Source organism: Miscanthus floridulus, chromosome 4 (genome assembly GCF_019320115.1).
Source record: "Miscanthus floridulus cultivar M001 chromosome 4, ASM1932011v1, whole genome shotgun sequence".
NCBI classification, from domain to species: Eukaryota; Viridiplantae; Streptophyta; class Magnoliopsida; order Poales; family Poaceae; genus Miscanthus; species Miscanthus floridulus.
Window position 1 is genome coordinate 682,465 of NC_089583.1, and position 72,089 is coordinate 754,553.

The following is a 72,089-nucleotide window of genomic DNA, read 5'->3' on the forward strand; positions in this document are numbered from 1 at the left end:
GAGTAGGAGAATTAATTCTCATAGCACGTACTAAATTCGTTCCAAATGATAAGATGTTTTGATTTTTTTAGATATATTATTTTTACTATGTATATAGACATAGTGTATATCTATATGCATAGCAAATGCAACGTATCTAGCTAGAAAAGCTAAAATCACTATATGAAAAATAGTTTGTAGCAACGGGATAAATTTTTTTATAGAGACGGCTGGTGATGGAGGCGCCCCTACGGTGGCGTGCTCGGGAGCCCAGAGACCAGCCGTCCCTATAAATGAAACAACAGGGACGGTTGGTGATACGAGCCGCCCCTACAAATGGGTCTGATTTGTAGGGGCGGCTCACTCACTAGCTGCCCCCGGTGTTTCTATTTGTAGGGGCGGCTGGTGATTGAACCTCCCCTACAAATGGCCCGCGTATAATTACCTGCTATTTGTAGGGGCGGCTCAATCACCAGCCACCCCTACAAATGACCCACATATAAAAAACTGCAGCACCTTCTTCCTCCTCAGGTCACTCACTCCAACCCGTAAAAGAAAGGTGGGAAGGCCTTGGGCACCTCCCAAAAATTGCTCTACTAAGGGGGGAAGGTTTTGGTCTCAAATCCTTTGGTGGAGAGGTTGTAGAAGGTAAGAAAATGCTATTCCACACTTTTTTTTAAAGTTTTAATAGTTGGTTAGTGAGTAATTAGAGTTTTGTTTTCTCTCTCTTCTATGATGCTTGAGCTACTCATGAAGCAAATTAGACCCAAGTTTTGAATGTACTAGGATAAATTAGGTAGGGGAATAAGATCACACCCTTATTTGGTCCATGTTTCTTGATTTTAGTGAACAATTAGTTAGTTTTATGGATGTTTCATGTGCATGTAGATCTAGATCTAGGGTTTGGTTTTTTTTTATTAATTTTGTTTTTGTAAATCTGTGTTTGATGAAATTGGACTAGGGTTTGCATGAAAGATATTGGGTAAAATATAATTGTTGCTAATTATTGTATTTGAAATTGTTTATTGTAATTAATAAATATGTATTTTAATTATTTATGTATAAATGGGCCATTAATTAATTTTTTTTCTACCATTGTGTGTTTGTATGCTTCATGTAATTATATTTGATTTATATTCATATATATCTGAAGTATATACAATTATTCTCAAGTAATTATTAATTTGATTCATTTTTATGTATATCTGAATAAGTAGTCATTTAATGTTTGTTTTGTTGTTGTTGTAAAAGACGGAGTACATGAACTCTTGGATGTATGGTTCGTTAAGGTTCAAGGCAGGTTTCCGTGAAGAGGTGGATAAATTTATTGAAGCCACAAAGAAGCATGCAAGCGACATTGACAGAGAATAAGGATACAATTATTTGTCCCTATAAAGATTGCAAGAACCGTATGGCATGAACAGATGTGACTATCATCAGATCACATTTGATTATGCAAGGATTTGTTGAGGACTACACAGTATGGATTCATCATGGTGAAACGGTTATTGTTAACGACGAAGGATGAGGAGGAATATGATGACGAAGCCCTAGAATCCCTATCCCAATATTCAACAGAGCTTGATGCACGAATGGATTCTGAGTTTGTCAATGAACAAGGTGGTGATGCTAGTGGTTGGGATGGTAACGACAAAGGTGGTGTCAATAATGATGGTGGAGCACGTGTCGGGGATGAAGATGATTTGGTGGACATGATTCGAGCCCTTGGACCAGAGATTTTACTAAATAGCCCAAAAGGTCTAGAAATTGGGAAATTTGGAAAGGGTGACAAAAACCTCGAAGGAGACTGTGTATAGTGTTGAAAAGGGTTGTCCGACATATTGGACATTGCTATGTTTTGTGCTTGAGGTACTCATCCTGAAGGCTAAGTACGGCTGGTTAGACTGTAGTTTCAATGATCTATTGCATCTCTTGTCATGGGTGCTGCCATAACCAAACTCAGTTCCTACCAACACATACCAAGCGAAGAAGGTCATAAGTCCATTGACAATGGGGGTTGAAAAAAATACATGCATGCCCCAACCACTGTATACTTTTTCATGGCAAAACGTTCAAGTCACTGGATAAATGTCCCCGGTGTAGGGCCAGCCGATACAAGAATAATGATGTTTACGGTGGGGACGAAGCCTCCACAGGGAAAAAGAGGAATAATAAGGGTACAAAAAGGTGGTACAAGAATCTCAGCCCCAAGATGACACTCCATTAGGCAATGATGCAAAGCAGAGAATAATTCCTACCTTGGTAATGTGGTACCTACCAGTGACCGACCGCTTGAGACGTATCTTCCTAAACCCTAAAGATGCCGCACTCATGACATATGGGATGATGAGCGCAAGGTGGATAATGATAAGATTGCACACCCGACTGATTGTAGTCAGTGGCAAAGGTTCGATGAGAAGCAAAAAGAATTCAGTGATGACCCAAGGAATGTATGATTTGGCTTGAACACCGATGGAATGAATCCCTTCAATGAGAGGATGAGCGACTACAACACTTGGCCAGTGATCTTGACCATGTACAACATCCCAACGTGGTTGTGTTAGAAGAGAAAGTACATTCTCCTCACTATTATTATTTCTAGGCCCTAAACAACCAGTCATTGATATAGACGTGTTCCTCGAGCCTTTGATGCAAGAAATGGAGAGGCTATGGAGGCATGGAGAGCTGATGTACGATGCGTTCTGAAAGGAGGACTTCATATATAGAGCAATAATATTTGTTACTACCAATGATTACCCCACGCTGTTTGCTTTGTCTGGACAAATCAAAGGGAAGATGGGATGCTTGGTTTGCTTGGATGGTACTATATGGGTGTATCTAGATGCATCCAAGAAGATAGTTTACCTAAGAAACCGACGCTTCTTAAAGACAAGTCACAAGTACCGCAGCAAATTGTTCTTTAGATTTTATGACAACACCCCGGAGATTGAACCCCCTCTAGAAAGATGTCATAACGGAGAACACGTGTACAGAATGGTGAAAAACATACGCATCGTCTATGAAAGAAGAATTCGGATGGAACGAACAGAGATAGAAACAAACCTCCTATCGAAGGCGTACCTTTCACTAAAAAATTGATCTTCTTTCAGTATCTGCCTTATTGTCCAGACTTGGAGGTCCCCCATGCCATTGATGCTATGCACGTGCAGAAGAATGTCTTTGAGAGTCTCATTGCTACCTTGATGGACACAGGCAAGTTAAAGGATGGTCTAAAAGCACTAGAAAGACATGGTGCTAGCTAAACATGATGCCACAGCTTCACCCGGTACCTGAGGCTAATGGAAAATACACTCTATCCGCGGCGTGCTTCAACCTAACACTAGACGAGAAGAGAGCTATATGCACTTTCCTAAGGGGGGTCAAAGTCCCGACTGGGTTTTTAGCAAATGTGAAGAAGCTAGTATCGATGAAGGACTTGTCAATAACACACTACAAGGCTCACGATTATCATGTGATGCTGACAGTGTTTCTACCTATTGCAATCAGGGCTATAAAGCCAGAGTTCTTGAAAATGGCCATCACCCACATGTGTTACTTCTTTTTGAAGATCTCATAAAAGACGATTGGCAAGCAAGAGCTGAGTGGCCTACATGAATTTGTGGTGGAGATACAAAACCAACTAGAGATGTGTTTACCTCTTACTTTTTTTGATATAATGCCACATCTCATGATTCATATGGTTCATCAGATACAAGCATTGGGCCCTTGCTACTTGCATGAAATGTGGTCCTACGAGCGGTTCATGTCGGTTCTAAGTCGATATGTGCATAATCGAGCATACCCAAAGGGATCCATGATAGAGGGTTACAGTACTAAAGAAATCATCGAGTGCTCTCAAGAGTACCTAAAAGTATAGAAAGGGATTGGTAAACCCGATTCTCATCACAAGGGTAGGCTGGCTGGGAAGGGCACCAGTGGTAGAAAAGTATTCATTGACCATGATTATAAAGAGGTGAGCCGGGCGCATTACATTGTCTTGCAGAGTACACAACTGATGCAACCGTACATTGATGAACATTTGGCTATCATTATAACGGAGAGAAATGGTCGTTCAGATGATTAGGTCATGAAACAACATAACCAACGACTAACTATATGGTTGAAGGACCAAAACATACCGCCTAAAGAAACCATAGACTCTATTACCATTAGTAGGTTGACGGAGGGGCCATCAAGACAAGTGACATCTTGGAATGCTTATGACATCAATGGGTATACATACTATACCCACGCAAAGGATAGTAAATATGTGAACCAAAACAGCGGCATTCGAATAGAGGCTCTCGATGGATTGGGGCAAAAGATCCAATACTTTGTCATCATTGAAGAGATATGTGTGTAAGACTATATATTTATGTATGTGTGTGAGACTACATTTATGCATGTGTGTGAGACTACCCTTTGCAACATCTAGATGAATCTATTTGAACATCCACTCTATTACTACTTCAAACTTTATGAAATCACTTAATACTTTATGAAATAAAGAAATGGCCAAAATAAAAGTAGGAGATCCTGACGAGTTATACAACTTTTATATTCATCACCTTTACAGCTGAAATCATTTAGTGGTTGAAAATCAGGTTTGAAGCTGTCATTTTCTAAAATTCAAAATTTAAACTATTCAAATTTTGTCAAATAAAAATATGACCAAAATAAAAGTTGTAGATAGTGATGTGTTCAACAACTTTTATATTCATCACCTTTATAGCTGAAATCATTTATTGGTTGAAAATCAGGTTTGAAGTTGTTATTGTCTGAAATTCAAAATTTAAATTGTTTAAAATGAGTGACAAAGATAGATGACTAGACTAAAATGATAGAGCATAATTTTAGAAAATTTTAGGGAAAAACCATCACATTTGGAGTTAGTATGAGGGAGAAAAACTAGTTACAAGTTTCAGCCACATATTAAAAAGAGAAATTACACTTGTTCATCATTGATCATCATGAACAGTTGTGATTTTTCTTTTAATCTCTGAGTAAAATTTATAACTGGTTTTTCTCCCTCATACTAACTCCAAATGTGATGATTGTTTTTTCTAAACTTTTCTAAAATCAATGCCCTATCAAGTTACTAGTGTTGATTTGGTCGTCCTTTTCATTTGACAAAGTTTGAGCAATTCAAATTTTCAAATTTAAAAAAAAATAACAAAGTTCTAACGAGATTTTCAACCATTAAATGATTTCAGCTAAAAAGTGATGAATACCAAAGTTGTATAACTCATCAAGATCTACAACTTTTATTTTGGTCATTTCTTCATCTGACAAAGTGATAGTAAACATTGTTCATAAATTAACATGTCTCTCGTATAGTTCATGAAACTATGAGTCATTTATGAATTTATGAATGATATTTACTAATACTTTGTCATATGAATAAGTGACCAAAATAAAATTTGTATATATTGATGAGTTCAACACATTTTATGTTCACGACTTTTATAGTTGAAAGTATTTAATGTTTCAAAATCTTGTTTGAAGTTGCCATTTATTGAAATTCAAAATTTTAACTATTTCAATTTGGTCAAACGAAAAGATGACCAAAATAAAAATTGTAGATAGTGATGTGTTCAACAACTTCTATGTTCATGACTTTCTTATTTGAAACCATTTAAGGCTTCAAAATCTTATTTGAAGTTGATATTTATTAAAATTCAAAATTTGAACTGTTCAAATTTGGTCAAATGAAAAGATGACCAAATATAAGTTGTACATCTTGATGAGTTCCACAACTTTGATGTTTACAAAATTTTTATTTAAGGTCATTTAGTGTCCTAAAATTCTCTTTGTTGTTTTGAAATTCAAATTTTAAATTTTTAAAATATTATTTTTGTAAAGAAGAAAATATAAAACTATATATGTATATATATATCATGAAATTATTTATATTTATATTTATTTATACATATATAGAATAATAAAAAAAGTATTATATGAATTTACATTGTGTTCTTTATATATAAATTACAAAATTATTAATTAAAATAAATTGAAAAATGTTTGTAGGGGTGGCTTACTCAGGAACCGCCTCTACAAATCGATTTGTAGGGGCGGCTGGTGTTTTAAGTCGTCCCTAGAAATGACCTTCGGTATATAATAGGAGCTCGCGGGAGACCAAAATTATTCTAAGTCCTGGGCGCTTTCTTCCTCTCGGATGTTGGCAGGGTGCCGATTTTTTTCTCCACCGCCCCCGTCTTCGTGGCCTACAACCGCCTTCTCTGACCTCCTCCATCCTCACCTAACTACACCTCTGTCCACTATTCCCCAACCGCCGCCTTTCCGTAGGCCGCCGGGGCGGCTATGGTTTGCCAGATCGAGCTCGCAGCGTCGGCCGTCCCGCCACCGCCCTATCTAGGACCTATACCTCCGACCTCGCCAGGCCCACGTGCGTGCTCTGATGACTTCAACGGGGGATAGGGTTTGAGCTCCGTCGGCTCGACCGCGTGCTATAGCTGGTGTCCCCGCCACCGGTGCTCCCTCTCCGACCTCGACCACCGAACTCGTCGGCCTACGCGCGCTCTCTGGCATCTACTTCTGCCACCGTCGCCTCTCGTGCTCTCTGGCATCCGCGCTCCTCCAACGACGGGCGGCCTGGCTGCCCGTGCTCTCCGGCAGTCTAGATCCTCGGCCACCACGCACAGCCGCTGGCGTCCCTCTCTGTCAGGTCTTCTACAGGTACTCCCAACCCCTTCTCCGTTCCCTGGCCCTACAGGTCTATCAAACCGCGAACTTGTTCAGCTCGTGTTGCTGCTAAGGAAATTAGAGGTTTAGTCAACCACGTGTGTTGTTTAGCCATTTACTGACACCAACTCTATTCTTCCTCTGTTGTTATCATAAGTGAAAATGGAGCAGCGGATGTGCATCATCTTTGTTTTATGCTCCCTGTTTAGAGTGTTGGATTTCTGAGAGTCGGACAAAAATACCAATACATAGAATTTGTAGTAGCTCTGTGGGATTGGCTATTCCCTCAGTGTTCTAGCGATTCCATTGTAAGGAGAGCCAATGTTATCTCATTTTGTTCATGGCAAGCAGTCAAGGGAAGCTAAGATCTACTGGCTAGCGATTGAATGAAGGCAGTATTGCTGTTCTCTTACAATGCTAGTACATCTGTTTCTTTTAATGGATCACACAGGATTTGCTTGTTGGTGGTACTAACCTAAGGAATTGATAAATAGACTACTCACAGTTTCACCTCGATTGCATCATGAAATAAGCTTCTGGCATCCGTTGCTACTGTGGCTTTTAAGTTTGAACTAGTCATATCTAGTTTATTTGTTGCCCTTTTTTTGTTTGGTTGAAGTACTTCAAGCAAGTTAAACGGCCTTCATGCATAAACTTTGTAGCACAAATACAGGATACATGGATATGCCATGTTCCACAAAAAAGTCGATATGAGGATAGGTTTTCATGTATATAAACTTTTAAATAAATTATAGGACACATCAAAAATTTAAAAGCTAATAACAAACTCCATGATCCAATTCTCCTAATGACTTGCAAAAGGTAGATAAGAATGTATAAGTCTTATATTGTAAGATAAAAAGTCCCAAGTGCTTCATGTGAAAACTTTAGGGAGGATGTGGCTGTGTGTGTTGACTGTGCTTTCATTTGTACCCGTCATAAATGATGTGTGAGCTTTATAATATCAAGTGCTTCATGTATAAGTCTTATATTGTAACATAAAAAGTCCCAGTTGCTCTACTATCTAGTACTTTAGTAAGATAATGGTTTATTTTGCTTCTCTATTGTAGGTTGATTAGTCTTTGTGTTATCTCTTTATTGTAGTCTTGGTGTTTGATCATGCCACTGTTTGCTTTGGCAAGCAAATAAACACACAGCTAGATGTGGATGTGGTTTAGTTTTAGTAGTCTTTTTTTTCAGTTTCATTCATTTCCATTTTTGATGTGGCCTATTTGATTAGATCTGGTTGTTGATTGTTGCAATTTCATTATTTTTTTATTGTTTTATTTTTTCTATAAAATTTGGGTGTAATTATTTTCCATTATTTACCAGATTTTGATCTAGTTTCAGAAACCTACATGTCATGTAATGATTGGATGAAAATCTAGTTGATAGACTAAAATAAAATCATGCGAAAGGTTTGTAGTCACTCTTTTTCGCCAGAAAATTTTATATATGTATAGTGTATATACATGTATGTGTAGGAAAAACCCACTCAATGGCCCAACAAGGCCAGTGGGCATTTGGCCCAGTTTCTCCCACGCCACTGTTTATTTATTCATAAAATGCAGGTTGTTGCATACCAATTTGTCACACATTGGATTGCTGATTTTCAAGTACATGGTAGTGGTTCCTTTGGTGAAATGGGTCTTGTTTTGATTTAGCACTAGCAGGTTGACTGCAATTTGCTATGGCCCTAAGTAACTAGTTTAATTGATTCAGATTCCGAAATTGGCTGCAATCTGCTGGCAATCTGCTGAGTTAATGTAGTATTTGAAACTGCAGCTAGTAAGTGTTACTGCCAGTGCTTACAAAAATGAGATCATGTTGTTATGCTTGCCTACTTGTATTAATGTTTGTCAGCCGTAGATGTACCGTTGACTGTTGAGTGTTGACTATTTTGGGGGTGGGAGTAGGACTGAGAATGTGAAATGATTCTGATATGTAGTTGTTTTTTTAATGACAGTTCTAATATTAGTTGTTGAATGTGAATGTTAGTCTGACCTTAGATTGTAGCACTATATAAGTTAACACAAGTTCTACTGCATCCTCATCGGTATGTGAAAATGATGTTTTGACTGATTTCAATAACCGAAACAAACTTATGGGAAATCATGAATAAACTTACCTCCTGTTAATTAGTGTTTTTATCGTATTATTAGGTGTTTTCCCAACACTTTGCCAAACCTGTGCACCGTGCCTCTGTGCTTGCTTAATGCTGCTGGGAATCATGAAGATGTCCTTGCCACGATACCATCTGATGGTAAAACGTGGAGGGAAAACAGTTTCAGTCTGAGTCATAGAGCGTTCCATTCTGAATCAATTAAACTCGGCTAGTAGTATTTTCACCTGCACCACTCAAAGATTGTGGAAATGGCATTGTCATAGCATCATAGGCTCATAACTTTTGGTTACTCTTATTCCCTGGTATAACTTTCCTTGCTCTTACTTGCTCAATTTACATTCAATGGTTAGAAACATATTCTCTGGTAGATTTTTTTTGTCTAGTAATGGTGTTCCACTTATGATATTTGTTGCTTAAATCCTAAACTATGTGAACTATGGTTGCACAGTTTAGCCTAACGCCCACAAGTGCTATCTCTTCTTATAGTATAATTCAGTCATATTATTTTTTAGTGTTTAGTATTATTTTGTAAGGGGGTCGTATTCCATCGCCATATTGGAGCAAATTCTGATTGTCCGATCTGCCTATCAGGTTCGAAAGATATTAAGCATATGATGTTCATGTGTGATCGAGCAGCTATTATTTTTTGCCACCTTTCCTATCCTCTATGTTTGGGAAGCAACAACTGCTTTTTTTACACATTTTCCTCTCTATGTTTGTTAAGTAGCTGTTGCTTTTTTTGCCAAATCTCCCCTCTCCTATCCTCTCCTTTGTGTTTGTCGATGATGAAATTGTCTAAGTCCATACATTATATGGAATATGAGCTGATGATCAAGAACTTGTGAGGAACTTGGCATCATTAGCAGCCGCCCCTACATTACCTTCTCCTCTCTTCTCTGTTATATTGCCTTGATGCTCCAAGTTCATGATCAAATGATGATTGACATGTTTCTGAGGCCTCTACTACTGCTACTACTCATTTTTTGATATATTGTTGTTTTATAGGACTACTTTGGTTTATAGACCTTTTTTATTTCTTATACCTTCTCGCGTACCTAAAGCACACTTTCTTACATCTATTAGAACAAAGCACAAAATAATGTCATGGACACCAGATAGTGTAGCCCGATGCCCCGAGCATGATGAGCAGCCAACCTATGAGGAACAAGAACAAGAGGACTAGCTTACTCAGGAGCAGTTCAATAACGAGTTAGAAAAGGATCTAGAAGTGATGCTTACTCAGGAGCAGTGTGACGAGGAGGAAGGGGGAGCAGAAGGAAGAGCAGGAGAGGCTGCTAAAGGCGAAGAAGAAGAGGATGATGTTGATGATGACTCAGAAGAGGGATATATAAGTTCTGAGGATCCTTTCCCATGTGAAGCCAGAAGGAGACCAACGGAGAAAGATTTGGAACAAGGATTTTGACCCGAACAAGGAGGTAGGGATAAATCCTTAGCTTATAAATTTTGCTAAAGCTTTGGCTATGTTACCTCTGCTAACACTTTGACCTGTCGTATATATAGGTCCCTCCTGAAACTTGGAAAAGACAACGTCGACGTCCGCGACATCTTGCTGGACAAGATGGAGTAGAGAAAAGGAGAGCAGAGGCAACAACCATAGAGACAGACATTGAGGCCTCTGCTCCACAACCTCAAGACATAGCCATGACTACCAAGCCTAAGAGGAAACGAGGGGATAGAAAAGCAAATCAATATTCAGATAAGGCATGTTATGTGATAACAGAGGTCGGGCCAACAAGGATGATCCTTGAGCCAAAGGAATTAAGAGGACGATTCCGTAATGCGATCGGGGCCCTAGTTAGAGATAAATTAAACTCAGCAATCCCTAACTGGAAAGAGGTACCAGAGAAGAAAAAGGATGAACTATGGGACAGCTAGCTGAAGCTCAATTTTAGTTTTTCGAAGGGTAAGCACGAATTGGTAAAAAATGCTTTTAGGATGATGGGAGAGTCATTCCAACGTTGGAGGTCAGAGCTCAATAAGAAGTATATCCAAAAGGGGTTAACTCCCTTCAATGAGTTCGGCAACATAACTACTAGTCAATGGGAGGAGCTCGTGGCTCAAAAGACTTCACCGGAGGCATTACAGCTCAGTGCCCGTAACACCGAGCTGGCGAAGAGGAACAAACACCACCATCATCTAGGCCTTGGTGGCTACTATGCCAAGGAAGAGCAGTTTAGGAAGATGGATGAAGAGGCCACAGCTGCTGGGAATATCGATGTGACAAATTTGAAGGTACGCTCAAGGAATTGGATATATGCGAGGAGTACAAAATCATACGGCGGTAATCTTAAGTTTGATAAGCCAGAGACCCAAGAGACAATATTAAGGATACTGAAATATGTTGAAGACAAGGAGAAGGGCTCATTCAATCCTTCTAGAGAGAGGGACGAGCTTAGCTTTGGCTTGGGAAACAAGGAGCACACAGACCGCACCAGGGGGCTAGGGAAAAGGATGACTTGGAAGCAAGGATTCAAAGAGGACAGACACATGTACAAGAAACATGGAAGAGACCGAGAGACTAATCTTGAGCTCTAAGTGAAGGCTCTAGTTGCGAAGGTGCTAGAGGAGCAAGGACTGTCTATGAAGCCATAGATATTAATGACGCCGCTGGGAGAACTGGCATTAGTTGGTAGCCCTCCGAAAGTTCCTAGCAGCCAAGGTTCCACTGCAGCCACAACCCCCATCGATCGCATATGGGAACCAACTAGTTGTACCTTGGTGTTTCTCAGCGGCCGACAGAACATTGTGATGGAGGTGGCAACGGGTGTGGCACATCCTCCCGATGGCTTACACCACAATAATAAGATACCACTAGACTACACTAGGGGCGAGGTGCATATCATGAAGCTTGAGTTCATGTAGTGGAGGATAGACTACGCAACTCCCGAGGGCTGGTGTTACTTAGAGACATAATGGGGCAGTCCGTCCTCTGGCACAAACGGGACATTATATTGACTGCTCTTCGCCGTATCCCCCTCTCCCAAATTTGGAGCGAGTGGTTGAGGTCGAGGAGATATTTTCACCATCTTGTGACCACCACATTCCTGAGATGCCACATTCTTCCCCGCCTCCTAGCGAGCATGTGTCTGATAAGCCACAACCTTCTCCAGCTCGTACCAAGCAAGTGCATGATGAGATGCCACAGTCTTCTCAATAAGCACAGCTGATACATGAACAACGAGTGCCTCCTGAAGAAGATGATGCACAAGAAGATAGGGATGTGCCTGAATGGGAACTTTGAAAGAAGCATCCAATCACCATAAGACCAATTTATGTTCCGATGAAAGACATCTTGTCGGTGTCCAAGTGGTATTCCCATGACCAGTTCAAGCCTGAGAACCAAGTTAAAAAAGTCCCATCACGGGCTTCTGAGGAGGCCATCACTAGCAAACTCCACCAAACAGCAAAGCAGTATCCAAATGTTGATGCCATCAAATGGTCAAAGGATTGCCCAAAAATATATGAAAGAGGCAAGCCCTTCCTCCCAAACCAGGACATCCAGTGCTTACCACTTGGAATGAAAAGGTTCCATGATTGGTACTTGCGTGTTCTCCCAATGAGCATAGACCTCGTACAAGCATGCTTCCCCACCAGCACATTTGGAAGCCTATCTGGGAAAATTATTTTTGACTTTAATGACATGCAGACATGCTTTCACCTCGGAGCAATGGAGATGAATCTAATTCACACGTGGTGCCTGTAAGTCCTTGTCCTCCTGATATGATATGAATATAATCTTTGAATTTTGTTGTAACTAACCCACGCCGTAATTTGTAGAATGTAAGTGCACATTGTAAAACAAATGCCAAGTGTGAAAGCCGGGTATATAGACCCTCAAGCTATAGCACAAACAAATTTTAATTACCCTAAACAGTAAAAACTAGATGACAAAGAGCTAGCTGCTGGAAAGACCCTTCGAGAGAAAGAGCACATCCGTACGACGAAACTAAGGGAAGAGTCTCTTAAGGTTTCGACATACATTGCCCTGGCTTTAAAAATTCTCCAACAACATTCTACTATATGGCTACCATACAACTTTGAGTAAGTTCAACTTTATACTTAAAGCTTTGTTCGATATATTTTATTCGATGCAAAAGAGCTTATCTAGTTCTATGATTAAATCCATGCAACAACCACTAGATTTATATAGGCGTCGATGTTAAGAGGAGCATGGCATGGGTCTTTGATTCAATAGATAGGGACCCGATGGCATACAAAGACTTCATATCGATTCTCAAGACGTATACATATCGACAATCCTCATTAGCTTGTATGTTTGTATACATACTTGTAACGTTCACTTTTGGATACTAACAAGTTGTATTTGCTGAAATAATTCGAACAAGGCATTTAGGTTCTATGTCACTAAACATCATGGAAGGCATGATCCAGTAAGAAAGGAAAAGCTGGCTATAAAAACACTATGTGCGGTAAGTGTAACTTACTTCTTCAGTACTCCATTACATGGCTGTCAAAAGCATTATTTAACATTTCTATATGCAAAGCACATAGTGCCCCAAGCAGAAGCCTCGGAGTGTACATTGTGGATACTATGTAAGTTCTATGATGAGTAACACCGGTGCCTACAGGAGACATCCCTTAAGGGTAAGTTTGAACCTCTTCACCCGTAGTATAAAAACTTCATACATGGTATGAAATACTAAACTGAAACTTGTTTACTTGTAGTGGAAAGAAGAGAAAGAAATGAAAAGAGACCCATACAAGGATGACCAACTCTTAGAGCTCGTCGATGACCTTTGTAACTTCATATTGGACCAGATTGTACACGTCAAAGGCATCTACCATGACCGAGAGTCTGACTTTGGTAGAAATCCTCAGTACCAACACCTTCGTGAGACCGAAAGACTAGCTCTAGGACATTGATAACAATGTGTATGGAATTTAGCATTGGTTTTACGTTGTGAATTATATCTATTTAATGATGGATTGTATATATTCTTGTGAATTGGACTTATAATTGTAGTTTATATAATACTCTTGTGCTTGTAGTTTATATAATACTCTTGAGCGAACGCGGTTCAGAACGTTGGACGCGGGGCGTTCGGTGAGACGATGAGCGAACGCGGTTCGGAACGTTGATCGCTCACTCGCAACGCGAACATGGGAATACGCAGAAACAAACAGGGCGGTTCTGGTCTAATTTGAATTGTAAATTTGATTTTTTGCGAGAAAACGTACTGTAGGGGCGGTTCTAGATTGAACCGCCCCTACAAACAGGTATTATAGGGGCGACTGGTACTACAACCGCCCCTACAAATCGGTTTGTAGCCGTCCCTACAAATCGATTTGTAGGAGCGGCTGATAACACCAGCTGCCCCTACAAATGCATGATTTATAGAGACGGTTTGGTAGGGGCGGCTGGCCAAACCGCCCTACAAATGGTCTTGAGCCGCCCCTACAAATGATATTTGTAGTAGTGAACGTCTTATAATTTGAAACAGAGGGAGTACTAGCTAAAAGTTGTGAGCTAGCTATAGCTAGCCACCAAATTCTCTTCTCTCGGGGACGACAGGAGCGAAGGCAACGCATGACATGATATGTTCCCTTGCAAGAAAAATAAAACAACACACAATCGATTATGTTGATGTTTATGCTGAAATGCTGTGAGAGAAAAATACTGCTAGTTCGCTGAAAAGTACTGCTAAAGTAGTGCAGCAGAACAGGGCCTAGGAGGTCGACGATCTCTGGGCCAGCACAGGGAGGTTCGATCGAGAATCAACTGTACAAATGCTTATCAACCATCACTGTTGCTACCATTCTGTGCTTGTGTACGTACAGTACATATGGAGTACATGCAATTGTTGCTACGAAATACTATACTGAATTGTGATGAGTGGGAATATATATAATGAACTCTTGATTGCTACACATTGTGGTGCAATTATGATGGATCGATAAGCACAGCATGGTCGTGTAGTAGTTGAGACTTTGATGCAAAAGTACATATACCCTGTGTATAATTGTACCTGCTTGTGCATGGATGACACATCGTCATTACTGCTGAAGCCACTATTGGCTATGTTTATTTATCTTATAATCCGTACTTTTCAGTTTATTTTTTCAGCCGAAACAGTATTTTTCTCTCACAACAAATCAGCCGAAACAGTATTTCGTCTTGTTTTTTTAACGAAGCGAACGGGGCCTATGGACTGGCCTGCTTGATGCATTCGGTGAACTTCTTTTCATTCCGATCCGATATTACTTCAGGGAGAGAACCGCACCCCCTCCCCCTCCCCCTTCGCATTGCATATTGTGCTTGCTACAAAAAATAGGTGCAAACTCCATGCACATGCTTACCCAACACACACGCACGCTCGTAGGAAGAGATACACGTGATAACCTTATACTTTTGTGTCTCGATCACTGCTATAAGAAATGATTTTAGAAGACTCTTTTATTTACAGTGGTGGTCTAAAATTGTCTCTATCTCTAAAATTACCAATTGATTTTTAACGGCTGTTGGTCGATTTTTTTTGAAACAATACAATATATAGGCAACCATTTTTGTAAATAGTTTTTTAGAGGCCGGTCTCTTAAGAGGGCACCTCATAGGCTCATTTGCAAAGGTGCCCCTCTTAAGAGGAACGTCTCGAGTTCTTCTATGGGCCACCTCAGCAAATCGACCATGTCTCAGTATCCCTGTGCATACACAAAAGCTAGTGAAACCATAACTACTGACGTCAATTCCTCTCATTATCTCTCCCATCCTCCTAGCTGCCGCCTCTCTCTGTAGTATCCTATCTCTCTCTCTCATACACGATGACTTTGCTCCTCCCATGCGCATCCTTCTCCCTCCTCATACGCGTCTCGCTAAGAATCCTCCCCTCAACCTTTGTCTCCCTATGGGTTCAATGTCGACTATGGTGATGGCGTGAGGGCCGCCCCACCCCCTCTGGCTCGGCGCATCCCCAACACCTCTGGCTTGGTTCTATCCCCACTGGTATCATGCAGTGTACCCCTTTCGGCGTCATGCAACCTTGCCTCCCTCTAGCCCAACACCGCTGCTAAAAGCCCTATGTTTGGTTTTGAGACAATTAGTGGACTACAAGTATGTGGTTAAGCTAGTAGGTTAGGTCCACACACCAAGATGGAGAGCAAGGCTTGGATATGGATGAAGGGTGATCAATCCAGTTGGAGCAACCTCTCACTTGGAAAACATGAAAGACAAACACAAAATTCAAAAGTGTGAAGGCAAAGGTATAAATAGGGATTTTGTTTTGCCGATCAAGACACAATAGAGTACATGATCGGAATTAGGATAGATAGTTGTACCAAACAAACACAATTATCTAGTGCCGCTAGCTAGGTGTTAATCTACATGCATTTGCATTTGGGCCTAATGACGTGGTGAGTAGCAAGTGAAAATGGTTTTGGAGAACACTTTGAAAAATGCTAACTCAGGCTTAGATGTTTGGCAAAACTTTTGAGAGTTGGTACACTTGCGAAGAGACTACAGAGTGCTGCCAGTGCTGATGTTTAGCATGCACCGGATGTGTCCAGTGTGCCACCGGAGCTAGGCACCAGATGCGTTGGGCAGAGCGCTAACCATGCAAGTTTTTTAGCCGAGCATCTTGGTCTCCGGTGTGCACTGGATGTGTACTGATCGGAGACATCTAGTGAGGGCCAGCCGAGCACGCGAAGTTCAGATTGGCTCACCGGAGGTGTCTGGTGTGGCACTGGACCGCCACACCGCACCATTCTACCAGAGAGCATGTTTTCGGGGATGTTGAGCTCTAACACTCACAAGACTTGTCCGGTATGCACCGAATAGAGGCATCAGATCTCTGATAGTGCAAACAACTAGTTTTGTAGTTGTTGGAAACTAGCTGTTAGGGGCATCCAATGTGGACATCTGGTGATCATCGAACATGTTCGGTGCGCCCGCAGCTATTGTGCAGAGTGGGTAACTATTGGATTCATGGTCGGCTCCATAAATAGAGCTTGTGGCTAGCCTTGGCCACTCTCTTGACCTCATAACACTTCTTCACACCTTTGAGACATGAGAAACACACTCCACTCACTTGCATCCATTAGACTCACATTTGGGTAAGATTGGAGAGCCTCTAGTGTATTTGCATCGTTGATTTGCATCTCATGGCACTAGTTGAGCATGGCGGCTGGGGTAGTGCTCTTGTTACTCTTAGTGATTGCCATCACCTATTCAGCTTGGAGTTGGAGGGATCATTGAGGGGCTATCGGTGATTGTTTCCACCGCACCTCCGATGAGCAATTGTAAGGGCCTCTTGTGCTCATCCCTGTGGGAGATCATGAAGAGCAATTCTAGTGGAATGCTCATGGCTAGTTGTGGAGTTGACCACTTGATTGATTCTTGTGGCACCCAAGTCATGAGTATAGCTTGTAACGCTAGTAAGGGCACAAATCATCATTTGCGGATCTGACACAACGAGGACGTAGGTTGCCGGAAACAAGCCGAACCTCAGGGATAAATCTTGTGTTCATCTCTTGCCCTCAGTGATTTGCAAACTACAATGTACCCTTGCTCTTAACTTTCATATCTTGTGCTTGGTTGTGTAGTTGTTGCTTGTTCAACTAGCTAGAGTAGTGTAGTTGTAGTTGTAGAAGTAACTAGTTGTTATTTGCTTTGTTAGTAGCTCTCTAGTGTAGCTACTGCTAGTTGTAGCTTGTGTGGTGTTGTGCTCCATATTAGAGATCAAGCTTCTAGAATTGTGTAGGGCTTTCTTTGGGTGAAGTTAGAGCTAGTGCAAAGTAGTTGCTATTAGGGTCTAATAAAAGAGAAAATTGGATATTTGGGACTCAAAAGATTGACTCCCTTATTATGTTGCCACTCGGGTGGATGATAAATGAGTCCATCTGTCTATGAATGTGGGTCCAATGGCAAATCTGTGAATGGCCAATGTTTCAAGTCCTAAGTATGCAAATCTCTAATAAAACATTTGCTATAGTCTTGTTGTTTGTAAAAAAAAATTATAGGCTATTCACCCCCTCTAGTTATCTAGATTCTATCAGCTACCCCTCTAGAATTGTGTGTTCCCACTCCTCTTCCCCTTGATTGGATCCTCACCATGGGATGCCCCATTCGGTGGTTCTGATGAGAAGGAGAACTAAAGGGCGGTGGAGAGACCTCTAGCACTTTCGTGGGTGGTCGATCTATCACTTTTGTGGGAAGTGGATCAGGTAAAGAGGAGGTCCTAGTATGGTGTCGAGCCTAGATCTACCATTGTTAGAGGAGGAGTATGGATCAGAGCGGTAGGAGACAACACCAGGCTCGATAGCAGATCTGATGACATTACAAGTACATGGGCCCTAGGTATCCTCGCCAGGTGATAACTGGCTCTCTAGGTGGGTGTAGGTAGGGCTAACTAGCCAAGGGATAATCCAACTCGGGGATGCTTCATCTACTTTGTGAACAAGGCACAAACAAAATCATTTCCACCGCTAGTCGGGAGAATAACCTATAGTGAAATCATGGTTTTCACCTTTGGTTTGATATAATACCTAATGGTGAAAACCAACAGCCTCACCCCGCATGCACCTGTCTCCAACTTGAGCTACCTACCATCAACTTGTGCTTTCTTGGAGTGACGAACCAGTGGGGCCCATGTGCTTAAGTGGCATCCTAGGACTAGCTACCGCATGAGGGCATGAATCAACTGTCCCATGCTCTATTAACCTCCCTCCTACCCACAACTACTCACTCCTTCTCCCTCCCTCCCTCCCCTTTGTCTATCGATATGCGCCCCCTTAGCGTGCAGTGACTATCACATGGCCCTTGGTAGGCGAACCCTAGCTTGTGGCCGCCCAACGATGCCCCTAGCACACTACCCCTATGCGTGGGCCCCAACAACATGAATGGAGGTCAGCTCCTCATCCTATCTCCCACTTCGATCTCAATCTCCCTCGCCCTCATCTCTCTCTATTAGATCTGGTAGTAGTGCCGATGTGTGGTGGCACGAGGAGGAGGCAAACTTAGTGAGAGATGGCGATGAGCTAGGGTGACGAGACAATGATGCAGAGATTCAATCACGATGACATGGGCAGTAGTGGTTGCGGAGTGGATGTCATGACAATGTTATGGCAATGACAAAAGGCTCATGAAAGGAACTAGATGGCTAGAGGTGGGGGTGAATAGCCTATTTAAAATTTCTCCACAAAACATAACACTTAGGCAAAGTGGTTAGAACAAAAGTTGAACCTAATGGCCACTACTTTGTTTAGCCTAATACACATCAAAGCAGTCTCCTTAGACAATTCTATTAGAAAGGTTACTCAGCTACTAGACCACTCAAACAAGCAAAGGCTAGCAACTAAACTAGCTACTTCTAGTTGAACTAAGAAAGTAAAGCAACTAAACTAGCTACTCTACTAACCCAAAGCTACCACTACAACTAGAGAGATACACAAGCAACAAGAAACTACACAAACTTAATTATTTCTAGAATGTAAAGCACAAGTGTCAGTTGCAACCACCGGGTGCAAGAGGGAGGCAAGATTTATACCTGAGGTTTGGTTGCTTGCTGGCAACCTGAGTCCTCATTGAGGCGAGTCTTTTGGTGATTGCTTCGCGCGTGCCAATAAGCCTATCATGCTTGACCTTCAACTTGGGTGTCACAAAAGGCCAATTAACCAAGAACACTCCAACTAGCCTTGATCAATCCACTCTAGCTGTCCTTCGTGATATCCCACAAGGTGAGTACTATACCCCTCACAATCAATTGATTGGAGCCACCAAACAATCACCACAAGGTGCTAAAAAATCTACCATTGCTCCAAGTCGTCTACTAGGTGGCAACAATCACCAAGAATAACAAGAAATCCGCAGCCCAATGATTAACTAGTGCCATGAGATGAAAACTCTCTAAGCAAATGCACTACATCTCCCCCAATCTCACTTTTGATCAATCTCTAAGGAATGCAGGTGGGTTCCAGTCAACTCCTAAAACTTAATGCACATCAACATAATAAATAAGTGCTTGTAAAATAGGAGTTATGCACCGGGGCTTGCCTTAGGTAGGAACCAAGTTAGTGAGAAGGTTAGTCGGGGCTTCAGGAACACGCCGACGAGGACCTCCTCCTCGTACTCCTCAACAACCTCCTCATATTTCGGGTTATAGTCTCTGCTATGTTCTCGGTCCCAACGGGACCAACACAATAGTTTGCGAAGCTATGCATACTAAGCATCCAAACAAGATCTCTAAGACATCATATTTTGTTGTCAACAAGAGGGATAAGAGTTCAGAAGCATAATAGATGAGATGTTCTAGAGTAGCGATGAGTTTGAATGAAGACACTTTGGGACTGATTAAGAAAGCATTATTCATTTGTTTTGACTCATTTAGTGGTTTGAAACTAAGTAAGGAATAACAGACAGATTCTTCATTCCCTTCTTTTCTTCTCTTTGATTTGAAGCCAATTTGTTACTATTTCATAGATGTGCATCCTTTGACGCCCTTGCTTGCATGTTGGTAGCTAGGGATCGAGAAAGTTAGTTATTATATAATTAGTCATCCAATAATTAATAAATAATCGTCCCTGCGGCGTGAAATGGGAGAGAGAGAGAGCCGGTGGCTAATTAACACACCCAATGCTGACACGGTAGCTAGAGACTGGAGAAGAAGAATCTTTGATCGATCCAGCCCACCCGGCGGGCCCCATCATGAGCATGACGGATGGATTGATTGATAGTTTCCAGTTGATCTGCTAATCGTAATAATGAGCTCAACGTAGAAGCAAATGTACGGAAACATGCTTGCACTGCCATTCCGGCCGAGTTCAACTTATCACGCACAACCACTTTTCCAGAAATGATTTCGAGACTTATTAGGGTCTGTGTTTGGATCTGCTAAGGATCTGTTTTGGATTAAAAAACTAATTGCTAGCTAGCCAAAATTAGACCTAGTGCATTCAAACAGGATGGCTAATAGATGAGCTAATTTTTTATACTAACTTCAACTAGTTGTTATAGCCAACTAGCTAACCAATCTTAACTAATTTGAGCTAATTTCTAGCGCAACTAGTAACTAGCTTGATCCCATTAAAACAGGCCCTAAGACCAGTTACTAGTTGGAGATAAAAAATAGTTCGAATTATTAGTTAGAGCTGGCTAATTAGTTGGCTAATAAACTAGTTTTAGGCGGCTAACTCATTCGGATGGCTAGGGTTAAAAATTAATTGGCTAACAATTAGCCCTGTTCATCAAACAGACCCTTAATTTGTACAGCTAGATACATTTGGTTGAAAATCTCACACATGTCCGCCTTTCCTTTGAAATCTCAACAACTTTAAATTCATCATCATAGGGCTAGCTCTTTTTACAGCACGTACTGATCCCCTCTTCCAAACAGCGTGGTAGCAATAATGATTACTAAAAAAATATTAATCAGTCCAATAGAATGCACGGTAGCATGCAGCAGCTGATTACTCAATTAATTAGTGCAGTACTACGTCCATAAAATAATGAGACGAATGAAGCAGGAATAGAGTTAAATGCATTAGAGGTCCATTAACTTGTGAGGAGATTTCGGTTAGGTCCACCAACTTCCAAAGTGGCTTTTTGGGTCCATAAATTTTGTACGCCGTATCACCTAGGTCCATACCTCTCCACGTTGGCTTCTCGTGCTGATGTGGCATGATGCCGTGGCCATGCAGGCCAGCTGCAGCCCTGCGGGTGCGCGAGCAGAAGCCGGTGGACGGCGCCGCGCCACCCCACTTTGGAAGCTTGTATCTCTCCAACCAGGCCGAATTAGACTTTGGCACTTTAAGCAAAGTTGGAGATCTCGCGTAGCTCTACAACATTTGTTACTACCTCTTGTGCCAAAACTAAACGGATTCGGAGTTAAGAGGGGACAAAGATTGATGTTTCTGTGTATTTTTGCGGTAGTATTGCATTAATACAGAGCACGGCCTCAGGGACTCGCTCCGGTCGTGGCATGGCCGCGACGTCTCCAGCACCGGCAACCCTGAATGGAACCAGGTGTTCGCCATCAGCCACGCCAGGCCGGAGCCCACGCTGGAGATCTCCGTGTGGGACGAAGGCGTGCCCTCCCCTGCCGAAGCCTTCCTCGGCGGCGTGTGCTTCGACCTCTCCGACATGCCTGTCCGCGACCAGCTCGATGGCCCGCTGGTGCCGCAGTGGTACACGCGCTCCAAGGTGTACCAATCGCCCAAGCTCGGGTACCTGAGGGCGTCCGTCATCGAGGCGCAGGACCTGCGCATCCTGGCACCGCCGCCGGGGCTGCCGTTCGACATGCACGTCAAGATACAGCTTGGCTTCCAGTCGTCGCGGACACGACGGTCAGTGGCCAGCAGCAGCGGCTCCGCGTTCGCGTGGTCCGAAGACCTCATGTTCGTCGCGTCCGAGCCGCTCGACGACAACATCATCGTGCTAGTGGAGGATCGGTCCATGATCAAGGAACCCATGCTCCTCGGCCACGCAACCATCCCGGTGACCACCATAGAGCAGCGCCTCGACGAGCGGCTTTCTACTCCGGGCGGCTGCACCTTCGGCTCTGCCTGGAAGGCGGGTACCACGTGCTTAACGAGGCGGCGCACGTGTGCAGCGACTACCGGCCGACGCCGAAGCAACTATGGAAGCCGCCGGTGGGCGTGCTGGAGCTCGGCATCATCGGAGCGTGCGGCTTGCTGCCGATGAAGACGAAGGGAGGCGCCAAGGGGTCGACGGACGCGTACTGCGTGGCCAAGTACGGCAAGAAGTGGGTGCACGTGTCCACGCTGGAGAGCAACCGGGCGTACACGGCGTCGTACCCGCTGCTGGTGCTGCTGCGGTCGGGGCTGAAGAAGATGGGCGAGGTGTAGCTCGCCGTGCGGTTCTCATCACCGGCGCAGCCCCCGGACACGTGGTCCACGTACATGGTACAAGACGTTCTTTCTAGAGGACGAGCAGCTCGTCCACTCGTACCACCATGTCGCGAGCGGCTTCGCCGCTCGGCTGAGGGAGCAGGAGCTCGACGCGCTGTATGCCATGCCCGGGTTCGTCACGGCGGTGCCGAACCAAGTTTACAAGCTGCTGACGACGCACACGCCGCAGTTCCTTGGACTGGAGCTGCCACAGAGCGGGAGGAACTATACCTCCGAGTTCGGCGAGGGCGTCATCATCGACGTGCTCGATAGCGGCGTCTATCCCTTCCACCCCTCCTTCAGCGGCGACGGCATGCTGCCGCCACCGGCCAAGTGGAACGGACGCTGTGACTTCAACGCCGCGTGCAACAACAAGCTCATCGACGCACGTTCTTTCGAGTCGGACTCGTCGCCACTCGACCAGGACGGACGGGCACGGCACGCACACATCGAGCACCGCAGGAGCAGGACCAGCAGCTGGTGCATGTCGTCGTCGTGGCGCAGGAGCAGGACCAGCAGCAGCAGGTCGCAGCCGCAGCCGCCGTCGTCCCTGAGGCCCGCGCTCTGTATTCATGCAATACTACCGCAAAAATACATGGAAACATCAATCTTTGTCCCCTCTTAACTCTGAATCCATTTAGTTTTGGCACAACAGGTAGTAACAAATGTTGTAGAGCTATGCGAGATCTCCAACTTTGCTTAAAGTGCCAAAGTCTAATTTAGCCTGGTTGGAGAGATACAAGCTTCCAAAGTGGGGTGGCGCGGCGCCGTCCACCGGCTTCTGCTCGCGCACCCGCGGGGCTGCGGCTGGCCTGCATGGCCACGGCATCATGCCACATCAGCACGAGAAGCCAACGTGGAGAGGTATGGACCTAGCTGATACGGCGTACAAAGTTTATGGACTCAAAAAGCCACTTTAGAAGTTGACGGACTTAACCGAAACCTCCTCACAAGTTAATGGACCTCTGGTGCATTTAACTCGCATGAATATTATTGCACTAGCTGATGAGATAATCGCAGTCTGCTACTGCAGCAACTAGACATTAGTTTAATTAGTAGCACATAAATATATACACGTACATACATCCATCCCTGCTAATTCAGGGACACACAATGAGTATGATCGTACCAGTGCTAGTATTGAAAAGGCAGGAGGGAGCCATATATATATATATATATATATGCAGACTGCAGGGGCATATACGTTCGTACTATTTATATCGATATTTCTGTGTGTGTGATAATGGGAAAGGGAGACAAAGGTCACAAGACAAAGGCATCCACACAAGCATCAGCTTTATTATGACTTGAGAGACTATACTATCTCACACATTGACCCATGGGATGATCGATGCAGACACAGAGGGATAGTTAGTTGAATCAGTGACGTGTGCATATATATGCTAGCTGGTCCACCATCCATGGGTCGATCAAACAAGTGAAAAGACAAATTAAAGGCCAAAAAGTGGTGGTTGAGGAGTGCAAGCTATCACACATGTATAGTGAGTGAGTGGTACTATATATATTTATGTGTCCATCGATCTCCATCATTCCTTTTTTTTCTTCTTATTTCTCGTTCCTCCTTTCTTTCCCCTGATGGGCTTGTTTGTTAGATGTCGATCAGCATGAAATAAAATCATTAGCACAAATAATGCACATTTCACGCTAGGTAATAAAATTTAAAAGTAACCCAATAGTCATCTTTGACTCATAGTCGTTATGCTGCACATATGTGTCCATCTAGCTAGTTCTTACTGATATTCACTCGTCAAATTCCAAGATTTGGGGCATGTTTGGTTGCCGCCCTGGCCTGGGCTTGCCTACCAGGCAAGCGATCGCAGCCCCAGGCGATCGAAATCCAACGCCTGCTGGGGTCGCTGCCTGGCGTCGGAGCTGCCTAGGAGGCAGCAACCAAACATGCCCTTGATCCATAGACACAGTCAAATTGCTCAAGTTTGACAGTCCACTTTAATGTTACTGACTTGGTCATGATCTATGGGTGTATGATAAAGAATCACTGCTCATTCGGGAAAAAAAGACAAGCATATACATGGTAATAACCGAAAAAAATTCAAATTGTCCTAGAAGTCCCTCATGCATGTAGTTGTGAGTGTGATTTCTACCTAGAATACATAATATATGATTGTAAATGTCTAATAATGTTCTTGGACTCTTAATTTAGAGATAATAGAGGCCCGGGTAGTCTTGCCGATTATTTCCAAGGATGCATGTAAAAGCATCATGTACATTATTTTTGTGAGTAAAATATTTTACCATGATGTCTAATAACTTTAAACTTTACTGTACATATATATACTCAGTGTATATATACATAATATATAATTCTTATTGTGAAGTTCATTGGGGGGTGGGGGAGGGGTAATATAGAATGAGTGATTGGATCACATGCCCACTAAAATAAACTAACCCTACTACTCTTGCAACTAGGCAAATTGAGCAAAACTCCAATTTAAAGGACTGTCATGTACGTCACACAAAATTCATATAAGTTCATACGGAGTACTCATTAGCTATCTTGGTAGCAGCTTCAAGCTAAGTGCTGTGCGCTTGACTAAATCCAATTTAAATATATCTAAATCAATTGGTTTATTCAAGAAAATAAGTGCATAGCTAGATCTCGAAACTTGAATCGGTGAATCTAATATTTACACGCTATACTCCTGCTGGCTCCTGCATGTCGGCACCAACTAAGAGCAACAGTCTCCTAAAATACATAGTATGATATATGTGTTTGTATGTATTTGTTTTCTTTCTTATTTTTTACTACTATGGTAAAAATAAAAAATAGTGATAGGAGCCAAATTTTCACCATATTTGTGCCCTCATGTCATAAAGCTTGCACCCACAAGACAAGCACACCCTCCTTCAGATTTGCTCTAGCTCTGCCCTGTATGTAGTAGCCATTTGTATTAGTAGTAGTGAACAAAATGCATAGCTCGCCAGCTAATATAGCTTGTGTGTGGTCACTACTGTGCACCAAAGCAAGAGACAGTGCCTCTCCTAACTCCTGAATTGAAATCAGCAACAAAACAAACTTGGCACACCCACCAACACCTAATAATTAGCAAGCAAACGTACAAATAAGCCTCAATTGAGAAGACTTGGTTCTCACTTCTAAACTAGCTAGCAGCTACATACGGTGCCATTAGCTTCATTCCTCCTCTGTTATATGTATGTTTGTATTAGCAGCGACTACATGCATGTAAACTAAGCTAGATATCCACTCATGGTACATATATAATCGTTGCAAATATATGCAACGCAAGTTAAGTATTTGTATATGCGTCACATCATCCATAACATATGGTATCAATTGGACCATTGACACTAGCTAGCAAGATAGCTAGGGAAACAACAAAAACCCAGCAGTCTAGCTAGCTCCGTTCACCATCCAATCCACTCCAACTACAAGTTGGCATGCGCCACTGATGACTACTACAAGTCGATCGCAGCAGCCGCAGCAGTAGTCGTCGTACTAGAAGCATCAGGCATAGGCATATAGCATCCCCAGCCCATGAACTCCACCAACGCCGCGGTAGACCAAATGGCCAAGTACTACTGGGGTATGCTGGGCGCCGCAAGGACGACGACGACCGGCGCTGGTGCGGCGACTAGTAGCCTCATCAGGTCCAGCTGGCCGCCGCCAGCAGCGCATGGCCGCAGCGGCGGTGAGCCGTCGTGGGAGGAGCTGGCCTTCGCCCGGGACGCGGCGGGGCAACTCGGCGGCTGCGTGTGGCCGCCGCGCTCCTACACGTGCACCTTCTGCCGCCGAGAGTTCCGGTCCGCGCAGGCGCTCGGCGGCCATATGAACGTGCACCGCCGCGACCGGGCTCGCCTTCGGCAGTGCGCCTCCCCGTCGTCCCCACCGGATCATGACCAGGAGCCGACCATCACCGCGCCTCCTCCAGCGCCGGAATTGGCGGATCACCACCGGCTTCTGCAACTGCAGGGATCTCCCTTGTTCAGGACAACCAAGGCGGCAGTATTAATCTCTGGCCGCCCTGCTTGTGATCATCATCAAAATTATTACAATAACAACAGGGAGGAGGAGGCTGTGATTAGTACCACCACCACCACCACCACTTCTCCTCGGTACATATCAACGACCATCATCAAGGAGAGCAAGACCAAGGTAGTCATCTCCATACCTGCATCAACAGCGGGGAGCAAAGAAGCCGCTATAGCAATCATCGGTGAGGAGGAGGAAGAAGAGGATGAGGAGATCATGGTGGCGGGGAGGAGAAAGCGAAGGCGAGTAGTCCCACAGCCAACAGAGCCGGCGTTTACATCGCCGTTCTACGACCTGCGGCTTCCGGCATCATCACCCAAAGGAGGAGTTGAGCATGATGCAAAGGTACCCAAAGTAACCAGTACAAGCCCTAGCCTCAGTCCACTGCATCATCTTGCAGGCTGGCAAGAAGAAGTGGATCTGGAGCTCAGGCTTGGCACTAGCTAGCTAGTCCTCCTAAATTAAGTTGCGTGAATGATCCATCTATCTCTTCTCGCCATAAGATCGAGTGTGTGCGTGCACAACTGAATCATCTGCTTGCTGCTTCATATATACTTCTCGTGATCCTTGTTCTTGATTAATTTCATTTGTCTGTGCTCTGTGGGCCTCTTTAATTTGGTCATCTTCTGCATGATGATATTGTTATTCCTGATTTTGTATATCCAGACCGATCGATCGATACTCCTTCAGCCAAAGGCCTTATTATTAGCTCTCTAAATATGTATATGCTGATTGTATACTAGAGTTCTACATATATACATCGGGATTTCAAGTGGTGCACAATTTGTTGTTAATTAGAAAAGATTTTGCATATTAATTTTCAAACTAATATGTGTACTATAATAACCAACAATCACTAAACTAAAACATTGACACTATATGTAGTTCCTTTCATGTTATTTCCTGACTACATGCATGTATAGCTCAATTGATATGATCATGAATATGGTGAACCATTTTATGTGTGTTATATGTTATGTTCGCCATTGATGCCGATTGTACAGGATGTGCTGATATTAGTTCATTGACGATCACTGGCCTTTTATGCCTTTTCTTCGTTCGTAACCTATATACTCAAGCTTTTGTCAAGATTTGTAGTCATGCGTCATTCAAGTACTATACTTTGTTCTGTTATAGAAGGAATAAATACAATGCTCTAAGATAGATCGAGGTTCCCTCAAAAAAACAAAGATAGATCGAGAAGCTTCCTTGGGAACCCATACAAAAGATTAATTAGAAGTGGAACTGTATAACAAGTATCAGTAAAATGATGGATTTTGTTACATGAATGCTCAATATATATAGATTATCCTATATATTTCTTCACAGCATCATTTTCCAAAATATTTGTTTCAATCTGACAGTAAATGTAAAACTAGCTTGTAGGTTTTTCCCAGAAGCTGGCTTATAGCTATTTCTTGTATAATAAAGATATATGGTTGATTGAATATATAACGAGATTCATGCATATATATATACACTGCCAAACAATGATTAAACCTTGTCCATATATCACTACCTTAGCTAGAACCAAAGTGCTGGGTACATGCTTACCTCTGAATTGACTGTATTTTTTGGCATCGGTCTTCTGGTCCTTGATTCCCCCCTTCAACTATAAGGTGTTGTTTCTTCCTCTAGCTCAGATCGATCACAAGAAAACAGTAGACAGGGCCAAGTGGTCATCTGGTCTTGTCTTTTGCACGACATCTCTATGGAGCAAGCTAAGGGCACTGCAAGAAATATAATCTTTAATCTCTCCTTTATTATATCATGACATACTACCAGTATTAGAAATGAAGGTGGCTGCATATAAAATTTACAGTTGCTGTAAATGATGCTATTAGCTAGCACACTCATGCTTATTAATTAATTAATTATTAATATACACGCATAATACTTTGTGGTATTTTTCTCTTTTATTTCATTCAGATTACCAGTTATCGTCCATATATGATGAGTATACTTTTCCCTGCTGGATTTTAATTTGGATGCATGCATTGCCTCCCCCTTGCTTGATCATACATATGTATATATATATGCATATGGATGATGCATTGTACAGCGAAAAGTTTGCACCGATCAGATGAGGAGCGGTAGACAGAGGGAACAATCGATCATGTCTTGGCTTGGTCTGTGTTGTGATCAGCTGGAGAGAGAGAGAGAGAGAGAGAGAGAGAGAGAGAGAGAGGAATCATATCGATCCGTGCAACTGCAAATTAAGATGGACGCATGCAGTAGAGCTGCAGTGGGCGCACCTCGTTTGTAGTTATTATTCCATGCATGGCAGTACACGTATAGTACATACGTATTCTTTGCTGTGTGTGCTGGAATGTGTCAGTGGCATATATTGTGAGTGGGTGAGAGATTAAGGTCCCTTGTGACAAAGCATCTCTGTCTCTGCACCAAGTGCATATATATAAATATATATGTGTGTGCTCCAGGTCCACCAGGACATCTGTCTGCTCTGAACCTTACCGTACATACACATGCATATATACTCTTAGCTTGGATCCATCTCCCATCTCTGTGCACATCACTTAGGTCTAGGCGTCTAGCTCCTCGCTAGCTCCACTACTGCATATAATAATTTACTTATTACTACTCTTGCATTATTGTAGGGTTGTACAGCCAGCTAGCTACTGTAATATATATGTGTGCTTCAGAAATATTAGAATATCATTTACGTGAAAGTATATTTTCATTTTACCTTACCTTACTGGAACACACACACATATATATAATAATGTGGTTCCTCAGCAGGTCACAAATTCAGATATGTGTGCGTGCATGGCCTGGGTGGATTTTGTTGGACAAATCACAAATATATGTATACCTTATTGAAGGGGGATTGATTCAGATATTCAGTAGGTTGCCAACGTTATGATCTTTTAATTTGGTGTCGTCGATCTGTTAACAAGGCTGGGTTCCATGAACAAGCACATGCACATATTTGTACAGCCGGCCGGCTGTGGCCCCGCACCAAGAATATTAAAATCGTTGAGCCCTTAGTCACTATGCTTTGTACATATAGAGTATATATATGTGTCATTCCATTATCCTTTCATTATTGGTTAGGTAAACCCCTAGTGGCTACACTTAATCAATGAATATACTAATTGCAATCATCTCATATCTCATATATGTATATTATTGAAGCTTGCATATATGTATCAAGTATACAACATTGAGTTACAAATGCATGTTGTTTATTAGGATATCGACGCACCCTCTTTTCTAACCGTTTCAATTTTTTTGTAGAAATGTGCTATTTTAAGTTGAGAAAGTTATATGTTATAACTGTGTATTAAATCTAGTAACATCAACCGTGCCATCAATCTATGTACTTTTTGCGTAATTGATGGACAATGTTAAAGAAATCTACCTGTCTATAGTCTAAGGGCTAGTTTGGTAGAGCCCCCATTGACTTCTGATTCTCTAGAGCTAAATCTCTAAGAAAAGGGATCTTGTGGATCAAAGTGGTTCCATTTTGTTCTTTATGATAAATCCACAAAGTGATTCATCATGGTTCTCTATGATAAACTCTATAGAGGAAGTGATTCTGTGTGCGAAATGAATTAGGAGAATCAATTTTTTAGCCCCTATCTCCTTAGATCAATTTAGAGAGTCGCTTCACATAAATAGTATGGAATTAAATTTTTTGTAAAAAAACTGATCAGCAAAGCTCCTTTTGGATTTAGCTTGGAAACTACTCTAAGACAATCTATCTTCATAATTGGAGGGAGTCACTCTATGATATATAGGTCATATCTCTCATTAACCTAACCCGTTTAGAGGCCTAGCCACCTCATCTATACATCACATATACTATGGGAAGAAAATTTGTCACACCCCCTCTCAGCAGTGTGCAGCGTGGCATCAACCAAAGGATCGGAGGGGCTAATTCATGTTGCTTCTTACATCTAGCTACTACAGACTGCTTGTTTTCTTAGTTAAATATTGTTATTATATTTACTCTAACACATGAAACAAAGAACGCATTGACAGGAGGTAACAGTGGAACATCATCGAGCAAGAAGGGGGTGCCGAAGCCTAGCTTGGCCTCCACGACGCTCCGCCACTACCCCCTCTTCTGATGCTAGATATGCCCACCCTTGCTCACCTCCTCTTCCTTCACTTCTCTCTTGTTCAATGGAGAGGTTTAGGTTCAGGCTTCCAATCGTAGAGGGGTACCGATGAGCTATCAAACATGTGGTAGATCGAGGCGGTCCAGACGGCGACGAGGTGGAGTGACCGGTGCACCGCATGTCTAGGGTGGTGGTAGAGTCCAATTTCGCAATGGAGGTGGCAGGGGTGTCGATCGGAGAAGAAGAAGAAGATATTGGGATTAGTGGCAACGGTGGTTGCCAGCAACAGAGGTTAAAGTGGGGGTGCTCTGAGCCAGATTTGAAGGATAATGATTACAGCGGCAGCGCTCACAGGCAGTGGTGGTGAGGTAGTATGTCCTTCGATGACGGTGTCAAAAAAAATGTCAGCATAAGCATCCCCAATCCTCCCCGTCCAGGCGTCCACACCCCACAAAATTTGAACTCTGCTATCTCTCAAGAAACTTTTTGACAATGATAAACACATGCAATACCTCATCTTAAAAAGGAAAAACATGAAATTAAGGAAACAGAAAAGGGCAATATAAAAGGATCCTCCATGCATAAACAGATCGGGTCGGGAGCGTATTGAACCACTTTTTGTTGGATCTCGGGAAGGATTCTGGTCCCCATATTAATTCATTCCAAAAGTGCCTAAATTAATCAAGCAACATAAGAACTCCAGAAAGGATCACCTGGCCTAATCCTAACTTAGGAACTTCGCACACTGGCCAATGTTGTAATTGTAATAAGATAGACTAGGAGACATACAAAGTTTGAACTGTATTGCTTCCATCTGTTGAGTTTATCTAATAGCCACACACAATCCGCACCTCTCTGGCTGATCCACCGAGACTTCGTGCACCCAGCAAGTAGTAACGTACCTGTCATGATATGATCACCTTAACCTACAAATTCAGTTTTCTCCTTGCTCCTTGCATTGTGAAGCACAATATGCAAAGAAGGGGATATAATCTCCTACGGATCTCTGAAGCACGGTCATAATCATGCCTGTCGAAACAAAGGAGAGATTAAGAGGCCGACACAGATGATCAAGCGAAATATTAGATGTACTGTCACGACTAACAAGGCACTCAGTAACTGACACAATGGTATCTTAGATATGCTGATCCACGAGATTCCTCACTGTTCTTTGGATTATCTCTAGGTCCTATTGTCGGTAAAGAACAAGAAAAAAAATAATCACATCACATGATGAATGACAAACAGCCATCACCAGTTAAATATGCATGCAGCCACAGAAGCTGTCAGCCTGTCACTATTCTGTTGCATGGTTTAGACTGTCTCCAATAACAAAACGCAAACGCAAAATGCGTCTTCAACAGTGGTTTGCGTGGTAAAAAATGCTGTCCAACAGAAGACCCAAACAGCCGACCGATTTTGCGTACCAGCCGAAGGGAAAGACAAATAAGCGTCTTCAGCAGTCGGACGACACAAATCTCTGCCGCAAGACGAGGCAAGAGCTCGAGCGCGAGCTCCGCCTACGCTGGGCGCGAGCTCTGCCGGGTGCGGCCGCGAGCTCCGCCGGGCGTGGCCGCGAGCTCCGCCGGCGCGGGCGCGAGCTCTGCCGGCGCGGGCACCACCGGCCGGATCCGGCCGGGAGAGGGAGGGAAGAAGGCAGGCGGCGTCCGCGGCGGGCGCCGCGCCGTCGCCGTCGCCATGCCTTTTACCTTGCACGGCGACGCGTGGGAGAGAGAGGAAGAGAGAAAGGCAGCCGCGTGGGAGAGAGAGGAAGAGAGGACCGAAGATATTTTGCCTTCGCTGTTGGAAACGGAAGAATTTGGGTAGCTCACTCATTTCCTGTGCGTGACCCAAACGGTGAAATTTGGGTCGGCTCTGTTGGAGATAGTCTTAGCAGAGAACAGAAGTAGCTTGATGCATCATTCTGAAAGTAGGCATCTTGATTTGTTTGTGCGCGCGGGAATATTTTGGTTAGCAGGGGTTAGTAGAAAAGGAAAATTCTGGCTGTACATACATCAACATTGAAGAAATGTGATCACCAGAATCCAACATAACGATTTTGAGTGCAGTGGAACGAACTATCTGCAGCAGCAAGGATATATATTGCAATTCAACAAGGGATGGAATGGACATGTGTATTTTATAAGCTTTTAACAGATTAGTAGTTTAGAACACACAATTTATCAGGAAAGGGTCAGCTTCTGGTTGATTAATATAAGGAAATACTAGGTAAGTTTGTCATAACTTGTGTCGGCTATAAAGAAGTTGATTTCTAATGAAAGCTGAACATTTTTATGCCTTCAACCATACGATTTTCCAAATGCATGCAAACAATGACATGATAAAAGCGCATGTTATACTTCTTAATTACATATGTAGGGCAGCCAGCATATATAGGACATATGGACACCGAAAATAAGGTTGTACGCAATGGAAGAAAGAAAACAAAAGTAGCAGCGCTTAGAAGTATGTGATACCTCTCGACTGTATGAATGAAAGCATTTGGATAGCCTGCTGCAGCCTTGCAGAAATACATATAGCAAAATCCTATCTTTTAACACAGTAAGAGGAAATCTTGGAACCAGTTGCTTAACAACTTAGAAGGCTGATGATGAAGACAATCTGGTATATATAGATCAACACTGATGAACATGTTGCTCCATTATCCTCTGTTATTGTAGACCTAACTGGTTTAGGTTGCACTTCTGAAGCCTGTTAATTAAGTAGTAAATATGATGATAAATAAGAGAACAACACAAGAAATACTTACATATATTCAGTTTCTTCAGGTATATATATATTATAATCTACAATACATGACTATTATATATCCACCTGCAGGGAAATTAAAACTCAAAATTAAGGAGTGTAGACTAGAAAGGGAAGGAAGGAAGACAAAAGTTGCTCTTCTTAAAAGTACTGTATTTCTTTAGGTTCTATTCTCTCTCTCTCTCTCTCTCTCTCTCTCTCACTCACTCACTAACTATATATGTTGACTTTGCATTGACTCATCCTTAGCTTCAAGGTAAATTGGAATTTTGGAATAATAACTTATTAGTCGACAGCATGCATAGCCTTATATGCAATGCAACGGCCAGTAGCGTCCCACGTCGTCATGAGCGTTATGATAATGTCGTAATAAGATTAGCCTAAGCCATACAAGAAAACTAAGGTAACCAGAATCACTGGTGGGAATCTCAGAGGCAGTACGTCTAGAGGACAATTAATTTCTGTAGTAGTACGTAGTACAACTTACCTGGCCAATGCAGTGGCCAGGCCAGCTTTGTTATTATATTATGATATGATGAACGACGTACCACAATATCAGGTGGCCAGGTGGCAGGTGCGCTCAAATTCAAGCAGGTTCTCAGCTGAGCCAACAAGCCATTAACCATCAGATATTCAGATCTCGACATACATCTCCATCGGAGCAAGCTCCAAAGCTTGAAAAGGATGGCTTCAACTCATCCACTGATCCACATGTATATACACTCCGCTGTGGAATTGAATAGAACAGCTTATCATCATCAGTCATCAGAAAACAAAACATCGACCAAATTTAAGTGCGGCATACCGTCATCTAGTATGGGTGGTTGCCTAGTCATTGATATCTTGAAGCATGGAAAATTGCCCTACATATGCTGCCTGCAAAACCCTGTAAGAATCGTTGGTGTGTATCTCTGTGTGTAACTGTAGATCCGGGTAGACCTCTCCTTTAGGGTTTTTCTACTCGTCCTTGGACAGTAGCACCGCAGCAGCGTAGGACGCCGGTACCGCGGCGTTGTAGACGTCGTGGTGGCGATGCCGCGAAGTCCAGTGGCGACCGTGGTGACCCTGTAGAGGCGACGGCGGTGGTGGGGCATCTCGTCGCTGGCAGCACGCTTTAGATCGGTTTAGGTTTACTGTGGGTGGGATGGCGGCTGCTCCGTTGAACCTCATAATGCGAGCCGTGATCCCCACCTCTCTTTTATATGTGCTGTGCGACAGGGGCCCACCAACCATATTAGGGTTGGGCTCCCCCGATCAGGGAGCAGAGACAAGGGCCCAAGGCCTATTGGTGGAGATCAACTAACATTCTCCCCCTTGATCTCACTACTATCTTTCAATTTCATTTACTTTTGTTCATTCCATTACAGATGAGTGCATAGAGCATGTCTCATCGTCACGGTCCATTGCCGATAGACTTAACAGCTACAACACACTACTCTGTTCTAAAATAGATACTTATCTTTGGGCCTTCTTTTGTCCAGGAATTTTAGGCTTTTCCTTAAACCCATGCTAGCTACATGTTCTCTGAACACCATGTTCTCTGAACATGTTGGGTGGTAAGCCTTTTGTAAGCGGATCCACAAGCATCTTTTCTGTACTTATATGCTCAAGACTTATGACTTGATCCCAGACTTTATCTTTCACAACATAATACTCTATGTCAATGTGTTTGGCAGCACCACTTGACTTATGTTGTGAGTATACTGTACTGCCTGATTATTATCGTAGTATCACTTAAGTGGTCTATAGATGTCGTCAACCACCTTCAAACCGGGTATGACTTCTTTAGTCAGTTCACTTGCCCGTTGCCTTATAACACGCTACAAACTGTCATACATTGTGGACGATGTAGTGACGGTTTGCTTTGAGGTTTTCCATGAAATAGCTCCCCCTTCTACGAGAGTGAATAGATATCCTTTCTTAATTTTCTATCATCTCTCGCATAATCAGAATCTGAATATCCCACTATGTGGAGTGAATCAGATCTTCTATATGTCATCATGAGGCCTTTCATTCCTTGCAAATAACGTAAGACTTTCTTTACTAATTTCAGTGTTCTATTCCAGAATTACTCTGAAATCTACCAAGTAAAACCCGGTAACAAATGCCAAGTCAGGGCGCATACATACTTGAGCATGTTGCAAGCTTCCGATAGCTGAAGCATATGGAACCACTTTCATTTGTTTGAGCTCATATTGGTTCCTGGGGCATCAAAATCCCCATATATGTCGCCCTTGACTATAGGAGCAGGTGAGGGACTACATTTGTGCATACTGAATTTCTTTGAGATTCTTTCTTATGTATGCCTTTTGTGACAGTCCTAATACCCTTTTTTCTATCTCGGTGAATCTCGATCCCTAGAACGAACGAGACTTTACCAAGATATTTCATATCAAGTTTTGAGGACAAAACTTCTTTGTTTCCTGTAGTAGACTGACATCACTACTAGCAAGTAAGATATCATCCACATACAGGACAAGAAAGATAAACTTCCCATTCTTAAACTTTGCATAGACATAATTGTCCTCTACATTCTCTTTAAACCCAAAATTCTTTATTGTCTGATCAAACTTCAATTACCACTGTCTTGAAGCTTGTTTTAATCCATAAATGGATTTCTTTAGGCGGCATCCCATGCGTTCTTTTCCTTCCATGACAAAACCTTTCAGTTATGCCATGTAAATATTTTCCTCTAAGTCTCCATTGAGAAATGCCGTCTTTATATCCATCTGATGTAATTCTAAATCGTAATGTGCCACTAATGCCATTATGATTCTGAAGGAATCTTTACATGAGACTGGAGAAAAGGTCTCATTGTAATCAATCCATTATCTTTGCATAAAGCCTTTTTGCCACAAGTCGCGCTTTATATGTCTTTATATTCCCTTGAGAGTCAAGTTTTGTTCTGTAGACCCATTTACAACCTACTGTTTTGGCTCCTTTAGGAATTATTTTCCAAATCCCAAACTTTATTTGCATTCATTGATTTCATTTCATCTTCTATGGCCTCAAGCCACTTTGATGAATGATCACTTCTCATGGCTTCTTCAAATGAGGTGGGATCATCCTCCATTTGAAATTCCTTAGTGTTGTATACTTCATAATCAACAGGAATAGCTGATTTTCTAACTCTTTGAGACCTTCTAGGAGCCTTCACATTTGGCACAACTTCTGTTTGAGGCTGTTGTTGCTCCCCCTCATGTGTGACAATATGTTCTATAGGATCCTGAAGAACAGGTTCCTCATCGTCATTCATTGTTGCCACGGGTGGGATAACAACAGGTGCTGGCACCATAGTATCTAGCACTGTCGGTGCAGCTACAACAAGTAGTGAGAAAAATGGCTCATGAATCACTTCAATGTCAATTTCTCGAGCTACCATGCTCCCCCTCATCAATTCATCCTCTAGGAAAACAGTGTGTCTTGTTTCCACAAACTTTATATGTCTCTCTGGATAGTAGAAACGAAAATCTTTTGACTTTTCTGGGTAGCCAATGAAATGGCAACTTACTATTTTGGGATCTAGCTTCCCAATATTTGGGTTAAATACTTTAGCCTCAGCAGGGCTCTCCCACACACATGCAAGTGGTTTAGTGAGGGTACTCTTTCTGTCCACAACTCATACGGTGTTTTGGGCACCGACTTTCTTGATCCTCTATTGAGAATATGAATGGTGGTTTTAATGCCTCCATTCACAGGCTTAACTGTAAGGTGGAGTAACTTATCATACTACGCATCATATCCATTCATTTTACGATTACGTCTTTCAGCTACTCCATTCTACTGAGGTTCACCCGGTATAGAATACTGGGCTACTTTGTCATTCTCTTGTAAGAACCTTGCATAAGGTCCAGGAACTTGGCCATATTGGGTATGCCGACCATAGTACTCCCCCATGGTCAGACATGACTATCTTTATCTTTAAATTGCTTTGGATTTCAACTTTTGCCTTAAATATCTATATTTATCCAATGCTTCTGTTCTTTCTTTGATTGGATAAATATAGACATAACGAGAGTAATCATCTGTGAATGTTATGAACGAATCACTACCATTCACACTCTTTACAGGAAACTGACCACAGATGTCTGTGTGAATAATCTGTAAAATTCCTGCGCTTCACTTTTCTTTTATGCATTTTCTGCATTGTTCTAAATCTGAGAGCTCTAATGGAGGAAGAATATTATTCTTAACTTGTCTTTCTATTCTCCCCCTCGAAATATGGCCTAAACGACAGTGCCATAATTTCGACGATGCATCGTGAGCTCTCTTATGCCACTATTTCTAGAGTGACTCTCTGTCACCAGCTGCTTTATCAACCGGTAGCATATGTCTTTGAAGAGACAGTGAACTGACTCTTTATTGTATCGAGGTATTCGGTGACCGTGTCACACTCTAGGATTAAGCCCACAATTGCAGGCTCCCACTTCCTATGCTCAAAGTCATAGGACATCTTTTGGGATTCAAAATCCCTTTCTTTAGTTGCCTAATCGGCATCATTCTCTTTTGTCTCCCTCACCGGTGCCACATGATCAGTGGAGCATGGTGAGGTGACTACCCAGTCCACCTTAGACAAGGTGAAAACCAGGTCAAAACTTTTCTTAACATAAAAATAACACCATTTGCATGCCTTGATTTCAACGTTGATCAAAATCAAAACATACAACTATTCGTATACACTAATTCTGCATCACCGTTGGGCAGAAATAGAATTAACGTATAAAATCATTAAAATTCACAACTGTTCTTACACACTAATTCTACATCACCGTTGGACAGAAATAGAATTAATGCATAAATCATTAAAATTTACAACTGTTTTTATACACTAATTCTACATCACCGTTGGGTAGAAATAGAATTAATGCATAAATCATTAAATTTTACAACTGTTCTTAAACACTAATTCTACATCACCGTTGGGCAGAAATAGAATTAATGCATAAATCATTAAAATTATGACATTGTTATTAACAACGTTGATCAGAAAATAACAACATCATAATCATGTCAAATCTCTTTTTCTCCAATTAAATACCACATTGGTTCAAAATAACTGGAGAATCAACATGTTCTGGCGCCGCGCCACCCCACTTTGGAAGCTTGTATCTCTCCAACCAGGCCGAATTAGACTTTGGCACTTTAAGCAAAGTTGGAGATCTCGCGTAGCTCTACAACATTTGTTACTACCTCTTGTGCCAAAACTAAACGGATTCGGAGTTAAGAGGGGACAAAGATTGATGTTTCTGTGTATTTTTGCGGTAGTATTGCATTAATACAGAGCACGGCCTCAGGGACTCGCTCCCGGTCGTGGCATGGCCGCGACGTCTCCAGCACCGGCAACCCTGAATGGAACCAGGTGTTCGCCATCAGCCACGCCAGGCCGGAGCCCACGCTGGAGATCTCCGTGTGGGACGAAGGCGTGCCCTCCCCTGCCGAAGCCTTCCTCGGCGGCGTGTGCTTCGACCTCTCCGACATGCCTGTCCGCGACCAGCTCGATGGCCCGCTGGTGCCGCAGTGGTACACGCGCTCCAAGGTGTACCAATCGCCCAAGCTCGGGTACCTGAGGGCGTCCGTCATCGAGGCGCAGGACCTGCGCATCCGGCACCGCCGCCGGGGCTGCGTTCGACAGTGCACGTCAAGATACAGCTTGGCTTCCAGTCGTCGCGGACACGACGGTCAGTGGCCAGCAGCAGCGGCTCCGCGTTCGCGTGGTCCGAAGACCTCATGTTCGTCGCGTCCGAGCCGCTCGACGACAACATCATCGTGCTAGTGGAGGATCGGTCCATGATCAAGGAACCCATGCTCCTCGGCCACGCAACCATCCCGGTGACCACCATAGAGCAGCGCCTCGACGAGCGGCTTTCTACTCCGGGCGGCTGCACCTTCGGCTCTGCCTGGAAGGCGGGTACCCACGTGCTTAACGAGGCGGGCGCACGTGTGCAGCGACTACCGGCCGACGCCGAAGCAACTATGGAAGCCGCCGGTGGGCGTGCTGGAGCTCGGCATCATCGGAGCGTGCGGCTTGCTGCCGATGAAGACGAAGGGAGGCGCCAAGGGGTCGACGGACGCGTACTGCGTGGCCAAGTACGGCAAGAAGTGGGTGCACGTGTCCACGCTGGAGAGCAACCGGGCGTACACGGCGTCGTACCCGCTGCTGGTGCTGCTGCGGTCGGGGCTGAAGTAAGATGGGCGAGGTGTAGCTCGCCGTGCGGTTCTCATCACCGGCGCAGCCCCCGGACACGTGGTCCACGTACATGGTACAAGACGTTCTTTCTAGAGGACGAGCAGCTCGTCCACTCGTACCACCATGTCGCGAGCGGCTTCGCCGCTCGGCTGAGGGAGCAGGAGCTCGACGCGCTGTCTGCCATGCCCGGGTTCGTCACGGCGGTGCCGAACCAAGTTTACAAGCTGCTGACGACTGCACACGCCGCAGTTCCTTGGACTGGAGCTGCCCAGAGCGGGAGGAACTATACCTCCGAGTTCGGCGAGGGCGTCATCATCGACGTGCTCGACAGCGGCGTCTATCCCTTCCACCCCTCCTTCAGCGGCGACGGCATGGCCTGCCGCCACCGGCCAAGTGGAACGGACGCTGTGACTTCAACGCCGCGTGCAACAACAAGCTCATCGACGCACGTTCTTTCGAGTCGGACTCGTCGCCACTCGACCAGGACGGACGGGCACGGCACGCACACATCGAGCACCGCAGGAGCAGGACCAGCAGCTGGTGCATGTCGTCGTCGTGGCGCAGGAGCAGGACCAGCAGCAGCAGGTCGCAGCCGCAGCCGCCGTCGTCCTGAGGCCCGCGCTCTGTATTCATGCAATACTACCGCAAAAATACATGGAAACATCAATCTTTGTCCCCTCTTAACTCCGAATCCATTTAGTTTTGGCACAACAGGTAGTAACAAATGTTGTAGAGCTATGCGAGATCTCCAACTTTGCTTAAAGTGCCAAAGTCTAATTTAGCCTGGTTGGAGAGATACAAGCTTCCAAAGTGGGGTGGCGCGGCGCCGTCCACCGGCTTCTGCTCGCGCACCCGCGGGGCTGCGGCTGGCCTGCATGGCCACGGCATCATGCCACATCAGGCACGAGAAGCCAACGTGGAGAGGTATGGACCTAGCTGATACGGCGTACAAAGTTTATGGACTCAAAAAGCCACTTTAGAAAGTTGACGGACTTAACCGAAACCTCCTCACAAGTTAATGGACCTCTGGTGCATTTAACTCGCATGAATATTATTGCACTAGCTGATGAGATAATCGCAGTCTGCTACTGCAGCAACTAGACATTAGTTTAATTAGTAGCACATAAATATATACACGTACATACATCCATCCCTGCTAATTCAGGGACACACAATGAGTATGATCGTACCAGTGCTAGTATTGAAAAGGCAGGAGGGAGCCATATATATATATATATATATGCAGACTGCAGGGGCATATACGTTCGTACTATTTATATCGATATTTCTGTGTGTGATAATGGGAAAGGGAGACAAAGGTCACAAGACAAAGGCATCCACACAAGCATCAGCTTTATTATGACTTGAGAGACTATACTATCTCACACATTGACCCATGGGATGATCGATGCAGACACAGAGAGGATAGTTAGTTGAATCAGTGACGTGTGCATATATATGCTAGCTGGTCCACCATCCATGGGTCGATCAAACAAGTGAAAAGACAAATTAAAGGCCAAAAAGTGGTGGTTGAGGAGTGCAAGCTATCACACATGTATAGTGAGTGAGTGGTACTATATATATTTATGTGTCCATCGATCTCCATCATTCCTTTTTTTTCTTCTTATTTCTCGTTCCTCCTTTCTTTCCCCTGATGGGCTTGTTTGTTAGATGTCGATCAGCATGAAATAAAATCATTAGCACAAATAATGCACATTTCACGCTAGGTAATAAAATTTAAAAGTAACCCAATAGTCATCTTTGACTCATAGTCGTTATGCTGCACATATGTGTCCATCTAGCTAGTTCTTACTGATATTCACTCGTCAAATTCCAAGATTTGGGGCATGTTTGGTTGCCGCCCTGGCCTGGGCTTGCCTACCAGGCAAGCGATCGCAGCCCCAGGCGATCGAAATCCAACGCCTGCTGGGGTCGCTGCCTGGCGTCGGAGCTGCCTAGGAGGCAGCAACCAAACATGCCCTTGATCCATAGACACAGTCAAATTGCTCAAGTTTGACAGTCCACTTTAATGTTACTGACTTGGTCATGATCTATGGGTGTATGATAAAGAATCACTGCTCATTCGGGAAAAAAAGACAAGCATATACATGGTAATAACCGAAAAAAATTCAAATTGTCCTAGAAGTCCCTCATGCATGTAGTTGTGAGTGTGATTTCTACCTAGAATACATAATATATGATTGTAAATGTCTAATAATGTTCTTGGACTCTTAATTTAGAGATAATAGAGGCCCGGGTAGTCTTGCCGATTATTTCCAAGGATGCATGTAAAAGCATCATGTACATTATTTTTGTGAGTAAAATATTTTACCATGATGTCTAATAACTTTAAACTTTACTGTACATATATATACTCAGTGTATATATACATAATATATAATTCTTATTGTGAAGTTCATTGGGGGGTGGGGGAGGGGTAATATAGAATGAGTGATTGGATCACATGCCCACTAAAATAAACTAACCCTACTACTCTTGCAACTAGGCAAATTGAGCAAAACTCCAATTTAAAGGACTGTCATGTACGTCACACAAAATTCATATAAGTTCATACGGAGTACTCATTAGCTATCTTGGTAGCAGCTTCAAGCTAAGTGCTGTGCGCTTGACTAAATCCAATTTAAATATATCTAAATCAATTGGTTTATTCAAGAAAATAAGTGCATAGCTAGATCTCGAAACTTGAATCGGTGAATCTAATATTTACACGCTATACTCCTGCTGGCTCCTGCATGTCGGCACCAACTAATAAGAGCAACAGTCTCCTAAAATACATAGTATGATATATGTTTGTATGTATTTGTTTTCTTTCTTATTTTTTACTACTATGGTAAAAATAAAAAATAGTGATAGGAGCCAAATTTTCACCATATTTGTGCCCTCATGTCATAAAGCTTGCACCCACAAGACAAGCACACCCTCCTTCAGATTTGCTCTAGCTCTGCCCTGTATGTAGTAGCCATTTGTATTAGTAGTAGTGAACAAAATGCATAGCTCGCCAGCTAATATAGCTTGTGTGTGGTCACTACTGTGCACCAAAGCAAGAGACAGTGCCTCTCCTAACTCCTGAATTGAAATCAGCAACAAAACAAACTTGGCACACCCACCAACACCTAATAATTAGCAAGCAAACGTACAAATAAGCCTCAATTGAGAAGACTTGGTTCTCACTTCTAAACTAGCTAGCAGCTACATACGGTGCCATTAGCTTCATTCCTCCTCTGTTATATGTATGTTTGTATTAGCAGCGACTACATGCATGTAAACTAAGCTAGATATCCACTCATGGTACATATATAATCGTTGCAAATATATGCAACGCAAGTTAAGTATTTGTATATGCTGTCACATCATCCATAACATATGGTATCAATTGGACCGTACCATTGACACTAGCTAGCAAGATAGCTAGGGAAACAACAAAAACCCAGCAGTCTAGCTAGCTCCGTTCACCATCCAATCCACTCCAACTACAAGTTGGCATGCGCCACTGATGACTACTACAAGTCGATCGCAGCAGCCGCAGCAGTAGTCGTCGTACTAGAAGCATCAGGCATAGGCATATAGCATCCCCAGCCCATGAACTCCACCAACGCCGCGGTAGACCAAATGGCCAAGTACTACTGGGGTATGCTGGGCGCCGCAAGGACGACGACGACCGGCGCTGGTGCGGCGACTAGTAGCCTCATCAGGTCCAGCTGGCCGCCGCCAGCAGCGCATGGCCGCAGCGGCGGTGAGCCGTCGTGGGAGGAGCTGGCCTTCGCCCGGGACGCGGCGGGGCAACTCGGCGGCTGCGTGTGGCCGCCGCGCTCCTACACGTGCACCTTCTGCCGCCGAGAGTTCCGGTCCGCGCAGGCGCTCGGCGGCCATATGAACGTGCACCGCCGCGACCGGGCTCGCCTTCGGCAGTGCGCCTCCCCGTCGTCCCCACCGGATCATGACCAGGAGCCGACCATCACCGCGCCTCCTCCAGCGCCGGAATTGGCGGATCACCACCAGGCTTCTGCAACTGCAGGGATCTCCCTTGTTCAGGACAACCAAGGGGGCAGTATTAATCTCTGGCCGCCCTGCTTGTGATCATCATCAAAATTATTACAATAACAACAGGGAGGAGGAGGCTGTGATTAGTACCACCACCACCACCACCACTTCTCCTCGGTACATATCAACGACCATCATCAAGGAGAGCAAGACCAAGGTAGTCATCTCCATACCTGCATCAACAGCGGGGAGCAAAGAAGCCGCTATAGCAATCATCGGTGAGGAGGAGGAAGAAGAGGATGAGGAGATCATGGTGGCGGGGAGGAGAAAGCGAAGGCGAGTAGTCCCACAGCCAACAGAGCCGGCGTTTACATCGCCGTTCTACGACCTGCGGCTTCCGGCATCATCACCCAAAGGAGGAGTTGAGCATGATGCAAAGGTACCCAAAGTAACCAGTACAAGCCCTAGCCTCAGTCCACTGCATCATCTTGCAGGCTGGCAAGAAGAAGTGGATCTGGAGCTCAGGCTTGGCACTAGCTAGCTAGTCCTCCTAAATTAAGTTGCGTGAATGATCCATCTATCTCTTCTCGCCATAAGATCGAGTGTGTGCGTGCACAACTGAATCATCTGCTTGCTGCTTCATATACTTCTCGTGATCCTTGTTCTTGATTAATTTCATTTGTCTGTGTTCTGTGGGCCTCTTTAATTTGGTCATCTTCTGCATGATGATATTGTTATTCCTGATTTTGTATATCCAGACCGATCGATCGATACTCCTTCAGCCAAAGGCCTTATTATTAGCTCTCTAAATATGTATATGCTGATTGTATACTAGAGTTCTACATATATACATCGGGATTTCAAGTGGTGCACAATTTGTTGTTAATTAGAAAAGATTTTGCATATTAATTTTCAAACTAATATGTGTACTATAATAACCAACAATCACTAAACTAAAACATTGACACTATATGTAGTTCCTTTCATGTTATTTCCTGACTACATGCATGTATAGCTCAATTGATATGATCATGAATATGGTGAACCATTTTATGTGTGTTATATGTTATGTTCGCCATTGATGCCGATTGTACAGGATGTGCTGATATTAGTTCATTGACGATCACTGGCCTTTTATGCCTTTTCTTCGTTCGTAACCTATATACTCAAGCTTTTGTCAAGATTTGTAGTCATGCGTCATTCAAGTACTATACTTTGTTCTGTTATAGAAGGAATAAATACAATGCTCTAAGATAGATCGAGGTTCCCTCAAAAAAACAAAGATAGATCGAGAAGCTTCCTTGGGAACCCATACAAAAGATTAATTAGAAGTGGAACTGTATAACAAGTATCAGTAAAATGATGGATTTTGTTACATGAATGCTCAATATATATAGATTATCCTATATATTTCTTCACAGCATCATTTTCCAAAATATTTGTTTCAATCTGACAGTAAATGTAAAACTAGCTTGTAGGTTTTTCCCAGAAGCTGGCTTATAGCTATTTCTTGTATAATAAAGATATATGGTTGATTGAATATATAACGAGATTCATGCATATATATACACTGCCAAACAATGATTAAACCTTGTCCATATATCACTACCTTAGCTAGAACCAAAGTGCTGGGTACATGCTTACCTCTGAATTGACTGTATTTTTTGGCATCGGTCTTCTGGTCCTTGATTCCCCCCCTTCAACTATAAGGTGTTGTTTCTTCCTCTAGCTCAGATCGATCACAAGAAAACAGTAGACAGGGCCAAGTGGTCATCTGGTCTTGTCTTTTGCACGACATCTCTATGGAGCAAGCTAAGGGCACTGCAAGAAATATAATCTTTAATCTCTCCTTTATTATATCATGACATACTACCAGTATTAGAAATGAAGGTGGCTGCATATAAAATTTACAGTTGCTGTAAATGATGCTATTAGCTAGCACACTCATGCTTATTAATTAATTAATTATTAATATACACGCATAATACTTTGTGGTATTTTTCTCTTTTATTTCATTCAGATTACCAGTTATCGTCCATATATGATGAGTATACTTTTCCCTGCTGGATTTTAATTTGGATGCATGCATTGCCTCCCCCTTGCTTGATCATACATATGTATATATATATGCATATGGATGATGCATTGTACAGCGAAAAGTTTGCACCGATCAGATGAGGAGCGGTAGACAGAGGGAACAATCGATCATGTCTTGGCTTGGTCTGTGTTGTGATCAGCTGGAGAGAGAGAGAGAGAGAGAGAGAGAGAGAGAGAGAGAGAGGAATCATATCGATCCGTGCAACTGCAAATTAAGATGGACGCATGCAGTAGAGCTGCAGTGGGCGCACCTCGTTTGTAGTTATTATTCCATGCATGGCAGTACACGTATAGTACATACGTATTCTTTGCTGTGTGTGCTGGAATGTGTCAGTGGCATATATTGTGAGTGGGTGAGAGATTAAGGTCCCTTGTGACAAAGCATCTCTGTCTCTGCACCAAGTGCATATATATAAATATATATGTGTGTGCTCCAGGTCCACCAGGACATCTGTCTGCTCTGAACCTTACCGTACATACACATGCATATATACTCTTAGCTTGGATCCATCTCCCATCTCTGTGCACATCACTTAGGTCTAGGCGTCTAGCTCCTCGCTAGCTCCACTACTGCATATAATAATTTACTTATTACTACTCTTGCATTATTGTAGGGTTGTACAGCCAGCTAGCTACTGTAATATATATGTGTGCTTCAGAAATATTAGAATATCATTTACGTGAAAGTATATTTTCATTTTACCTTACCTTACTGGAACACACACACATATATATAATAATGTGGTTCCTCAGCAGGTCACAAATTCAGATATGTGTGCGTGCATGGCCTGGGTGGATTTTGTTGGACAAATCACAAATATATGTATACCTTATTGAAGGGGGATTGATTCAGATATTCAGTAGGTTGCCAACGTTATGATCTTTTAATTTGGTGTCGTCGATCTGTTAACAAGGCTGGGTTCCATGAACAAGCACATGCACATATTTGTACAGCCGGCCGGCTGTGGCCCCGCACCAAGAATATTAAAATCGTTGAGCCCTTAGTCACTATGCTTTGTACATATAGAGTATATATATGTGTCATTCCATTATCCTTTCATTATTGGTTAGGTAAACCCCTAGTGGCTACACTTAATCAATGAATATACTAATTGCAATCATCTCATATCTCATATATGTATATTATTGAAGCTTGCATATATGTATCAAGTATACAACATTGAGTTACAAATGCATGTTGTTTATTAGGATATCGACGCACCCTCTTTTCTAACCGTTTCAATTTTTTTGTAGAAATGTGCTATTTTAAGTTGAGAAAGTTATATGTTATAACTGTGTATTAAATCTAGTAACATCAACCGTGCCATCAATCTATGTACTTTTTGCGTAATTGATGGACAATGTTAAAGAAATCTACCTGTCTATAGTCTAAGGGCTAGTTTGGTAGAGCCCCCATTGACTTCTGATTCTCTAGAGCTAAATCTCTAAGAAAAGGGATCTTGTGGATCAAAGTGGTTCCATTTTGTTCTTTATGATAAATCCACAAAGTGATTCATCATGGTTCTCTATGATAAACTCTATAGAGGAAGTGATTCTGTGTGCGAAATGAATTAGGAGAATCAATTTTTTAGCCCCTATCTCCTTAGATCAATTTAGAGAGTCGCTTCACATAAATAGTATGGAATTAAATTTTTTGTAAAAAAACTGATCAGCAAAGCTCCTTTTGGATTTAGCTTGGAAACTACTCTAAGACAATCTATCTTCATAATTGGAGGGAGTCACTCTATGATATATAGGTCATATCTCTCATTAACCTAACCCGTTTAGAGGCCTAGCCACCTCATCTATACATCACATATACTATGGGAAGAAAATTTGTCACACCCCCTCTCAGCAGTGTGCAGCGTGGCATCAACCAAAGGATCGGAGGGGCTAATTCATGTTGCTTCTTACATCTAGCTACTACAGACTGCTTGTTTTCTTAGTTAAATATTGTTATTATATTTACTCTAACACATGAAACAAAGAACGCATTGACAGGAGGTAACAGTGGAACATCATCGAGCAAGAAGGGGGTGCCGAAGCCTAGCTTGGCCTCCACGACGCTCCGCCACTACCCCCTCTTCTGATGCTAGATATGCCCACCCTTGCTCACCTCCTCTTCCTTCACTTCTCTCTTGTTCAATGGAGAGGTTTAGGTTCAGGCTTCCAATCGTAGAGGGGTACCGATGAGCTATCAAACATGTGGTAGATCGAGGCGGTCCAGACGGCGACGAGGTGGAGTGACCGGTGCACCGCACTGTCTAGGGTGGTGGTAGAGTCCAATTTCGCAATGGAGGTGGCAGGGGTGTCGATCGGAGAAGAAGAAGAAGATATTGGGATTAGTGGCAACGGTGGTTGCCAGCAACAGAGGTTAAAGTGGGGGTGCTCTGAGCCAGATTTGAAGGATAATGATTACAGCGGCAGCGCTCACAGGCAGTGGTGGTGAGGTAGTATGTCCTTCGATGACGGTGTCAAAAAAAATGTCAGCATAAGCATCCCCAATCCTCCCCGTCCAGGCGTCCACACCCCACAAAATTTGAACTCTGCTATCTCTCAAGAAACTTTTTGACAATGATAAACACATGCAATACCTCATCTTAAAAAGGAAAAACATGAAATTAAGGAAACAGAAAAGGGCAATATAAAAGGATCCTCCATGCATAAACAGATCGGGTCGGGAGCGTATTGAACCACTTTTTGTTGGATCTCGGGAAGGATTCTGGTCCCCATATTAATTCATTCCAAAAGTGCCTAAATTAATCAAGCAACATAAGAACTCCAGAAAGGATCACCTGGCCTAATCCTAACTTAGGAACTTCGCACACTGGCCAATGTTGTAATTGTAATAAGATAGACTAGGAGACATACAAAGTTTGAACTGTATTGCTTCCATCTGTTGAGTTTATCTAATAGCCACACACAATCCGCACCTCTCTGGCTGATCCACCGAGACTTCGTGCACCCAGCAAGTAGTAACGTACCTGTCATGATATGATCACCTTAACCTACAAATTCAGTTTTCTCCTTGCTCCTTGCATTGTGAAGCACAATATGCAAATAAGGGGATATAATCTCCTACGGATCTCTGAAGCACGGTCATAATCATGCCTGTCGAAACAAAGGAGAGATTAAGAGGCCGACACAGATGATCAAGCGAAATATTAGATGTACTGTCACGACTAACAAGGCACTCAGTAACTGACACAATGGTATCTTAGATATGCTGATCCACGAGATTCCTCACTGTTCTTTGGATTATCTCTAGGTCCTATTGTCGGTAAAGAACAAGAAAAAAAATAATCACATCACATGATGAATGACAAACAGCCATCACCAGTTAAATATGCATGCAGCCACAGAAGCTGTCAGCCTGTCACTATTCTGTTGCATGGTTTAGACTGTCTCCAATAACAAAACGCAAACGCAAAATGCGTCTTCAACAGTGGTTTGCGTGGTAAAAAATGCTGTCCAACAGAAGACCCAAACAGCCGACCGATTTTGCGTACCAGCCGAAGGGAAAGACAAATAAGCGTCTTCAGCAGTCGGACGACACAAATCTCTGCCGCAAGACGAGGCAAGAGCTCGAGCGCGAGCTCCGCCTACGCTGGGCGCGAGCTCTGCCGGGTGCGGCCGCGAGCTCCGCCGGGCGTGGCCGCGAGCTCCGCCGGCGCGGGCGCGAGCTCTGCCGGCGCGGGCACCACCGGCCGGATCCGGCCGGGAGAGGGAGGGAAGAAGGCAGGCGGCGTCCGCGGCGGGCGCCGCGCCGTCGCCGTCGCCATGCCTTTTACCTTGCACGGCGACGCGTGGGAGAGAGAGGAAGAGAGAAAGGCAGCCGCGTGGGAGAGAGAGGAAGAGAGGACCGAAGATATTTTGCCTTCGCTGTTGGAAACGGAAGAATTTGGGTAGCTCACTCATTTCCTGTGCGTGACCCAAACGGTGAAATTTGGGTCGGCTCTGTTGGAGATAGTCTTAGCAGAGAACAGAAGTAGCTTGATGCATCATTCTGAAAGTAGGCATCTTGATTTGTTTGTGCGCGCGGGAATATTTTGGTTAGCAGGGGTTAGTAGAAAAGGAAAATTCTGGCTGTACATACATCAACATTGAAGAAATGTGATCACCAGAATCCAACATAACGATTTTGAGTGCAGTGGAACGAACTATCTGCAGCAGCAAGGATATATATTGCAATTCAACAAGGGATGGAATGGACATGTGTATTTTATAAGCTTTTAACAGATTAGTAGTTTAGAACACACAATTTATCAGGAAAGGGTCAGCTTCTGGTTGATTAATATAAGGAAATACTAGGTAAGTTTGTCATAACTTGTGTCGGCTATAAAGAAGTTGATTTCTAATGAAAGCTGAACATTTTTATGCCTTCAACCATACGATTTTCCAAATGCATGCAAACAATGACATGATAAAAGCGCATGTTATACTTCTTAATTACATATGTAGGGCAGCCAGCATATATAGGACATATGGACACCGAAAATAAGGTTGTACGCAATGGAAGAAAGAAAACAAAAGTAGCAGCGCTTAGAAGTATGTGATACCTCTCGACTGTATGAATGAAAGCATTTGGATAGCCTGCTGCAGCCTTGCAGAAATACATATAGCAAAATCCTATCTTTTAACACAGTAAGAGGAAATCTTGGAACCAGTTGCTTAACAACTTAGAAGGCTGATGATGAAGACAATCTGGTATATATAGATCAACACTGATGAACATGTTGCTCCATTATCCTCTGTTATTGTAGACCTAACTGGTTTAGGTTGCACTTCTGAAGCCTGTTAATTAAGTAGTAAATATGATGATAAATAAGAGAACAACACAAGAAATACTTACATATATTCAGTTTCTTCAGGTATATATATATTATAATCTACAATACATGACTATTATATATCCACCTGCAGGGAAATTAAAACTCAAAATTAAGGAGTGTAGACTAGAAAGGGAAGGAAGGAAGACAAAAGTTGCTCTTCTTAAAAGTACTGTATTTCTTTAGGTTCTATTCTCTCTCTCTCTCTCTCTCTCTCTCTCTCACTCACTCACTAACTATATATGTTGACTTTGCATTGACTCATCCTTAGCTTCAAGGTAAATTGGAATTTTGGAATAATAACTTATTAGTCGACAGCATGCATAGCCTTATATGCAATGCAACGGCCAGTAGCGTCCCACGTCGTCATGAGCGTTATGATAATGTCGTAATAAGATTAGCCTAAGCCATACAAGAAAACTAAGGTAACCAGAATCACTGGTGGGAATCTCAGAGGCAGTACGTCTAGAGGACAATTAATTTCTGTAGTAGTACGTAGTACAACTTACCTGGCCAATGCAGTGGCCAGGCCAGCTTTGTTATTATATTATGATATGATGAACGACGTACCACAATATCAGGTGGCCAGGTGGCAGGTGCGCTCAAATTCAAGCAGGTTCTCAGCTGAGCCAACAAGCCATTAACCATCAGATATTCAGATCTCGACATACATCTCCATCGGAGCAAGCTCCAAAGCTTGAAAAGGATGGCTTCAACTCATCCACTGATCCACATGTATATACACTCCGCTGTGGAATTGAATAGAACAGCTTATCATCATCAGTCATCAGAAAACAAAACATCGACCAAATTTAAGTGCGGCATACCGTCATCTAGTATGGGTGGTTGCCTAGTCATTGATATCTTGAAGCATGGAAAATTGCCCTACATATGCTGCCTGCAAAACCCTGTAAGAATCGTTGGTGTGTATCTCTGTGTGTAACCTGTAGATCCGGGTAGACCTCTCCTTTAGGGTTTTTCTACTCGTCCTTGGACAGTAGCACCGCAGCAGCGTAGGACGCCGGTACCGCGGCGTTGTAGACGTCGTGGTGGCGATGCCGCGAAGTCCAGTGGCGACCGTGGTGACCCTGTAGAGGCGACGGCGGTGGTGGGGCATCTCGTCGCTGGCAGCACGCTTTAGATCGGTTTAGGTTTACTGTGGGTGGGATGGCGGCTGCTCCGTTGAACCTCATAATGCGAGCCGTGATCCCCACCTCTCTTTTATATGTGCTGTGCGACAGGGGCCCACCAACCATATTAGGGTTGGGCTCCCCCGATCAGGGAGCAGAGACAAGGGCCCAAGGCCTATTGGTGGAGATCAACTAACATTCTCCCCCTTGATCTCACTACTATCTTTCAATTTCATTTACTTTTGTTCATTCCATTACAGATGAGTGCATAGAGCATGTCTCATCGTCACGGTCCATTGCCGATAGACTTAACAGCTACAACACACTACTCTGTTCTAAAATAGATACTTATCTTTGGGCCTTCTTTTGTCCAGGAATTTTAGGCTTTTCCTTAAACCCATGCTAGCTACATGTTCTCTGAACACCATGTTCTCTGAACATGTTGGGTGGTAAGCCTTTTGTAAGCGGATCCACAAGCATCTTTTCTGTACTTATATGCTCAAGACTTATGACTTGATCCCAGACTTTATCTTTCACAACATAATACTCTATGTCAATGTGTTTGGCAGCACCACTTGACTTATGTTGTGAGTATACTGTACTGCCTGATTATTATCGTAGTATCACTTAAGTGGTCTATAGATGTCGTCAACCACCTTCAAACCGGGTATGACTTCTTTAGTCAGTTCACTTGCCCGTTGCCTTATAACACGCTACAAACTGTCATACATTGTGGACGATGTAGTGACGGTTTGCTTTGAGGTTTTCCATGAAATAGCTCCCCCTTCTACGAGAGTGAATAGATATCCTTTCTTAATTTTCTATCATCTCTCGCATAATCAGAATCTGAATATCCCACTATGTGGAGTGAATCAGATCTTCTATATGTCATCATGAGGCCTTTCATTCCTTGCAAATAACGTAAGACTTTCTTTACTAATTTCAGTGTTCTATTCCAGAATTACTCTGAAATCTACCAAGTAAAACCCGGTAACAAATGCCAAGTCAGGGCGCATACATACTTGAGCATGTTGCAAGCTTCCGATAGCTGAAGCATATGGAACCACTTTCATTTGTTTGAGCTCATATTGGTTCCTGGGGCATCAAAATCCCCATATATGTCGCCCTTGACTATAGGAGCAGGTGAGGGACTACATTTGTGCATACTGAATTTCTTTGAGATTCTTTCTTATGTATGCCTTTTGTGACAGTCCTAATACCCTTTTTTCTATCTCGGTGAATCTCGATCCCTAGAACGAACGAGACTTTACCAAGATATTTCATATCAAGTTTTGAGGACAAAACTTCTTTGTTTCCTGTAGTAGACTGACATCACTACTAGCAAGTAAGATATCATCCACATACAGGACAAGAAGATAAACTTCCCATTCTTAAACTTTGCATAGACATAATTGTCCTCTACATTCTCTTTAAACCCAAAATTCTTTATTGTCTGATCAAACTTCAATTACCACTGTCTTGAAGCTTGTTTTAATCCATAAATGGATTTCTTTAGGCGGCATCCCATGCGTTCTTTTCCTTCCATGACAAAACCTTTCAGTTATGCCATGTAAATATTTTCCTCTAAGTCTCCATTGAGAAATGCCGTCTTTATATCCATCTGATGTAATTCTAAATCGTAATGTGCCACTAATGCCATTATGATTCTGAAGGAATCTTTACATGAGACTGGAGAAAAGGTCTCATTGTAATCAATCCATTATCTTTGCATAAAGCCTTTTGCCACAAGTCGCGCTTTATATGTCTTTATATTCCCTTGAGAGTCAAGTTTTGTTCTGTAGACCCATTTACAACCTACTGTTTTGGCTCCTTTAGGAATTATTTTCCAAATCCCAAACTTTATTTGCATTCATTGATTTCATTTCATCTTCTATGGCCTCAAGCCACTTTGATGAATGATCACTTCTCATGGCTTCTTCAAATGAGGTGGGATCATCCTCCATTTGAAATTCCTTAGTGTTGTATACTTCATAATCAACAGGAATAGCTGATTTTCTAACTCTTTGAGACCTTCTAGGAGCCTTCACATTTGGCACAACTTCTGTTTGAGGCTGTTGTTGCTCCCCCTCATGTGTGACAATATGTTCTATAGGATCCTGAAGAACAGGTTCCTCATCGTCATTCATTGTTGCCACGGGTGGGATAACAACAGGTGCTGGCACCATAGTATCTAGCACTGTCGGTGCAGCTACAACAAGTAGTGAGAAAAATGGCTCATGAATCACTTCAATGTCAATTTCTCGAGCTACCATGCTCCCCCTCATCAATTCATCCTCTAGGAAAACAGTGTGTCTTGTTTCCACAAACTTTATATGTCTCTCTGGATAGTAGAAACGAAAATCTTTTGACTTTTCTGGGTAGCCAATGAAATGGCAACTTACTATTTTGGGATCTAGCTTCCCAATATTTGGGTTAAATACTTTAGCCTCAGCAGGGCTCTCCCACACACATGCAAGTGGTTTAGTGAGGGTACTCTTTCTGTCCACAACTCATACGGTGTTTTGGGCACCGACTTTCTTGATCCTCTATTGAGAATATGAATGGTGGTTTTAATGCCTCCATTCACAGGCTTAACTGTAAGGTGGAGTAACTTATCATACTACGCATCATATCCATTCATTTTACGATTACGTCTTTCAGCTACTCCATTCTACTGAGGTTCACCCGGTATAGAATACTGGGCTACTTTGTCATTCTCTTGTAAGAACCTTGCATAAGGTCCAGGAACTTGGCCATATTGGGTATGCCGACCATAGTACTCCCCCATGGTCAGACATGACTATCTTTATCTTTAAATTGCTTTGGATTTCAACTTTTGCCTTAAATATCTATATTTATCCAATGCTTCTGTTCTTTCTTTGATTGGATAAATATAGACATAACGAGAGTAATCATCTGTGAATGTTATGAACGAATCACTACCATTCACACTCTTTACAGGAAACTGACCACAGATGTCTGTGTGAATAATCTGTAAAATTCCTGCGCTTCACTTTCTTTTATGCATTTTCTGCATTGTTCTAAATCTGAGAGCTCTAATGGAGGAAGAATATTATTCTTAACTTGTCTTTCTATTCTCCCCCTCGAAATATGGCCTAAACGACAGTGCCATAATTTCGACGATGCATCGTGAGCTCTCTTATGCCACTATTTCTAGAGTGACTCTCTGTCACCAGCTGCTTTATCAACCGGTAGCATATGTCTTTGAAGAGACAGTGAACTGACTCTTTATTGTATCGAGGTATTCGGTGACCGTGTCACACTCTAGGATTAAGCCCACAATTGCAGGCTCCCACTTCCTATGCTCAAAGTCATAGGACATCTTTTGGGATTCAAAATCCCTTTCTTTAGTTGCCTAATCGGCATCATTCTCTTTTGTCTCCCTCACCGGTGCCACATGATCAGTGGAGCATGGTGAGGTGACTACCCAGTCCACCTTAGACAAGGTGAAAACCAGGTCAAAACTTTTCTTAACATAAAAATAACACCATTTGCATGCCTTGATTTCAACGTTGATCAAAATCAAAACATACAACTATTCGTATACACTAATTCTGCATCACCGTTGGGCAGAAATAGAATTAACGTATAAAATCATTAAAATTCACAACTGTTCTTACACACTAATTCTACATCACCGTTGGACAGAAATAGAATTAATGCATAAATCATTAAAATTTACAACTGTTTTTATACACTAATTCTACATCACCGTTGGGTAGAAATAGAATTAATGCATAAATCATTAAATTTTACAACTGTTCTTAAACACTAATTCTACATCACCGTTGGGCAGAAATAGAATTAATGCATAAATCATTAAAATTATGACATTGTTATTAACAACGTTGATCAGAAAATAACAACATCATAATCATGTCAAATCTCTTTTTCTCCAATTAAATACCACATTGGTTCAAAATAACTGGAGAATCAACATGTTCTTTAGCAGTGGAAAAAACCTCTTTTTCTCCAATTAAATACCACATTGGTTCAAAATAACTGGAGTATTAACAACTTTTCTTTGACTGTGGAAAAACTCTCTTTTCTTGAATTTTACCCACAGGGAAAATTGATTTTTTCTATTTTCTTTAATCCATTAATCAATTTCTAAGAAATAAACATTTACTGGAAAAACTTTTCTTTTCTCCAGTTAAATATCACGTCGGTTCAAAATCACTGGAGAATATACTTTTTTCTTTAGCAACGGAAAAACTCTAACTCAATTTCTTAAATTTTACCCATAGGTAAAATACCTTTTTCTATTTTTCTTTTGAGTCAATTTGCATTTTCAATTTTCCAGGAAAAAGAAAAATGCGAAATGGGCTCATTCTTTACTCTCGGCCCAAAACCGACAAAAGGCCGGCTCGGCCCACCTCTCCGTGCGCGCGTAGGCCGCACCCAGGCCGCAACCTGGGCCTGGGCCAGCAAAGTGTCGCGGCGCGCTCGCCCGCCTAGGCCGAACAGCGGTCCAATCAATCGGCGCCGTTGGATCAGATCCGACGGCTGCTCGTGGTTCTCGGGCGAACAAAAACGGCGATCGGCGCCGCTCTCCTGAAACCCTATCTCATTCGCCCCTCCCTCTTCTCTCTCTTCGCCTCGTTCTTTCTTCTCAGTGCAGCAAGCATCGAGCGGCGAACCGAGAGCGAGCAAGGCGATGGAGCGACCATGGTGCCGTTGCCGGCCCCCTCGCCGGTGCGCGTGCTCCCCAACGGGTGAGCACGCCACCATCGAGCGGCCTGGCCGCGGCGCCCCCTTGGCCGAGCCCAACGAGCAGCTGCGGCTCGGCTCTTCTTCTCCCGCGTCGACGAAGGGCCATCCCGACGCACGGCGAGGTAGGTCCATTCCTTTTTCCCCCTTCTCCAATTTGGATTTCTCTTCTCTTATCCGAACCTGAGGTAGGGATTAGGGTTTAGATCTAGGGTTTAGGGTTCCTTTTCTAATTCGATTCGACCGATTCAGTTTTTCTCTTCTTTGATTTCTTTTCTTTTTAGAGTTCATCTGAATCAAGATCTAGTGTTAGGGTTCGGGTTCCGACCCCTGTTCTTCTTCTTTCTTTAGTTTTCCTTTCTTTCTTCTCGGATTCAACCGATTAGGGATGGGGATTCGTTCTAGGGTTAGGGTTTTGCTTTTCAATTGATTTCTTTTCTTTTTGGATTTAGGGTTCGGCTCTGTTCATCTTAAGGCCGAAACCTTTTCTTTAATCCTTCCTATTCTTTTTCCCCGAGTTGTTTGCGCGGGTTAGGTTCTTGAGATCCTTTCCCCTTTCTCTTCTCTGATCCAAACACGGATGTTCTTCTCTTATTTTCTTGCCACGCGCCGATGAGGACGGCGATGTGGCACTTTTCCCCTCGTGCGGTGGTGGTGGTTACCGGTAGACAGTGACATCCGCCACCCCGGTCTCTCTTTATCTTTGCTTTTACCCGATTAGGGTTAGGGTTACACAGTGGCAACTTGGCTCTGGTACCAATGTAAGAATCATTGGTGTGTACCTCTGTGTGTAACCGTAGATCCAGGTAGACCTCTCCTTTAGGGTTTCTCTACTCACCCTTGGATAGTAGCACCGCAGCAGCGTAGGATGCCGGTACCGCGGTGTTGTAGGTGTCATGGTGGCGATGCCGCGAAGTCCAGTGGTGGGGCATCCCGTCGCTGGCAGCACGCTTTAGATCGGTTTAGGTTTACTATGGGTGGGATGGTGGCTGCTCCGTTGAACCTCGTAGTGCGAGCCGTGATCCCCACCTCTCTTTTATATGTGCTATGCGACAGGGGCCCACCAACCATATTAGGGCTGGGCTCCTCCGATTAGGGAGCAGAGATAAGGGCCCAATAGGCCGGGCCTATTGGTGGAGATCAAATAACAAACCCTAGATAGCTCGACACCAAAAAGCACTACTACAGCCTCCTATCCTAGTGTAGGTTTGAATGAGGAGATTAAAGAAAAAGGGATGCCTCCAACTCCAACAGCACCGCAGGTGGGGTTTCCTATCGACGCCGACGACGACAGGAGAGCGGAGCGGGGCGAGGCTAAGGCAGATCAGACATCGGAGGGTGGAGGCCATCAGGCGATCAGGCGAGAGGTGAGGGATGACCTGCCTCACCTTCTCTGTCCATCATCCACGTTCTGTGGTGGCCTGGTGTGGCAGAACCGCCTAATCTAATGCATCACAGGAGTGCTTGTCTTCCATTAGACACTAAGCACTTGAGGAAGAACACTAAATTACTCGGTTCCATCGGACACACCCTAGGGGAGAACCCGAAAATCCACATTTTTGCCATCAGGATCACAAATGAGAGAATAAAGCTTACATCATTCGGAACCATTTCTTACATCACTTTTAATACAACGTTAGAGTATAATATCTATTAATATAACAGCGGAATGAAATCATATTATCAGAGTTGTAAACAATTTAATTGAATAGCAGAATATAAACATGTGATCAGAGTTACAACGGAAATAAACCTCTATTAATGACATGATGAAGTATTGATATATAAACTATGACAATAGATTATTAAACTTCCATTTATAAAAGCATTTGGTGAGAGTTATAAATAACAACTACGATCGCAGCGTAAAGGAAATCCTCGCTGAGCCCACCAAGAGGAATCCACACACAAAGGTCAGCTCTAGCATCCACCTGTCACCTGCAACAGGGGGAATAAAACCCTGAGTACTCAATTGTACTCAGCAAGACTTACCCGATAGGAGAAAAGTAAAGACTCTAAGGATATGTAAGGCTATCTGGCTTGTGGGTTTATTGCATTTGCAGGAAGCATTACTAAGCGTGCGTCCTTATATTTAATTTTTATTAATAGCCGCATTGGTTCATTAACTAACCATTCTATATAAGCACCTGTACTACTTCCAAGCAGGGGGTAAGCAAGCAGATTTCCTTTGTCCGTCATCCATCCTTCATCTTTCAGTTCTTACTACGATGCTAAACCGTAGACAAGCCATACCGAATAGCCCGGTGATTCACGAATAAATGCCCCCAGCTGGGTATCCCAAAAACACACGCCCCGCTTGTACCCCAGGCACAAGCAGGACCAACCCGTCACTCTCCTATCCCGGGTGTCCAGGTCCCCATCCAAACTGGGACTCCAAGCCCCCGCCCCTGAGTCCCAGACTCAGTGCGGTGCAAGGACCTCCTCCACTAAAATAAAACCCTAACAGTCGGTCCGGAAAGAGCCGGATCCACGACAAGAGAGCAACAAGTCTTCCAAGCGCCCATACACAAGTATGTGCTCGGGATAATAAGTCTGTGACCTGCCTAGAGTCATATGCACGATCGGTCCTTAACCGACTAGACAGGGAAAAATGGTGTAACCAAGTTATGACCCGCCTCCACGGCGACACAACTTCTTACACCCACTAATACCCAACCCATATCCCTGCCCGGTCACCATTTTCCTTTCTACCATTTTCATATTTTCCAAGTGATAGTAATCCAATAATATATTTCCTACCTCTCGCGAGTGACAGGCAATCACTTGACTTCTGCCGGAGTCCTGTAGCATAGCATTCTACACGATCCTGTCATACTAGTAAGACTCATAGGAATAAAGATATATATATATATATATATGCAAGTGGGTTTCATTCAACTCCTTGAAACTTAATGCACAAATATAATTTAAACTACAGAAAGTAGGGGTTATGCACCGGGGCTTGCCTGGGTAAAATATAATCAGAAGTTAGCTTTCCATCATGGCGACATGATCTCCAAAAGCACCATTCCTCCAGCAACTCCCGACGACTCCGTGATCCACCGATGTCCCTATTATGATATGTAATGTAATGCCATGCAAAGATATAATTAATTGACTGCAATCGTGACTCGTATAAATACGCTTTACGCCGCTCACATTAACAAGCTAGATCTAACGACGACCGTACTTAGGCTACATATCCATGTTGTCGGATAAGACATTATTTCTCAATAATTCTTTTAGTTGTATAAACCAACGGTGTTTCTCTATTCGCAATAGGACATTATTATTTATCTAGCAACTAATTATTCTAGAGCTACAAAATTATGGTGAGCGGCTAATATTGCTAGGAACCTACTGTAAAGATTTTAGATCCAATACTATTACCAATTTATCACGGGAATTCCTACAAGTTTATGTTTTATAATATTAAGTATCCCAATTTAATTATATAGCTCCTAAGAATATAATCAACTATGTGAACAAGTTAGACTAGCAGGTAGATCATGATTTTAGGAGACTAACAAAACTGGTTTCATCATTTTTGGACACCTACATAATTTTATTTGGATTTTTGCCAGTTAAACTAGAAACCGATATTTGAAAAGCATTTAAATAATGGAAAAGCCGGCGGCCACTAACCGGCCCAATGGCCCAGCACGGTCAGGTCCAGCGGACGCAGGCCAGCGGCCCATGAGCGCGCGCAGCACAGGTCGGCTCAGGCGGGGATGCGGTCTGTGGCCCAGTAAGCCGAGTGCACGCCGGCCCAAGCGAGGCAAGCGGCCTATGCGTGTCGGCCCAAAGGCCGACCCAGCGGGGCAGTCAGCGACGGTGCGGGCGGCCCAGCAAACTGGCCCACGCGCGGCCTGCCCATATCGATCTCACAAAAAAACAAAAAGGACCCTGCGCTATTCGCTAATCAATCCTAGGTCCAGAGTACTGTTCAATGAGTCATGTATTTTTGCAGTAAAGACCCCGTATAACGTTTCTTCTTGGATTTATACCCTTCCTCACCTTGCTTCTAAAGCAGAGCATCGCAGAGGCAGGGGAAACCGGTCGGTGGCGGTGCTAGCAGGGCGGCTGCGGCGATGGCCGAGCACGGCGTGGACGAGCCGGCGAGGCGCTGGGTCGCAGCCAGGTGCGGTGCCGGGGTACCGAGCGGGTCGTAGGGGCGGCGTTGGCGCCCAAAACTGAGCCCGCGGGACAGCACAATGGCTCCGGCGATGGGAGGTCCGCGGCCACGGCGCATGCACAGTGGCGAACCAGCGCAGGCCAGGATGGAGCAGCGAGCTTGTCGCGGGCGGGGCGAGGCACTGCGGCTGTGGAGCTCGCCGACGGTGAGCGTGAGCCAGAGGCAGAGCGGTCCAGCGTGGGGACCGGGGCGTAGGAGCGCTCGCGCTAGCACGGGGACGGCCGGCACCAGGCGGATGGCGGTGCAGCAGACAGCGGACGGGGTGACCGAGCTTGGCGCAGGTGGACCGGCGATGCGCTACGGCCTGGTAGGGAAAACACGGGCACGCGGGGCATGGGAGGCGAGGCAGTGGCTGCTGTGGTGCGGCCATCGGGCAAGGACAGCAGGCGCGGCCGAGGAGCTCCATGGGGCTTGGCGTGGTGCTGTGCTTGGCGTGGCCCTGTGCGGTGGCGCGGGGAGCCGGATGAAATTGCATGCGGGCAAGCCGAGGAAGGTGAAGGAAACGAGGATTGACCGACGGACACAACAGTAGAAATAGAAAATGAAGTGGACAGCGTCACGAGGTTCGGCCGAACATGGCAGACACACAGAGACAGACAAGACCGAGCCAGCAGAAAACAAGCGCGTGAGGAAAAAAAACGACGCGCCAGGCAGTGGCGGAGCTCGCCTCCAAAGCAAACAGGCCCGGGGCCATTTCACAAGTCAGTGACAAAGAAGCAGCGAGCACTCAGACATGTGTGGTAGTGAAGAAAATAGGGAGTGTAGACTTTTACTACTAGCCAGTGATCACGTGGACAAAATTTCTACACACTGCACGTAGCAAGGGGGGGGGGGTCCATCATCCTTTCAGGTGCAGTGCAGGGAATTGATCTTTGATCCTTTCCAGGTGCATGCACGGTAGTTCGGCTCAGCAGGCAGAGATAGAGAAATTGTAGTGCTCGCGAGCTGTGTTTCAGAACACGAGGAGCAGAGACAAGACAAAGACCAGACAAGGTTGCTTACACGTCCTTTATTTAAAGTTACTGCCGTAACGTGGGTGTATATATATATATATATATATATATATATATATATATATATATAATGGTTTACTACTTTAATCAATTTGCAACGTCTAGGCACAGGAAAATTTCAGCAAGCTCGAATTTGAATTTGATTCTAAAGATATATATATATCTATGTATATCGTTCTATTTATTAATGGATTTTATTTTATTTATAAACATTGCTTTTCATGCTTAATCTAATAGAACGAACCGTTCGTTATCGATTGGCCAGAATTGTCGTTCAACATTCCTAAATATTTCTACACACTGCGTACTTTAACTTGGGCGTTGATTCGAGTCCACAAAACTGGGTCACCGGATTCACTTATCGTGTCGAATACGTTTTAAATCAAAAATTCGAGAAAACTCGTTTCAGAAATTTCTCCTAGGCCTAAATCGTTGTGCTAAACGAGCTCGTAACACCGGGGTGTTACAACAAACCCCCCATAAAAAGAATCTCGTCCTGAGATTCGAAGCAAGAACCAAAGAGGGGAAACACGATTACATTCCGTAGATCAGGGATTACACGACTTCGAATACTAAACCACATGGGGATCTAGGGATACATGGTTAAGAGCAACTTGGTACAACCGAGATCTAATCCAGAAGTCGAGATTGACGAGGACAATGGAGAAACAACAAGATAATGATTATCCAAAACATGGCGTAGCACCAACAAATCCAGAAACCGTCGACTGAGAAGTAAAACATTGTGAATCCTAAGGCCAACTAACCAAGGGAACTTGAACTTCTTCGACGAACCGGATCCTTTCTTCTTCCTCTCAGATCACATCATCACCTCAAACTGACGAACCTAGCTTCACAACGTCGACTGGATTTCGTAGCTCTGCTGTGAATGTGAGAGGAATGGGGGTGAAGAAGAGCAAGGACCAAGGGCATCTTATATAGGTGAACGGAGGTGGGGCACAACACATCGGAAATGGATGCGGCGGGGATGGAATACACAGACGGTGCATGCTGTGGAGATAAGATTGGACATGTTGCGTTCCCTGCGTGAGCGACGGAGGTGGAAATAAAGGAGAAGAGAGGAGGTCCGCTCAACGAGGCAGGCGTGCGGGCGGTCATGTCACCAAAAGAAGAAGGAAAAGAGAGGGAAATGGGGGGGGTCCGGTACGGTGAACGACGGTGTGGGGTAGAGAGCCGACCGGATGCTGGGAAAGGAGAAGTGCACAGTGCACAAAGATGGCGAGCACTGCACGATGCCGTGTCCACGCAAAAATGGGATGCTACCGATCCCGACACAGACGGCGTTCACAGGGCACGTAGCAAAATAACCCGGCATGCGTAGCACGGTCAACTAAGCACAAGGCTTGGGACAAAACATCCACTCTGACTTTTGCAACTACTCCCGACTATCCACTGCTGACCTTCCTTGACCACATCCGTCTTTTCTGTAAACCCAGATCATGTCATACTTCCTTTCTCCAAACCATCTCCTTTTTACCTTGAAAGACACTTTTGCATCCCCATTATGGATTTCCCGTTTGAACACCCGAACATTTTCAAGGAGAAAACTTTAAAACAAAACGGTACGGCGGTGTAACTTGGTAAAGGTACTTGGTTAACAACCTCGATACCAGCGCGTGCCGAGCAGCGTCACATGTGGCAGCTGTTCCACACGGAGCCCTCGGTTTCATCGCAGCACCATAAGCTTTTAACCAGGCAACTATCACCAACTTACACGCCATGAAGGCAGTGGGGTCATAGACCACAGAGTAAGGGGAGTATTGCAAGGGAAAATTTAAACAACAAAAGTTTTCCTCCACAACAAGGGACAAGGAATTCAAATCCAACGACGGATTTGTTTTAAAAAGATTTAAGTGTTCTGTTGGGACATCCACAATTAATCGATACAGTGTCCAATAACATCCAATTACGGCTGATCTGCTTGGCATCTGAATGGCAACTTCTCTTGTAACTCACTTAACATCGCCCTTGAAAACTTGGAGCACGTCTAACGAGACTTTAAATTAAATGAACTCAATAAACACAGCGAAATAATTAAAATGCATGTTCCAACGATCTTATGTGGGTACAACGTATAGGCATTCAGGCTCACATTCACGGCATAGCATTCACCTACGGTCGGACGATCTTAACAACTACGGACGACAACAACGGCAAGAATACAATACCGGAGGATAGTGACAAAAAACACTACTACTATGGGTACAACATCCCAAGGCAACTAATCTACATCCTCGCGGGACAACGACTGAGCGAGAGGAATCAAGGGTTCTTCTTCTGACACTTCCGAGGGTGGAGGTGCGGGTGGTACTGCAACACCGGTTCTTCTCCTTTCTGGTGGGTGGATAGGGATCCCTTCCAAGATCGAGGCATCCTGCCTTCCAGCAGCCAACGTCCTCTGTTCGGCCTTGGTGACAAGATAGGCCACCCGCAGCTGATGAACATGCCGATCTTCGACTTCCTTCAGGGCTTCCAACATGGCAATCTCCCGGCTCTCCGCAGCTACAGCACTGGTATGCGCTTCAGCGAGCTACACCTGAAGCATCCGGTTGAAGATCTCGGCTTCCTCGGCGCGCCGAAGGCACGCCCTCAGCTCCAAGGCTTGACGGTCATACTGCTCATCCAGAGCGAGCAGGTACGTGGTCAAGTGCACCATGGTGGGACTGTCCTCTTGCACATCTCGCCCTTGCAAAGCCTCCATGCGGGCCCTCCATGCCCGCCGATTCTTGTCCAAAGGAGGAAAGAACCACATAGGAGTACGAGCAATGGGCTCCTCATAGATCTGGCAGAGGTACCGCAAGGCTTTGCGGGCCACAACCGGGTAGGTGTCGACGAAGCGAAACCCGGTTGCGGTCACACTCTAGGCTTCAGTGAGGTCGGGAAACTCTTCACTCTTCTCGATGTAGACGGTAACCTCACACCGCTCGGTGCCATGCTCCTCATACTCACAGCCCTCATACTCGGGGCGATCCTTGACTCCGAGCTTTTGCAGGGTGGCATGCAGGATTCTAGGAAAACCCTCAACGTTCGGGCAGTAGGTACTAACCCAGGCTCCTGCCATCTTTGGCGGTGGTTGCAAGGAAGGCTGAGCGAAAAGCTGGCTCAAAGGAAAAGCTAAGCGAGCTAAACTGCGCCGAGTGGTGGTAACAATGGCTAAACCAGGCTCTACTTATAAAGGCAGAGCATTCAGTGGTCCTAGCGTGGTTCACTAGGGTTCCCGCGCGGGGTCACTATGACGAATCGACCAATTCCCACGTGTTCGAGGTGAGCGACATGCGATTCCATTATTGACTAGTACGACTGCAGGGCAAGGGTCCTACAAGAGCGTAGAAAGGGGTGCGGAGAGACGTGGGTCACGACCGGCGTGAACCACGGGCGAACACGAAATACGAAGCCACAGTTCAGACCTAACTCTAGAATAGGAACAAGTTAGTCGTGCACAATATGACACGCGCGACACCTATGAATGGCGTATCTGCAACTAATACGGCACGACAATGCACAAACAGGGTATGCATGAATGCACGTTCTATACGTCCTTTCATTGTTGCCAACATATAGGGCAACCGTTCTTAGAGTTTTGGCACCTCGTTCTCTCCCTGTAACTAGCCGATACTATCGGACTATGCTCGAGTCAGTGTACCTGCAGAAACTTGATTAAGTCTACCTAAGTCAGCAAAGTGCCATCTATCCTGGATACATAACCATAGTAATAGGGCTACTTATATAACTTCGCATGCAAACGTCCTAACTTTTTGCAACAATGGGTTGTCAAATTTTAGTTTAGAAAAGGTTTTCGAAGTTTTATTTTCTCATTTATGCTCTGATACCACCTGTGGCAGAACCGCCTAATCTAATGCCTCATAGGAGTGCTTGTCTTCCATTAGACACTAAGCACTCGAGGGAGAACACTAAATTACTCGGTTCCGTCGGACACACCCTAGGGGAGAACCCAAAAATCCACATTTTTGCCATCAGGATCACAAATGAGAGAATAAAGCTTACATCATTCGGAACCATTTCTTACATCACTTTTAATACAACGTCAGAGTATAATATTTATTAATATAACAGCGGAATGAAATCATATTATCAGAGTTGTAAACAATTTAATTGAATAGCGGGATATAAACATGTGATCAGAGTTACAGCGGAAATAAACCTCTATTAATGACATGATGAAGTATTGATATATAAACTACGACAACTAATTATTAAACTTCCATTTATAAAAATATTTGGTGAGAGTTATAAATAACAACTACGATCGCAGCGTAAAGGAAATCCTCGCTGAGCCCACCAGGAGGAATCCACACACAAAGGTCAGCTCTAGCATCCACCTGTCACCTGCAACAGGGGGAATAAAACCCTGAGTACTCAATTGTACTTAGCAAGACTTACCCGATAGGAGAAAAGAAAAGACTCCAAGGATATGTAAGGCTATCTGGCTTGTGGGTTTATTGCATTTGTAGGAAGCATTACTAAGCGTGCGTCCTTATATTTGATTTTTATTAATAGCCACATTGGTTCATTAACTAACTATTCTATATAAGCACCTGTACTACTTCCAAGCAGGGGGTAAGCAAGCAGATTTCCTTTGTCCATCATCCATCCTTCATCTTTTAGTTCTTACTACGATGCTAAACCATAGACAAGCCGTACCGGATAGCCTGGCGATTCATGAATCAATGCCCCTAGCTGGGTACCCCAAAAACACACGCCCCACTTGTACCCCAGGCACGAGCAGGACCAACCCGTCACTCTCCTGTCCTGGGTGTCCAGGTCCCCGTCCAAACTGGGACTCCAAGCCCCCGCCCCTGAGTCCCGGACTCAGTGCGGTGCAAGGACCTCCTCCACCAAAATAAAACCCTAATAGTCGGTCCGGAAAGAGCCGGATCCGCGACAAGAGAGCAACAAGTCTTCCAAGCGCCCATACACAAGTATGTGCTTGGGATAATAAGTTTGTGACCTGCCTAGAGTCATATGCACGATCGGTCCTTAACCGACTAGACAGGGAAAAACAGTGTAACCAAGCTATGACCCGCCTCTGCGGCGACACAACTTCTTACACCCACCAATACCCAACCCATATCCCTGCCCGGTCACCATTTTCCTTTCCACCATTTTCATATTTTCCAAGTGATAGTAATCCAATAATATATTTCCTACCTCTCGTGAGTGACAGGCAATCACTCGACTTCTGCCGGAGTCATGTAGCTTAGCATTCTACACGATCCTGTCATACTAGTAAGACTCATAGGAATAAAGATATATATATATATATATATATATATATATATATATGCAAGTGGGTTTCATTCAACTCCTTGAAACTTAATGCACAAATATAATTTAAACTACAGAAAGTAGGGGTTATGCACCGGGGCTTGCCTGGGTAAAATATAATCAGAAGTTAGCTTTCCATCATGGCGACATGATCTCCAAAAGCACCATTCCTCCAGCAACTCCCGATGACTCCGTGATCCACTGATGTCCCTATTATGATATGCAATGTAATGTCATGCAAAGATATAATTAATTGACTGCAATCGTGACTCGTATAAATACGCTTTACGCCGCTCACATTAACAAGCTAGATCTAACGACGACCGTACTTAGGCTACATATCCATGTTGTCGGATAAGACATTATTTCTCCACAATTCTTTTAGTTATATAAACCAACGGTGTTTCTCTATTCGCAATAGGACATTATTATTTATCTAGCAACTAATTATTCTAGAGCTACAAAATTATGGTGAGCGGCTAATATTGCTAGGAACCTACTGTAAAGATTTTAGATCCAATACTATTACCAATTTATCACGGGAATTCCTACAAGTTTATGTTTTATAATATTAAGTATCCCAATTTAATTATATAGCTCCTAAGAATATAATCAACTATGTGAACAAGTTAGACTAGCAGGTAGATCATGATTTTAGGAGACTAACAAAACTGGTTTCATCATTTTTTGACACCTACATAATTTTATTTGGATTTTTGCCAGTTAAACTAGAAACCGATATTTGAAAAGCATTTAAATAATGGAAAAGCCGGCGGCCACTAACTGGCCCAATGGCCCAGCACGGTCAGGTCCAGCGGACGTAGGCCAGCGGCCCACGAGCGCGCGCAGCACAGGCCGGCCCAGGCGGGGATGCGGTCTGTGGCCCAGTAAGCCGAGAGCACACCGGCCCAGGCGAGGCAAGCGGCCTATGCGTGTCGGCCCAAAGGCTGACCCAGCGGGGCAGTCAGCGACGGTGCGGGCGGCCCAGCAAACTGGCCCACGCGCGGCCTACCCATATCGATCTCGCAAAAAAAACAAAAAGGACCCTGCGCTATTCGCTAATCAATCCTAGGTCCAGAGTACTGTTCAATGAGTCATGTATTTTTGAAGTAAAGACCCCGTATAACGTTTCTTCTTGGATTTATACCCTTCCTCACCTTGCTTCTAAAGCAGAGCATCGCAGAGGCAGGGGAAACCGGTCGGTGGCGGTGCTAGCAGGGTGGCTGCGGCGATGGCTGAGCACGGCATGGACGAGCCGGCGAGGTGCTGGGTCGTAGTCGGGTGCGGTGCCGGGGTACCGAGCAGGTCATAGGGGCGGCGTTGGCGCCCGAAACTGAGCCGGCGGGACAGCGCAGTGGCTCCGGCGACGGGAGGTCCGCGGCCACGGCGCATGCACAGTGGCGAACCAGCGCAGGCCAGGACGGAGCAGCGCGCTTGTCGCGGGCAGGGCGAGGCACTGCGGCTGCGGAGCTCGCCAACGGTGAGCGTGAGCCAGAGGCGGAGCGGTCTAGCGCGTGGACCGGGGCGTAGGCGCGCTCGCGCTAGCACGGGGACGGCCGGCACCAGGCGGACGGCGGTGCAGCAGACAGCGGACGGGGTGACCGAGCTTGGCGCAGGCAGACCGGCGATGCGCTACGGCCTGGTAGGGAAAACACGGGCGCGCGGGGCATGGCAGGCGAGGCAGTGGCTGCTGTGGTGCGGCCATCGGGCAAGGACGGCAGGCGCGGCCGAGGAGCTCCGTGGGGCTTGGCGTCTGCTGTGCTTGGCGTGGCCCTGTGCGGTGGCGCGGGGAGCCAGATGAAAGCGCGCGCGGGCAAGCCGAGGGAGGTGAAGGAAACGAGGATTGACCAACGGACACGGTAGTAGAAATAGAAAATGAAGTGGACAGCATCACGAGGTTCGGTCGAACATGGCAGACACACAGAGACAGACAAGACCGAGCCAGCAGAAAACAAGCGCGTGAGGGAAGAAACGACGCGCCAGGCAGTGGCGGAGCTCGCCTCCAAAGCAAACGGGGCCCGGGGCCATTTCACAAGTCAGTGACAAAGAAGCAGCGAGCACTCAGACATGTGTGGCAGTGAAGAAAATAGGGAGTGTAGACTTTTACTACTAGCCAGTGATCACGTGGACAAAATTTCTACACACTGCACGTAGCAAGGGGGGTCCATCATCCTTTCAGGTGTAGTGCAGGGAATTGATCTTTGATCCTTTCCAGGTGCATGCTCGGTAGTTCGGCTCAGCAGGCAGAGATAGAGAAATTGTAGTGCTCGCGAGCTGTGTTTCAGAACACGAGGAGCAGAGACAAGACAAAGACCAGACAAGGTTGCTTACACGTCCATATTTAAAGTTACTGCCGTAACGTGGGTGTATATATATATATATATATATATATATATATATATATATATATATATAACGGTTTACTACTTTAATCAATTTGCAACGTCTAGGCACAGGAAAATTTCAGTAAGCTCGAATTTGAATTTGATTCTAAAGCTATATATATCTATGTATATCGTTCTATTTATTAATGGATTTTATTTTATTTATAAACATTGCTTTTCATGCTTAATCTAATAGAACGAACCGTTCGTTATCGATTGGCCAGAATTGTCGTTCAACATTCCTAAATATTTCTACGCACTGCGTACTTTAACTTGGGCGTTGATTCGAGTCCACAAAACTGGGTCACCGGATTCACTTATCGTGTCGAATACGTTTTAAATCAAAAATTCGAGAAAACTCGTTTCAGAAATTTCTCCTAGGCCTAAATCATTGTGTTAAACGAGCTCGTAACACCGGGGTGTTACACCCAGGCCCGGCCGCCGAAAGAGGGACAGGGGAGTAGTTTACGTTGGGCCTTCCTTTTCTAATAAATGGGCTGGCATCTCATGGGCTCCCCCCTTTTTTTCTTTCTTTCTTCATTTTTGGGCTTTCTCCATGTCAGTTATGATATGCCGTACTGATTGATAGCAGGGATTAGATTCACACCACGCCTATATTATAAACATACATCTGGTCATTATACAACTCCATCATATGAATAGCTCTACTTCCTTTTGAAAACCAGTTTCAGCAAGAAAGAAAAACTACACTTTCAGTTGCAAGTAGATAGGGGTGCAAATTGCAAGTCATTAGGGGTATCTGTTTACACCAAAATTTGGAAAAAGGGTCGCAAGGGACTCAAAAGCTTCTAAGATCATGTCAGCAGGGAATCAATTACGTGCAGATTGGAACCAGCTGATTCGAATGCAGCACTGGAATCGATTTTCTTTAGGCAGCGCCAGTAGATAACGACAAAGGCTACGATCGACGCCAGAACAAGACATGATGGACTCTACAAAAAGGAAAAGATTAGAGTCCAAGTTATGTTAAATTAGGAATGTTTCTCTTAGTGCCAAAGATTGTGATGAGTCGTGCTTAGATAGGAGTCATGCGTAGGTCCCGGGTCTAAATATCAAACCCCGGCTATTGTAAAAAACACACAATCAATCCAATATAAGTTATTTACTTTTTCGGCTCCAGCCACCCCTTAGGAGTAGGAGTAGAGTAGATCTCGATGAGTTCTTCAGCAAGTATGGCTGCATCAATCCGGTTGACCTTCACTGCTTGTCTATAAGTACCGTCATGGCTTATACCTCTGTTCGTACGGCTGCATCGATCCGGTCGACCTCCACTGTGACTCTGGTATGAGTTAGTTATCGACTCTTGTCTAGTTCAAGTACGGCTGCATCGATTCGGTCGACCTCCACTGCTCGAACTAGATTAAGGTCAAGTTATCGGCTCTATCTAAGGGTGGCGTTCCTTCGGATAGATTCATTAAGTTACCAATATTTCTTATTGCTTTCATTATTTATTTAATTATAGCAATATCACTTCGCCCGATTGGGATTGATCTAGATTGGCCTTATATCTTTTTAACCCATTGTTTGTTAATCTAAACAGATCTAATTTGCACTTTAAATGATGAGTTATGTTTTATCGGCTGTTTTACATCAGTCTTGATCGTGCATAGTGTGTAGTTAAGGCATGTTTGATCTTGAGTAGATCTATTGGCTAGCGAAAACTGTTTCATGGCCCGTTATCATGGCCTGTGTGATTCTACCTCACACCCCACTGTTAGCACCGTGGAGTGGAGATCTTTATTTGATAGATCTATTTCTGAGATGGCATGACCTTAACTATGTGATATGCCTAAATCGGCTGTTTTAGCCGATATCGAGCGTTTTCAGGAACAGTTCGCATCATGAGATCGTTGAAGTAGCGATAGGTTGAAAGATGCGTTAGCCCCATGATCTTATTATTGTATTATGGCCTGCATGATTCTACCTCATGTCCCACTAATATTAGTAATAAGTTAGGGTCATCGAGTCTATTGTTGTTTCTACGGCCTGCATGATTCTGCCTCATGCCCCACTGGTTATAGCGATAGATGAGATCTAATATGTTTATTAGATTTATCTCTATTAAATAGTTGAATGATGATGAACTGTTTCTTTTATAAAGGAGTTCGGTTACTTGCAGTCATTGGCTCAGTATAAACTAATTATTGTTGACATCTTATTGCCATTGACTAATATTTGTCTAAATAATGATATTCATTCTGAATGATAATTGATTCTTCTTATACAACCCCATGAGCTTTAATTGATTTATTCTTATGAATATGTTGGAATCGACTATTTAGTCGATCTCCTTTCATATCGGCTCTTAGAGCCGTATATTCGGGACTATCTGGCAACACTGGCACGTTCCATCCTAAATTACTGATAAATTTTCTCTCCTTGTCAATTGCAGGGTCAAATTGACTAGCACGTCTCGAGAGGAGCGCACAGGATCGACCACCCCTGCGCTGAAGCTAGGCGGATCTCTATCTCCATCAAACGGACCCTTCTGGCTTGCTCATGTGCCCTCAGCACGAGACAAAAATTCCGTGTCAACACATGTTTCTAGAACGCCCAGTGGGACCCCACAATCGTCATGGCGGCTCACAACAACAACGACATCCTTATGATACATTATGAAGA

The 72,089-nt window shown here is 43.9% G+C and overlaps 2 protein-coding genes and 1 pseudogene across 2 annotated transcripts; all 3 read left to right on the plus strand.

Annotated features, from left to right (window-relative positions):
* The first annotated feature begins 21,461 nt into the window (after positions 1–21,461).
* On the plus strand, positions 21,462–22,645 carry LOC136550679 (protein QUIRKY-like). The gene is made up of 3 exons (XM_066542290.1): positions 21,462–21,582; positions 21,727–22,274; positions 22,373–22,645. Exons 1-3 carry the CDS (start codon positions 21,462–21,464, stop codon positions 22,643–22,645), a joined length of 942 nt encoding a protein of 313 aa, XP_066398387.1.
* A 3,497-nt stretch (positions 22,646–26,142) lies between these two features.
* On the plus strand, positions 26,143–27,298 carry LOC136550736 (zinc finger protein 10-like). The gene has a single exon (XM_066542331.1). It carries the CDS (start codon positions 26,223–26,225, stop codon positions 27,162–27,164), a length of 942 nt encoding a protein of 313 aa, XP_066398428.1. The 5' UTR covers positions 26,143–26,222; the 3' UTR covers positions 27,165–27,298.
* Positions 27,299–43,275: 15,977 nt separating this feature from the next.
* Positions 43,276–44,439, plus strand: LOC136550737 (zinc finger protein 10-like; annotated as a pseudogene).
* Positions 44,440–72,089: the final 27,650 nt, after the last annotated feature.

What these genes read in the sequence shown, in the direction of transcription:
- LOC136550736 (XM_066542331.1), top strand. Translation starts at nt 26,223, where the DNA reads ATGAACTCCACCAACGCCGCGGTAGACCAAATGGCCAAGTACTACTGG.
- LOC136550679 (XM_066542290.1), top strand. Translation starts at nt 21,462, where the DNA reads ATGCCGTGGCCATGCAGGCCAGCTGCAGCCCTGCGGGTGCGCGAGCAG. An exon ending in CCAGGCCGAATTAGACTTTG is followed by an intron (nt 21,583 to 21,726) that starts GCACTTTAAGCA and finishes GCATTAATACAG; the next exon opens with AGCACGGCCTCAGGGACTCG. An exon ending in TCGGCCACGCAACCATCCCG is followed by an intron (nt 22,275 to 22,372) that starts GTGACCACCATA and finishes GTGCTTAACGAG; the next exon opens with GCGGCGCACGTGTGCAGCGA.